This window comes from Anas acuta, chromosome 2 (assembly GCF_963932015.1).
Source record: "Anas acuta chromosome 2, bAnaAcu1.1, whole genome shotgun sequence".
In the NCBI taxonomy this organism is placed as follows: Eukaryota; Metazoa; Chordata; class Aves; order Anseriformes; family Anatidae; genus Anas; species Anas acuta.
In genome coordinates, this window is record NC_088980.1 from 46,248,202 (window position 1) to 46,319,428 (window position 71,227).

The 71,227-nt window shown below is 40.4% G+C and overlaps 3 protein-coding genes across 3 annotated transcripts; 1 reads left to right on the forward strand and 2 right to left on the reverse strand.

Moving 5' to 3' along the window:
* Positions 1-5,165: 5,165 nt before the first annotated feature.
* On the reverse strand, positions 5,166-11,964 carry TMEM42 (transmembrane protein 42). The gene is made up of 3 exons (XM_068674599.1): positions 11,806-11,964; positions 7,259-7,405; positions 5,166-6,457 (listed from the first exon to the last, which is right to left on the reverse strand). The coding sequence occupies exons 1-3, from the start codon at positions 11,911-11,913 to the stop codon at positions 6,314-6,316; spliced, it is 399 nt and encodes a 132-aa protein (XP_068530700.1). The 5' UTR covers positions 11,914-11,964; the 3' UTR covers positions 5,166-6,313.
* An 873-nt stretch (positions 11,965-12,837) lies between these two features.
* On the reverse strand, positions 12,838-47,954 carry KIF15 (kinesin family member 15). Its single transcript, XM_068674597.1, has 35 exons — positions 47,792-47,954; positions 45,898-45,937; positions 44,433-44,616; positions 42,862-42,938; positions 41,722-41,759; positions 40,692-40,789; positions 40,135-40,314; positions 39,183-39,392; positions 38,961-39,086; positions 37,941-38,063; positions 37,041-37,164; positions 35,364-35,455; positions 34,443-34,652; positions 33,167-33,344; positions 32,735-32,876; positions 30,241-30,382; positions 29,728-29,922; positions 28,725-28,832; positions 27,882-27,987; positions 27,183-27,348; positions 25,745-25,895; positions 24,656-24,741; positions 24,146-24,221; positions 23,817-23,903; positions 22,516-22,620; positions 21,593-21,715; positions 19,979-20,125; positions 18,988-19,095; positions 18,521-18,685; positions 17,952-18,061; positions 16,834-16,906; positions 16,196-16,233; positions 14,366-14,531; positions 13,798-13,929; positions 12,838-13,513 (listed from the first exon to the last, which is right to left on the reverse strand). The coding sequence occupies exons 1-35, from the start codon at positions 47,808-47,810 to the stop codon at positions 13,451-13,453; spliced, it is 4,188 nt and encodes a 1,395-aa protein (XP_068530698.1). The 5' UTR covers positions 47,811-47,954; the 3' UTR covers positions 12,838-13,450.
* A 66-nt stretch (positions 47,955-48,020) lies between these two features.
* On the forward strand, positions 48,021-57,708 carry KIAA1143 (KIAA1143 ortholog). The gene is made up of 3 exons (XM_068674600.1): positions 48,021-48,158; positions 48,750-48,909; positions 54,488-57,708. Exons 1-3 carry the CDS (start codon positions 48,051-48,053, stop codon positions 54,697-54,699), a joined length of 480 nt encoding a protein of 159 aa, XP_068530701.1. The 5' UTR covers positions 48,021-48,050; the 3' UTR covers positions 54,700-57,708.
* Positions 57,709-71,227: the final 13,519 nt, after the last annotated feature.

Sequence of the window (71,227 nt, forward strand, 5' to 3'; positions counted from 1 at the left end):
AATAAAATAAATGGCGAGGGCAAGGAAATCAATAGCATAAATATTGACTCAGTGATAAAATAGTTTATCTATATATTAAAGCAACATTTTCATAGAACAAGGAAAATAGTGACTGAATGCCTTCCCGCCCACAGGATATGTGTTTGGTTGCACACATCCAAGGTCATAGCCCTTCGGAGCCCTGTTGAGTGAGAGCTCCAAAGCTCTCGCTTTGATGGGCAGCTGGAGCAGCTCCCAGCCCACTTGGCTTTCTTAGGCAGCATCGAAGTGTCTTCCTGCAGCGCCAGTTCCTGGCAGAGCCCTGCCTGCCCGTTGCCTAACCTAGGAGTGTCCTGAAGGGATCGAGTCACTCAGAAATGCCTCCTTGCTGGATGAGGAAACATTCGCTTGGCAGCAGGAAACGTGGAATTTGTAATGGCTTATCCTCCCCGGGGGCACAGCTCGCTGCTCCCCGTGCTGCTGGTAATTACGCCGAAGCCCTGGCTGCTGCTCAGACCATGCACACGCACGGAGAGCAGGTTGCGGCGCCAAGCACGGTTGCTCAATGCTTATCTCTCGCTGCAGAACAGAGAGTAGCAGCTCTGCTTCTGCCAGAGGAGGTGAGCACATCCAAGCCCCAGCCCCAATGACCACAAGCGGGACGAAACTGCAGGCCGAACCGAGGAACACTGAGCGATGGGTTTGCAATGTGCGTGCCTCTCCCAAAAAGTGGCGGTGCTATCCGCCACGTACTGCCTGCTCCCGTTCTTCCCACTGCCCTCCCGCTTATTGTGGTGGCTTTGTCCCTGCAGGGTGCAGCCCAGCCTCTGCAGTGGGCAATAGCAGTGCCAGGGCACTTAACCCAGCACCAAAAATCCCTCAAGGGCGTGCAGTAGCCCCGGGAGATGCTTGGGAAGCCTTTGCAGTTGGTGCAGGGTTTTCTTTGCTTTCCCAGCCTAGCCATTTGAAACCACTTTTCCCTAATCTCTGAGGAAAAAAATCAGGATGACTAGCAGGGTTATGAAGCAGTTAGGACCAAGCAGTGTCCCTGGGGAGTTAGCAGGCTGGCTGGCTGGCTGCTGAGGGTAAGTGCCGTGTATATGCTGAGTGTTCCTGCTGTACATGCGTTATTGCAGTGCTGCCCGCAGCTATGGGACTGAGCACTGCAAGGGCAACATCGCCAGGTGCTTCACCGAAATCAGGCTGGGTTGCTGTGGCTGGTCAGCATTACCCTGCCCAGGGAGCCATGGTGAGCTTTGCAGGCAGCAGTCTGTCTGTTCAGCGGGGCAGAGCCTCGAATGCACCTCACTGTCAGCAGCAGTGTGACAGGATCCTTATCCTTAGGTGACAGTGCCTGTTTTCAGGCCACAAGTGCATGTGCAAGTGTCTCTTGTGGTTTCTATGGTTAGCTATCAAGCCTCTGGTGACCCATACGTTATTTCAAGGAGGAACCTCCTTTCTGCAACGCAGCAGCGCTTAATGGGGACTTCCAAATGTGGAGGCAAACAGTGTCAGCTACAGATGGGGTTCCCCAGGAAACCTGTCCACAACTCACAGAAAGACCAAGCTCCCACCCGAAAGACCCTGACACTAGGTTGGGTCAGTTGAGGTCTTGTCCAACTGAGCACTGAAAACCTCCATGGATGGAGACTGACATCTTGGCAACTGACATCCTGGTGATTTTTTTGTTTCCCCTGATGGTCCTCTTGAAATCCCCAAGACACAAACTGTGCCTGCTGCCTCTCCTAGAGGTGTCTGTGTCTCTAGAGAGGACATACAGAGGCTCCATTGCCTTTGTGAGTCCCCTTCAAGCACGTCTTGGCTACTGTCATGCCAACCTGAGCCTCCTTGTTTTGGAGGGTGCTCCTGAGCACCCAGACAAGCCCACACCCTCAGCCTCTCTCCACAGGCCCCTGACATTTTGGTATCCCTCTCCCACACCAGTTTGGGGGGTTGAGCACTGGACACAACATCCCAAGCCATGCCATTGACCACATCAGGGCCCTGAGGGCACCACTCTGTGGTAGACAGTGCCCACCCTGCCCACAGCCCAGGACCCCACTGCCAAGTTGGTGACATCCTTTTTGTGTCAAAGGATCTACAAGCAGAAATACCTTATAAACAGAACTGGAAAACCTAGACTGACAGCTATTTTGTTGAAGTTAGAACATATTCCTCTTCAGTCTAAAACATATAGCTTCTTCCTCAGGACCACATTTTCAGAAATGTTGTCTTCTTGTAACCCTTTCTTGGGTTTTGCTTCAGGAAGCAATACTCTGCACACTTGAATTTTAGAGGTAAACTCCTCACTTTTTATCACTGGTTTAAACTAATCACACAGTTCCCTCTGTGGCTGTCTTGTGGCTGAGAAGAAGGGGGCTGCAGATATGACATCCTATGGGCAAGTTCCTACCTTAGGTAGCTCACCTCCACACCTCTCAAACCACACAATCTAAGGCTTGCTGCTCCTTTTCTTCAGAAACCAGCTGTGTGACCAACAGCATGAAGATAGCAGCACTGCTACTCGTTTATTCATAACTTGCTGGTTTGTGTGCAGTGGCCAAGGTCAAATCCATTGTACCATTCTTCTTGTCTTTTGAGTCATCAAGACTTCCTTCTTAAGAATCGCACCACAATTTGCGGTGTTTTAATGCAATTAGGGGCACATAGGCAGCCTGGCAATGCCATCAACGTTCAAGGTCTCCGGAGGGTCACAGCGGGCATTGATTTGCATCCCTTGGAATGTCATACACACCAAACCCTGCAGGATAATCTATCTCGCTTATTCATCGTATTCACTTCTACTACATATCACCCTTGTAAACATAATATCCTGTAAGCCATCTTGATAAACACTGTGACTGATAAATGTTGAACTAATCTTCCAAGTTTCAGTGACTCACTGGCAATAACAACAGGGACACTTCTCTGGTTTTGTGCATAGTCCTCTACCTAATCAAGTCAAACTATGCTTTAAGGTTCAGCTGCAACTATCATTTCATTTGGCTTGGTTCCCCGTGAAGGTATACAAGGTGTTATTTATCTTAGAATATAATACTCGTTGACCTTGCTCATGTAGGGGATTTTTCAAACACTTCTCACCATTAGCTCAAGAACGGTTGCTTCAATCTTTGTGTGCAACACTGTGAGAGTTGGTGTTAACCATGCACCTGATTGTTCTATTGTTTGAAGCATGACCCGGCATAGCCCAGCTGGAGGAGAATCTGATCAACAGGATGCTTAGAAAAATAGACTTGTGTTTGACAGTGAGGGAAAGGTGCAGGAAAGGCTCATTACAGCCAGTGCTTGAAAGCATAAGAATAACCCACCTTTCGGACTTGTAAGCCAAGGTCTTATGGTTGGCCATGATCTTCAGCCACCTTACAAGGTCTACCGACCATGTTTGAGCTGCTCAGTCTTCAAACATCTCACTCATCAGTTTCTCTTCACTTTCATCTTGTGTGTGTGCTCTAAATTACCTGTAAATAGAAACTTCCAGTCATTGAGCTTTTGGAGACCATCTCCAGATGCATTTTGGATGACCATGCATGAACTATTTACAAGAAAAATCTTAAAATCATAGAATCATAGAACGGTTTGGGTTGGAAGGTCACCTATTTCCAACCCCCTGCCAAGGGCAAGGATGCCACCCACTAGATCAGGTTGCCCAGGGCCTCATTCAGCCTGGCCTTGAGCACCTCCAGGGATGAGACACCATTTGGTTGTACAGTGATTGCAGCCCCAGCCCTGTGCTGACAGGTACACCAGCAGACATGGGCCAAACCCTGCGTGCACAGAAGACGGGAATTCCACCTCCAACATGCACCTTGCTTAGCAATCTTTCCCTCCCACAGGTGTTGGAGCTAAAAACCTGGTTTCCATTCTGGGCATGAAGTATTTATGAAGTCTTAATGTATTCACAGTCCTAGTTTATCTTCTTCTGCCTTGAAAGTATCACAAAAGTGAAACATTGACCATGCTTCCTGCAGATGTACAAACATCTCCTGGACCTCAACATGCAACAATGACTCTGTAATAAAGAAACGGCAGTTTTGAACTAATATGCGTTGAGCCAAAGCCGAGGGACAAGGCACAAGTGGATGCACTGCAATGTGCAGCGGGTCCCTTGGCTATCTGTGGGCCAGAAATCTCCCTCACCACTAGAGTCTGGTCCTTCTCTGGCCATTTCCATGAGGGCAGCCACAGCTTACAGCTGGCTGGGAGTCAGTCATGCTTGCAAAGCGACACACCAGGGCAAACAAATCCGGCTCGCAGCCTTCGTTATTTCTCCATCACATGGGACTCCATATGCTTGGAAATATACAGTATATTGGTTGTCACCTCTGCAGACAGATGAGGGAGGATGATGGGCCTTAATTTCCCTGTGCTCCTAGCGGTTGTCTTCTGCTCCAGCGGAGGATTCAGGCATGCAGGAGCCGTGGTTGCCCCAGGCTCGCTGCTGTTTCAGCTGTTGGCTGCAGCAACTCCCCTTCTTCTGCCCTGAATCACTGCCAGACCCTATGTCAGGCAGAGTCTGGCCAATGTTTGCCTTTCTGCTTGTCCAACGCATGTGAATTAAACCAGTTCAAACCCAACCATTGCCAGGTATCAGCCAGCCTAATCAAACACGACACACTTCCTCCTCTGTCTGTCCCCAGATGTGACAAGGCCCTGCTTCCCAAGCGGAGGGAGGTATCCCACTCATCCTAGCCCTGCTGGTATCCCAAAAGCCTTCTCCACATTTATGGAGAAAAGGCACCGGGAGCACCCTGCTCCCTTTCTTGCCCATTCCTCTTTTTGGAGGGAAAGACTTCTGAGCACACCAGGGGAAAAATCACCTCTCAGGACACGGGTGGCAGATGTGAGGAGTCAGGGTACTCTCTTGAAGCAGGGGACATAGCGCAAGGGCACGGGGACTTTTTTGCTTTCTGATACAACGAAGGAAAAGGCACAAACCCATCTCCAGTGGCATTTCCACCAGCAAGTCTATTTTTACAATCCTGTTGGGCACAGAGCCAATCTGTCAGTTGCGACAAACCTCGCAGGTTCCAATAATGAGGCTCACACAAACGTGTCCTTGAGTTTTCTGCACATGCCGCAACCGTGACTCACCTTCTGCAGTTACAAGAAGACGTGGACAGCATGGCAAGCCCAGAGCAAACAAGTGGTATCACCAGCATGATGCATACATTTTTAGGCATCATTATGATTCTTTATTAGGATTGCAATAAAAAATTACCAAGGATGACAAGCATGTGCGGGCAAGGGAAAGAAGCCAACACCTTAGAAAGGATGATTCTTGACACATGTAATGTATTGACAGGCATACGTTGTCATCCTGACAACGAAGAGCAATCATCCACCCAAAATTTAGCACAAGTGGGGTACCAATGAACTATTTAATTACATTACACAAATGGAAAACAGTATCATCCAGAGGTGTAAAAAAATGTTGCTTGAGAAACTCCACTTCCACTTAGAGTAACTGTCAGCTTAAATGGGGAAGGAGGTGCGTCAAACATGGACACTCTTAATGAAAACAGCTGTCTGTTCACATGTACTCTCCCAAAATTACAGTTTGGCCTATAGAAACCAGGAGTGGCAATCAAAGTATCAGTGCTGGTCAAGAAGTTAAAGGAAAAAGCAACCTTACAATGAGTAACGTGTCAGGAATGGGAGAGCGGGAATTACGGACATCAGATGTAAATGGCAAGTTAAGAGGTGTGTGTGATAGGGGAACCTGAAGGAATTAATGGAATGCTCCAACATCTTCCAGGCAATGGGAACCTGGGGCAAGCATGGGGCCTCTTCAAGAGGCAGCAAGGAAAATCAGCACCAGCAGAGTAGAAATGTCTGCAGCATTCAGCACAAAATTCTGTTCGCTTTTCCATTTTGGGGTAGTTCATCTTATGGAAAAGTACCAATGCACAGGCACCTTCCATAGGCACCATGTTTACTTTCTGCCTTCCGTCCCTGAATGGGGAAGGCTCCATCACCACAGGGTGTGAAGAGGAGGGGTGGCTGATAAGCCTCTGGCTCCGGTTTCCAGACGACTGACTCAGAACTGATCAGCTCTCTCCCAGGTAGTTGCTGTTCCCACACCTCCACCAGGCACCTGGGAACAGCTGCACGGGCTGAACACGGCAGATGCAATGTGCATGACTTTGCAAATTGATGGAGAAGCGTGCAAGGGGGGTTAGCAAGTCTGTAGGTGCCTGGCTGGCTCCTGCGCTGAATTAGGAGAAAGTGCATGGGATGAGGATCAGATTAGGACCTGGCAGTGGCAATAGTTGAGGTGTTATCCGGGCTGAAAATGGAGAAGGAGGAAAGACCCTCACGTCTCCTTCTTCTCCGATGGGAGTGGCGCTGGTCGGGGCGCAGCGGTGTGCAGCAGAAAGAGGCCGCAGAGCGTCATGGCGAGGCCAACCCACCACACAGGTGTCCACGTCTCCCCAAAGAGAAGCTTGCCCAGGATGGCCTGAAGGAAAAGAAAAAGACAAAGCTTTGCTGGGCTGAGCTGTCCCAAAGCCCTCTGTGCTGTCAGCTCCTCCCCAGGGCTGTGGGGACTTCAGCTGGGGGAGCCTGCCTAGGAAAAATACCACCACTAAAAAATAGCTGCTGATGATGCTGGAGACAACCTACTGCATCACCCAGCCTGGAAGTGCAGCCAGATGGTGGTCCCCAACCAGGATTTTGGTAGCTGCACACATACTTTGTTGCCTTGCCAGCACCTCTCAGGAACCAAGTCTCCACTCCAGTCCATAAAAACACAGCCCCTCTCATTGGAGAGTGTTTCGGACAAGGTTGTGAGCTGGCTGCAAAATGTTGGAGCACAGAAACAAGACTGACAGCTTATGAGACAGAAACGCAAGCAGAAAAAAACCTGTGGGTCAAAAATGTTCCTGCTGTCACTTAGAGACAGTGCGTCCTCACACACAGTTAGGGTGGCTTTGGCTTGTCACAGGTGAGATTTCACTAAAGCAAAAGCAAAACAAAACAGTGCTCCCAGCCCAAAGTCTCACTGGCAATTAGAAAATTTCTTTACATGTTACAGCTGCTGCAAGGTATGGTTCTTGGCAGCAGTGCTCTTCATCCTGCACCACCCTTGAAAATATTATAGCCTCTGTGTGAAGAACAGGTACGGCAGCTGAGGGCTGATCTAATTATTTCACAGCTGCCTCTGCAGGGATACTTACATCTCCCTTTGCAGCCAGCATCACCGTTCCCACATCACTGTGCTCCTCTAGGCTCCAGCACCTCGGGAAATGAATTTACTTACCGAAGAGATGAAGTTGGAGGCTGTTGTTGTCACAGAGGCAGTAGCCGAGGAGGAAGAGAGTCGCAGGGCTTTTGCAAAGACCGTCCACATGACTGCATTGCAGGCGCACACCAAGCCAATGCAGCCTACGCGAAGCAGCACAGGCAGCTGCAGGACAAAAGGGGAAAACCCACTTATTTTTACTGACTGCTTATTCAGCCTCGCTACCTCATGGGCACTTTGGAGCAAAACCAAACGGCATGGGCTTGAAACTGAGTTACAGATGGTATCACATAAAGATGAATACATTAAGCCACAGAAGACAACAGAAGCAGGAAAACAGCTCCGGATGGAGCATGTCTGAGGCGTCCTGCTGTGAATCCAGCCTCAGACTATAAACTGAGAAGAGCCGGGACAGCATATAGAGGCTGTCATACCAGCAGCCAAAGTCCAGAAAGCTCCTGACCTCGTGAGCTGGTTCACACACAATCCAGTGAAATGCCCTTCAGTCATCACCAGATGTATGGGAAAGGGTCAAATTCACCCCTGCAGAGAGGAACGCAGACGCTGCATGTGCCAGCACTGCGTATGGCCCAGGCTCTGTCCGCTGTGTATTTGGGCTGAGTCCTGTGCAGGCCCAAACCACCCGCCCTCACCGCCTCCTGCTGACCTGCCTGCCTGCTGCAGTAAAGGCAGATCGGGGTCCTCTGGGAGGAAAGTGAGAGCTAAGGGGCCTTGTGCCTTATTTTACATGCTCTCTGGAGAGCAGGTTTACTGAGAGCGCCAGCATTTAATAGGCATGAAACCACCTCTGAACCCTAGGGCCCTCAAAGCCAACGAGGTTCTCACGAGAAAAAGGTCCTTAGATGACCTGACAAGACATATAACAGCCTCAGTCTGGAAAAAGGACACAGTTTTGCTTAAATAGCCTTTACCATCTGCTATCTCCCCCACATCCACAGTTCCTGCAGCTGTGGCCATCTCCGTAGCCCCTGGGTGTTGTGGCACCAAGGGAGGAAGCCAGAGGCAGAACAACTCCTGCCAACACTCAGGGAGCACACAGCGATGAGGAACAGCGAGGCTATGCCTCAGCCCATAGCGATCATGCCTTCACGGCCCATCGCCTCTCTCGGTCAACAAGAGGCCGCGGTGGGATCAGCCTCGAGGCAGACGGAACTGGAGGTGTGAAGCCACCCGCAAACACGGCTTGGGTGGCACCTGCCCCGCAGGAAGGGCTGCACTGTGCCCTCCCTCTGCCAGCCACCCTGGCCACCGGGGCCACCAGCCACCTTGTGCTCCTGCCCAGAAGAAGACATCATTAACCATGAGCCAGGGCAGGTCACAGGGCTTTCTGAAGCGGGTTCAACCTTAAAGGAAAAGGTCATAAAGGAAAACCCCGCTCGACCGCTAGCACAAGCTCTCCAAAGCTAACCCCACCCCACGGAGGTCATGTGTTTGGCCACCTCGGTGGCAAAGGCCTCCAACTTTATCAGGGCAACAGCAAACACTCCTGAACAATTCCCACCTGCAAAGCCCTTTGCGGCACGAGGCCCTTCGCCCCGACACGCCGCCGTCCTGTCAAACCCTGCCTAGAAGGATCACAGGGCCAGCCGTGCCCACACGCTACCCGTCCTTTGAGGAAGAAGCCTGCTGCCATGTTATGGTTTGCCGCGGGATGGACTTTGCCTGATGACCTCTGTGGTGGCTCCTTATCCCTGGCCTCACGCTCTGCCTGGGTTGACAGGCGGTGCTACCTTGCACCTGTGTGTGTCCACGTGGGTTGGTAGATTTGGGAGACAGGAAGAAAATTCTCCATGTTCTACCTAAATTCAGTATATTCTGCTCTGGATCGGAAAGAGCCTACCATGGTTGACTGTTAGGAAAAAGAGCCTTAGGGTATAAAGATCTCGTTACCATCTCCAGCTACCCACCAGAGGGTGTAGAGAAGGTAGAGCCAAGCTCTTCTCCGAGGTTTGTTGTGATTTGACAAGGGGCAGCAAGTCAAGGTTAGAAAGGTGAAATGTTGATATAATATCGGGAAAAACAAAGGTGACCAAACACTGAAGCAGAGATTATGAGCTCTTTAACCCTGCAGGCATTCAAAACTTGACTGGAGAGGGCCATGAGCAACCAGTTAGCCCTACTGAGCTTGAACCAGAGACCTCTGGAGGTCCTGCCTAACCTGAATTACTCTGTGAGTCTACCAGTGGTGGCACAAAGCTGGCTCCCACCATCACAGCAGCTATGCGATCTTCACAAGCAACCCACAACCCATTGTTGAACTTCTGTCCCAGAGCCATGGATATCGGCTGCGGCGTGCTCTGGAGGTGGCACAGGCCCAGAAGGAAGGTGTTCCAGAGGAGTCGAGTCCCTCCGCGTCCCAGGCAGAGGAGTGGTCACTGCAGTGGCACACAGGTGGGGAGATGGGAACATCCCCGGGTGCTCCCCACAAGGAAGGACGGAGGTGTAATTCCTCCCCTGCCAAGGGCTCAGCAGAGCCAGCCCAGTGAGTCAAAGATTACTGTTCTGATTGCTTTTCTAAGACGAGATTAATTTCAGTGTACATTTCAGATAATCCAGAAACACTGATGAAATGGCAGAAGTAAATTTAGATGGAATTTGGCAGGGCAGAGGGGAAAGTAAAGAAAAGGTTTTGTTCAAGTGAAATGACCCCTTGTGGTCAGGTCGCTCTCAGGCTGGTCCGCCACAACACATCCGTCTGACCTGGAAAATCATCCTTGTGCTGCCGTCGAGTATCCTGATACTCTACGTCAAAACACTAATATATTTTTTAACATTTGCTGCCACATTCCGTACTGTACAAGTGATGGCTACTCGCTTGGTCTGTTTTTAGATTCCTGTATTCTTCCTCAAACACAGAACTTGAACCTTTGTTTGTCTGTGGCTGCTCTGCAGAAACACCTTCGTAGCAAGTGCATAGGAGTCAAGCAAGCAGCAAGCCCTCTGAAATGTTTACATGTGGTCCTGTACAATTTAAGCTACTTGGAAAACTGCCATTTACCTGAAACTGTCAGATTTACATCTGGACTGATTAATTTAGTTCATAATCATTGCCTAGAATGGACCTGAAAAGTAACTGGAGGCACCAATTTGTTCAGAAAAACAAAACAGTCATGGAATAGGAGCATGGTTGAGGTTGGAAGGGACCTCTGGAGCTCACCTTGTCCAGCTCCCAGCTCAAGAAGGGTCAGCTAGAGCTGATGCCCAGGACCATGCTCAAAGGGCTTCTGAATCTCCAAGAGGAGACCCCACAACCTCTCTGGGCAACCCGTACCAGCGCTCCCTCACCCACGCAGTGCTTTCTGGTGTTCAGAAGGAACCTCCTGTGTTCAGTTCATGCCCATTGCCTCTGGGCACCGGGCGCCACTAGAAAAAGCCTGGCTCCATCCTCTCTGTACCCTCCCTTCAGGTGTTCACAGACATTGATGAGATCCCCCTGAGCCTCCTCTTCTTCAGACTGAACAGTCCCAGCTCCCTCTGCCTCTCCTCACAGGAGAGGTGCTCCAGACCCTTCACCAACTTCGTGGCCCTTGTCTGGACCTCCTTCAGTAGCTCCGTGTCTCTCTTGTACTGAGGAGAGTTGGACTTGACACAGCACTCACCAGAGCGGAAGGATCACCCCCCTTGACTTGCTGGCAACACTCATGGACACACTTTCTCATGCCACCTTCTAAAAAGATCACATTTAATTCCACGCTCTGCTTTTCTGTCTGTGCAGAGCACAATCTTTTGGGGAGGGATCAGAGAGAGTAACAGGATTTAAAATTTTTGATTTCCCTTCCCTATATCATTTTGATATATCAGAAAGGATCTACAGGATGGGTGAGTATGGAGGGGTTATTAGTATTATTATTTTTAACCATCTCCAATAAACACACAAGTTGATTTTATTTTATCCTGACACAGGGCTGGATTATTATTTATTTTTTTTTCAGATATATTTTGTGTTCTGGGCTCTCCTTTGAATTTCAAGTCCAAATGTACATTTGCCACATGAATACCAACCCCTGCTCTTTGCCTCGTCTTCTCAGTTTGTTTTCAGGATACGCTCTTGCTGCCTACCTCAGCACCTCTCAAAACCCAGCACGTTTTGTGCATCTCCACCTTCGCCGTGCCTGTCCTAGAGCTCACCTCGTGCAGGCGAGGACACCGAACACTTTTTAAGGTGAAAGGCCAGCAGCCCGACCTGACCTTTCGCACAGTGTGGTTTGAGAAACCCCGCCGTGATTCAGCTCGTCCCTGTGCACAGCCAAGTGAGCACATCGGATGAGCCAAGCTGACTGCTCCACCTCCTCGCAGCTCCTGCCACGAGCGGACAAGGCTGCACAGAGAAGGCTCCCCAGTGCATTCCCACCCTAGCAGCCTTGCTCTTCATTCCTCCAGCCAACCTTCCCGCAGCTCTCCAGCACCAGCCCCGCATTTCCCATCCAAGGAACGGGGCAGGGCAGCCCCAGCAAGCCCTGCCGGCAGGGAGGGGCCTAGCGGCGGCCATTTCGCCCTGCTTTTCCTTCCTTTTTTCCTTCCTTCCTTCCTTCCTGCTGCCTTACCCAGCCTCCGGCGCCCCTCAGGGGACTCGCCCCCAGCGCCAGCTTCGCCGCCGCGGCCGCCGCCGCCCCCAGCAGCCCCGCGGCCGCCGCCGCCACCGCCGCCCGCATGGCGGCCCCGGGAGGAGCTGAGGGGGGAAGGGGAAGGGAAGGGAAAGGGCTGGGCTCTGCGCTGCTCCGGGGCGCACGGAGGTGGTGTCTGCGAGGGTACAGCGTGAGGAGCGGCTGGGGGAGCTGTGGGGGGTTGGTCTGGGGGAGAGGAGGCTCAGGGGAGGATTTATTGGTCTCTGCAGGTACCTGAGAGGAAGGGATGGGGAGCTGGGGTCGGCATCTTCTGGCAGATAACTAGTGATAGGACCAGAGGGAATGGCCTCAAGTTGTGCCAGGGGAGGTTCAGGTTGGAAATGAGGAGATATTTCTTCTCAGAAGGAGCAGTCAGGCACTGGGACGGGTTGCCCAGGGAGGTGGTGGAGTCACTGTCCCTGGGGGTGTTCAAGGAAAGGCTGGAGGTGGTGCCTAAGGACATGGGTGACAGTGGTAGTAGGGAGATTGTTGGACCAGATGATGTTGAAGCAGTCGGAGGTCAATGCCCCAGGACATGCAGTTGGGCTGAGGCAGGTTCGGTATTGCCATCTTCTAGGGTTGCAGCAAACACCCCCAGGGCGCAGGTTTGTGGGCCTCACTCTGCTCTCCAGCAGATTACAAGCACTCTTAATTCTAACCTGCTACTAGAACAGTAACTATATAGTTACTACTATATACTATAACAATATACATCAGAGGTTTGTGTTCTGCTAATAAGTTTGTTATTTGCTACAGTTCCCTATCTTAACTGTGATTAAAGCAGTTTTATACTGTATTCCTAAAATGTTTTGCATAGCTTCAGACTATTTCTTAACATTTTTATCTTCTGTTTGATAAGAAAAGTGTTGCAAAACACTTTTATATAAGCACTGTAGGATACGCACTGGAGAAAAATAGTTTTTTGAAAGCATTTTAATTTCAAATAGAGAAAGAAGAATACAAAAGCCAAAATATATTTACAGTTTTATTTACAAATCTAGTATGGTCATATTTCTCCTTTATTGAACAAACTGCATATAATTTGCATTTTGAGTAAGTATTAACAGTTATTAAATTTGACAAGTTCATTTTAACTCACTACAAACATCCCTCCTTTAAAAAATAAAAATAAAAAAATCAAAGAAATTATGCCTTTAAAAATTCAGCTCAGGTAGAAAAAGTAGCATTTCAGAAGATTTCAGCAGGGACCTGAATAAAAGCATGGAAGGAATAAGGAGTCCTAGTATGTTTCCAGAGAGAAAGCTTTTCCCTGACAAAGTATAAAAAAAACTCAGGACATATCTTGCAGCACCTATACAAAATCACATTTTGAAGAGTTACAGAACCCCTTCAATAGGAAGGTATTAATATGTCAATGAAAGCTGCCCACTTAGTTAAGTAAAGTTCTTCACTAAAAGTTGTTACTAGTAAAAAAAAAAATAAAAAAAAAAGTGATTGTTCCGAGTACAGCAGACAACATTCAACAGCAAGAGTGAAGTTTGACAACTGGCTTTTGCTTATGCTGTACACTTGAAACACAGAGTTTTGCAGGTTTTTGTGTCATTATAGCTGATCTATATGATATCTACATGTGAAATCTTTTAGTTTCTTTCAAGAAAGCATTTTCAACTCGTAGTTTCTCAGTCTCCTGTAAAACAGAAAAAAAAGATATTTAGAATTTTTCATATTTCATATTTGTAAGTAAATGATAACTATTTGTCCAAGCGTTTTGAACACCTGAGGAAATAAAAAGGTAATTCTTGTTTGGGGGACCATGAAGAGGCAGACCCGCCATGACCTACACAGCTGTATAAGTTCAGAGGTGTCTATTACTCTGAAACAGAAGAGCAAGAATGTTTTGGAAAGTTTTGAACTTTCCTGTCCTCTACATCACATCATTACTCCATCTGTACTGTACTCTCTGAAACTTACCTCAGTAAGTTTAGCGTAATCTTTCTTCAGTTTCACAAGATACTGAATCTTCTGGTTTAGATTTTGATGACCGAGTAATTTCCCATTTTCCTCAGCAAGAGTGTTAACTTGCTTCCTCAGCAAGTCCATTTCCTGTAATTAGTAAATACATAGTGTACATCTTGCTTTAGACCCTCCTTCCCTTTTCGGACAAAATATCTCGTTTAGATCTGCTTAACATAGTAACGTTCAACTTTGTTGTAACATATGATGCAAGAGTTAGCTGTCCAGGCAACACATCTTTGTTGCATGTCTCCTTGGGTGCTACACTAGATGCCTTTTAAGGTCAAATGCATCATTTGATTTGTACTACAAACTTTAACAGAGTTCTGTACCCAGAGTTCCACTGGTGTTTCACCAGGGCACCAGTAAACATTACAAATATAACCAAGTAATCTGTTGCACAAAACATTTTCAGAGGCGGTCTGTGATTGCTAATTCAATTCTAATTCAGAATATTATTGAATTAGCAACAGCTCCACCTCTGCTGAATAAGATTTTACCATAAAAGACAAAAATTACATATAACCTTTCCAATTCTGTCTCTCTCTTCATACGTTTCCTCCAGTTTTGATCTAATTTCTTCTTTTTCATGAAATGCTTTCAGCTCCAAAGCTCTAGTTCGTTCCATCTCCTGTGTCATTTCAAGACAAATATTCTCCCTGATTCTGAGAGCATTTTTGGTCTCTTCTAATCTGCCAATAAAAAAAGCATCACAAAATATTGAAAAACCGACATAAATGGCATACAAGAGAAATACTATGTCAGTGTCAGACACAGAAGCAGACTTTTAAAGACATTCTTTTGACAGAATTTATTTTCCCTAGAACTCAGTGCGAGCAGAAGGAAAAATTACATCTACTTCACAACTCTTGTGTTTGATACTCTCTCTTAAACAAGGCCATTTTGGAGCTGACCTTTTTGGGAAGCGTGCTGTTTTTAATCCAGGATGAACAACTCCACTCACAAAACAGAAAATAGAATCAGACTACAAGATAACTTAGTATTCACTTAAGGCATGTAAATTTGCCCAATGAACTCTGTTGCAGTTCAAGTTTCCCCTAAGCTGCTTGTTTGTATATAACTTTTCCCTAATGCCATTTTTGCTCAGAAACATCTCTGAACAGCACAGAGATGTCCAAGTTCATCTGGCCTAATAACAAAATAAGGACTGCCCCTTTGAATAGATGTCTTGTCTGCTGAAAATATTTTAATTCTATCAGTCTCACAGAATATTACAATCCTTATCTAACTTAGCAGCACGTCTACTGATATGAACAACTGTAGTTTTGCATTCAAGTATTGTATAAATTATAATATTTAGTGTCATCAGTTTTGTTTCACCAAAGCCTGATGTTTAAGGCCAACTGTATGAAAATAGTATTCATTTACTATGTTTTTCAAAACATTTCCTCAATGACAAAAGGAATCTGTTTTTCCTCTCTATACGTTATTTGCTTGTATGAGACACTGTAACGCTATCACAAAGCACATTTCAAAGAGCAGACGAGTATGAAAAAGCAATGGATTGAATAGTAAAATAACCCCTGCTCAAGACTAGGGCTTCAGTAAAAATTAGTATGAATTACTTTTGAAATGACTGTGTTCATAAAAATAATCTTCATCCTAAAAGAAGTTATTAACATAGAAAGCACACTGTTAAATGGCAATAACCCAAATAATTAAGAGATTCAGCCACTATGAATCCCTGAAGCAATACAGATTAGGCTAAGAATAACAGGAACAGCATCTTCAAACTAATTTAATTCTTTATTTTATTTCCTGACTACTATCCATCCTTGGTGTGGATCATGAATTTCTAGGACTCCTTACACGTCATTGCAAATTCAGTCTAGAAATACTTTCATAAGTAGTTTTTCCTATTCAAGCTGAAATTAAAAAAACAAACTCAACAAACAACATAAAAACAATTAAATGAAGTTTATAATTCAAAGTATTTACAATGCTAGTAAAGAAGTGAACAGTATTTCAATTTCATTTGAAAAGGAACTAATGTGCTTAGAAGTCATCACATATAGAAGTATTCAAAACCCTACAGTGTAGATCATTTTGAATAATTCAAAATTAAGTCCCTTCTAATCAAAGCTTTTCCTATGGTTCCACCTATTTCAGAGTATTCCCTGATACATTGTTAACCTTTGAGAAAATGTAGTAACAGGTGCTACCACCACCTACTGATGAAAAGGAGTAAAAACTTGACATATTTTGTAGAAGTGTTAACATTTCTAAAATGTATCTTTTATAATTTCAGATCTTGGACTTCTATTCCTTAAATATAACATTTGGTATTAATGAGTTTAATACAAGTCTCCAGTTCAATAAGTAATATTAAACTTACTCTGCTTTCATTTTCAGCATCTCCTCCGTTGCTTTATTCTGTAAAAGTTCAAAATATTAGTTACATTCATAATGCTTAAAGCATGTGTATCTACTTAAAATGATTTGTTATTTACCTGATGCCAAAGTATCTAATTCCAAAAACTATCAAAATCATCCTACCACCAAATAATTCACATCGCTAACGTTCACTATAAATTCATCTCCTGGCTGTATGCACACATTTCCATTTCATGCTAGCACAAATGACCCACAGCAATGTCTGTGCTCATTCATACGCAGCATAGCTCTACAGGCGGTTCCTCTGCCAGGGAGATCCATGTCAACCTCTACTGTGACATTAGCTTCCCTTTGGCAGAGCCTTGCTGTTAGCAAATGACACAATCTTCACTTTCCAACTTCAGTGAGATGAGTCAGATTTAGTGACCTGAATCTGCATTATCTTATTGTGCAATCTGACACTCAGTTTACTGGAGTTAGACCAAGACAGAAAACTTATGAGGCGAGTACCAAGGTCTGTATCTGTTAGAATTCACTAAAAATCAATGTTTGTTTTACTGGCATGAAATAGAAGAAAACATGATGAGTAATATTTCACAACAGGGAAACAGCAACTACTACATGAAAAGGGTAATGTACCTTGGCCTGTCGTTCTTCAGCAATCTCCTCCTCTTTCTCTCTGAGTTGCTGAACATCAGTATGTTTCTGATCACTGGGAAGTACAAGAATGAGAAAAGATTTTCACAAACACAGGAAATCAGTGGAAAAAACTACCAGTTTAATCTCAATAAGCTGTTATGTATGTAGCTGTCTTGATGCATGTTCAGACTCAGAATAATGATCATCATAAAACAATACTAGAAGGGTTTAAAACTTTTACATTCCAAGAACATTACATTTTCCTTGGGTAGAACATAGTGAAACCAGTGCTCTAACGAAAACAGAAATGTAGTAACTGTGTAACTGAGTATTTTGGCCAATTTCATGATTAAGGTATACTTTTTATTACCTGATGGTGCTCACTTGCACAGAGATGTTTTTGATAAACTTCATAGGCAAAGAAAATTCAACTCCTAATTCAACTTAGCATACGGGTGTTGTAAGCTGCTGTTTACTGAGTTGCCCCGTAAAGATGATTTGTCATTAAATAACTAGAGTTATTTGCTGTCAATTAATATTTCTTTTTTCAAGACTTAAAGTAGTGGGATATTTAATCCTTTACAAGATTGGAAAGGAAACTAAGAAAAAAGACAAGACAGAATAAAAATAATTCTGTCCAAAATTAAATAGTACAGATTATAGCTCAAACCAAAGCTTATGAAATCTCCCATTGAGGTAAACAGCAGCATGCCATCTTTTCAGAGAAAGTTCATTCCTTACCCTCAAAAACATCGATGGAGAACAGGTTCCATTTAACTTTTTCATAAAGTTCCATTGACTTCATTTGGACATTTTATATCTTCAAAATTCATAACTCCACAAGTAATGTGGCAATATAAAATACACTGCAATGTCTACTTGTCTAATTATTTTAGATTCTGTTTCATATTTCCTTTACAAAACTTTGTTGCATTTAATAATATGTGATTTAAAGGCAATACAATTCACAGGTCAGTAACGGATTTTCATAGAAAAGACTGGATCAATCTCTAATTACATGAGCAATACACAAGATTGTATTTCAAATAAAAATTGTACATTTAAGATTATTGTACTTTATTGCTTCAAATTAAGACAGGATTTTTATTTTATTTTACCTGTTCTTGCTTACTCTCTGAGCTTCTGTAAGCTGACTCTGCAAATTCCTGTTGTTTTCCATTAATATCTGCATTTCCAAACGCAAGTTCTCCAATTCACTTAAGTGTTCCTAAGCAAGTCAGATTGGAAATAGTTTATTTGAATAGCAAACTGAAATTTCTGTTTTCACTTTTGGGTGAACATGTTTCTGAGTAAAAACAGAAGATACAACTATTTGTAAAAAAAAAAAAAAAAAAAGCACAAAAACCTGGCAAAGATCTGCATGACCCTTCCATTTACAGCTTCAGGACAGATTTGGTTTTGAAGAAGTCAGAACAGTTTCATTAGCAAAGATGTTACCATCTGACATTCATGAACAGGAAGCCATTCAGTCCTTGGGAAAAATGAGACACACGAATGTCTTAAGCAAGTTGTCTCTGTTTGTTACGTGGCTAGGCAAAGACAAGACCAAGAACTGCCTTCCTGCATTAATGGACATGGTAGGAAGCAGAGCTCATTAAAAATCTGAACTCTGTACTCGGTCTTCCTTTAACCTTACAAATTGCCTGTAGAGCTTAACTCTTAGTACCTTGAGCCGCAGAATTTCATCATTTTTAGCTCTTCGTTCTTCATTCAGTTCACGTACAAGGTGTTCCAGAGTTATTGCAGAAGCCCTCCGATCAGCTATTTCTTGCTCATGAGTTTCTAAGATTTTTGCCAAATTCACATCAAAATTTGGGGGAGTTTTTGGACACTGGCAAGTTAAAAAGCAAAACAGAAAAAAAGTCCAAAACTATTAGTAAAGAACTGTTTCTCTTATGTATTGGTTATGTGCTTTACTAACTAATTGGATACATAGGTTAATAAATTTCTAAAACAAAAATCATCAATAATACATTAAAATTACAAACAAGGTATGTAGGATTTGACTATTCTTAGACATACAGTCATTTCTGCTTCCAGTCTGTAGCCATGCCATAAAGTTTATTAGTCTTTTTCAATGAACTCTAATGGTTATTATCAGGAAATTGTTTCCTCTTAAGAATGTCATCATACCTGGGGAAATGTTACTGAAGATGAGTCCACAAAAAAGCAATCTATTTGCTTCATTTTTAATTCATATTCATTCTTCTTCTTCTCCAGTTCTTCTGTCATTCTGTCCAACTATTAGAAATCCCAAGAATTAAACAAGCTCATTAACTCTCACAAAAAATAAAGCAGCCATCTCTATTTTGAGCAAACCAAGTATGCAAGTGACTTTAGATTACCTTTGACTTCACCTTCACAGTAGTTTTATATATTTACCTAATAAATGTTAATCATTCAACAGTTGCATATAAGCATTTTTTTAAAGCATACATACATTATATATCGTATGTAGCTAACCTGAATTTTCTTTGTAAAAGTTACTTGTCAAAATATGACTCGTTACAAAGATTTTATGCATATAGATTTAAACAATTTCCTCAAAAAGGATATGCCAACATGACGAAAGGATTATTCTTTTCAAAAAGAACATATCCCTACTAGAGTGTTTGCCAACACAAATATATATTAATTAGCACTATGACAGTTATAGCAATTGGAGTTGAAGTTTACATAAAGGCTTAATGTAGCTTTTTGGTCTGCAAGGGCTCCAAATCACTCTGTCTGCTTCATATAAAGAGCTCAATTATCTCCATTACATAATGGTAATGTTTGTGGGTAAGTGTTAAGCAGAGAAGAAAGTAACCCCATAGGTTATATTGCTTATATAATCTCAGGTTACTCTGTCATTATATGCACTGGTAATTTTACTCTACAAAAATATTTTACTGTGAAGACAATCTCAAGATACCATTACCAAAATATTCCAAAATACTTAGAAGTTACCTAGGCTTTTTTCAAAAGCTTGTGAACTTTTATTTTACAGGAAGAATCATTACTCTTCAGGAGTACTGTGCACAAGATACTTTAAAACTTTACAAGTAAAACGTTTTCCAGAAGCTATTATTAACCACAACTCCCTCCCACAGAGCTAATTATCAGAAGAATTTCCTTGTTTTACCTGTTCCCTGAGTTCCTGGATTAAAGCTTCTTTCTTTATTATGTCTTGCTGTGCACACTGAAGCAATGCATCATGTTTCTTAGAGGCCTCTGTCAGTCTTGTCAGCTGATCAGTGGTATGCTGCAAGTCTTCACACAGAAGGTCTCTCTATTTTAAGTCAGTGGATGAGTAAAAAGACAATTACTACTCTAAAGCAGATGTTTTATCCACCCTAGCAGCAGTGACAACAGCTACCAGCACCTCTCTTCTCCCTCCACTTTTTCTTTGTGAATTGTAGCAAGCATTCATCTACAAATTTCTTATTTTGGCAAGTTTTCTATGCCCATTGTTTGGGCTGCACAAAAAAATAGGAGAACTTGCTTGCAATATAGTTGCAGTGAGATACTTGTGGGAGATGTTTAGAATTGACAACTGTTTTTAAGTCTAACATAAACATAAAATTAGATACAATTCTGTAAATAATGAACCAGAAAAGAATGTATAGATTTTAACCTATACTGAATCAATGATTACAGCCCTTTTGAGGTACTGCTATTGTGCAGATACCTCTCAATTCATTCTAGGATCTAGACTCCCATCCCTGACCTGGTAGGGCATCATACTTCCACCAAATGCGCTAACCTGGAAGGAGAAGCAATACCTAGTATTTTTAATACTCCCCTGGACTAAATTTGATAGGATCATGATGTCCACCAAGAAAGCATGAAGGAGTATTTTATGTACAAAGTCAAAGAAGGGGAAACTGCTTTTATCAGTAGATAGATACTACACTGCTAACCTTGAGTGTAAGGAATTATTACCTGCATGTTAAAAAAAACAAACAAAAAAAAAAAAACACAAAACAGAAAGCGATTCATTTGGCCAGCAACTTGGGTTTGGACGTCAACGTCAAAGTTAGGTATTAGAATTAGTGAAGATAATCTGTTTATTAAACTTAGTGGAAATGTATTTAAGAACGGCTTTTGGGAAGGAAATGCTGGAAGACTTCATGGGTGCTATGATTAGACATAGCATATGGGACTGATTATCTTGTAGAATCTGAAATTACTTTTAAGGACAGGCTGTTGGTGTTGCCTGACGGACATATTTACCAAAAATAACAGGGAGGGGGGTTAACAGGAAAGACCAAATTAAAAAAGAAAAGTACAATTTTAAAAGGCAAAGATGTACTTGAAGCAAGCATGCTTTCTAAATCTGTTTCCAGCAGGTGGAGCTTTTGGTTAAAATTGTAAGTAAAGAAAAGAAGCTATTGCATATCATAGCAGTGGTAGAAGTGAGTGTTAAATGTATGTTCTTCTACCTACTTTAATTTCTCAGCTGCATCATCTAATATTGCCATTAAATTCAGCTGATGACTCCTCAGCAGCCTTGAAAAAATTAAACCAGGCTTTTAGCATAGGTTTTTAATGAAGTAGCTTATAAAATATTTATGTTGAGTAATGTGATAATTTAACAGAATTTGTCAGGTATCTCATTAAAAATTCCTTTAAGAGCAGCCTAGCCAGCTTTAGCTTGAATTAAAATGAGGTTAAGTTTTACACAAGTATTTTAAGCAAAAAACACATCCAATTAATCTGTTAAATAATCATAATACACCACCATAAATGTTTTTACCTCAATATTGTCTGCTATTTCTTTTCTCTCCAAGGCCTCCCTCAGTTCTTCAATCTTCTTCTCCTGATCCTCTATGATTCCTTTGCTTTCTTCTTTTGCAGCCAGAACTAAATTATACTTGCACTAAGATTAAATAAATTTAGAACATTTTAGGAAAACATGTTATCAAAATACTTTAGCAAATATAAATAAATGCTTATCACACATCTTACGCTAACAACTACAAAACAATGTTTAAAAATCTCATCTGTGTCAATGACTTGTGCCATATCATACTTGTTAAACTGTACAAGACATTTTTAATAATGAATAGTCAGAACAATAGAAAAGAACATACATATTAACCATCAAAATCATTATTGATAAAAATAGGTAATACACAGAAATTGTTCTCGTGAACATTTTCTCCGTAGGACCTATACTTCATACACGTATGGATGGAATCTAAAGCATTCCATGGGTTCTCCGAGTTTGCAATCCAAACATTTTAATAAAGATGAATTGTATTTATTAAGTCATTTAAACAGCTTTAGTTCTTCATATATGTTTGCAGATGTAGAACATGGTTATCTCAGCTACAAAAAGCCTCACTCATAAATGAATTTATGGTTCTACTTTAGTTGTTCATGTCTTAAATCACCAATTTCTGAGAAAATCTAAATGTGACTGTCAGCTGAGTGCAGTTTACAGGATGTGAATAGGTCCCTTTAGAGACACTGCTCTTTACCCACCACGTGGAAAGAGTTCAGTTTTCAAGACAGCCTCAGGCATAAAATGTTCAGAAGATTTCAACATGTCAAAACAAAGAAGTTTCCTTCTAAAACACTACAGCAAGTTATGCTGTTTGAGACCCATGATAAGACATGTCATTGCCTTCCATTTCTGAAAAATGACACCATGTCCTTCAAAATGACAGAACATACATTTATATCCTCCAGCTCTCTTGTTAGGCCATCTATGGACTCGGTTTTATGATTAATTGAAGACCTCAGCTCCTGGATCTGTCTCATTAAGTCAGTTACAACTTCCTGCAACATAAAAAAGTTAATCCCTTTTTTTAAAAAAAAATTAACATAAAATACATAAAATATATGTATAAAAATAAGATATAAACAGTTTTTTATTATTAGACTTTCTTTGGTATATTATTTGTCAATCTGAAATTTCAAACACATTTGAAAATGAGGTCCCAATATGCATATTTAAATGAGTAACAGGAAATTTGTTGTTAAATTATTAGCTTTTGTTCTAAGCACTTATATAAAGACTTAATCTGCCGCGTTCATTATAGGAGAAGACTAGCCCTCAGATTTAGTCTCAGGCTGTCCTGAGTTTCTAACAGAATAGAAGTACTATAGTTTAAGGTTAATGCGTTTGTAAAGGAAAAAGGCACACAAGAAACACCACAGCACTGAGACAATACCAGATTCTACTGACCTTACATGTTGAATTTTTATTTTTAGCATGGGAAATCCATAATTTATCAATGCATCATTCTGGATAATAAAATTTATAATAAGATTTCTTATACCTATCTTACATACAGCATAAAAAAATGCTTGTGCTATGGAAACTTCTCCTATATAAGCTTTCAAAACAGTGGAGCAATCTTTTCATGTAGGAGTGTTTTGATTTTATTAATAAGATAGTCACATTCTTACGTTACCTTCCTTACTTTTTCTATTAGCTCATTACTAAATGAGGCTAGAAAGCCCTATTATTAATCAGGGGTATTATACATCATTTCTGCATGGGATGTTTTGTTCAGCAGACAGCTGAAACCGACTGGAAAAGGTTCTTCAGCGAGAGGGTGGTTAGGCTTTGGAATGGGCTCCCCAGGAAGCGATCACAGCACTGAGCCTGCCAGATTTCAAGAATCATTTGGACAACACCCTCAGACACATGGTCTGATTTTTTGGATCGTCCTTAGGGGACCAAGGAATTGGACTCTATGATCCCTGTGGGTCCCTTCCAACTTGGATATTCTATGATTTGCTTTGTTTTCCTTCAGTTATCTTGTTTTCTCTGAATGCATACCAGTTTCCTATCATCCTGCAAACTCCACGCCAGTAAAGGGCAGTATTTATATCATGTAGACATGCAGCCAGAATGGTCTAGAATCACAGAATTACTAAGTATCATAGAAAGTCTCTGTGCTTTCAACTCTACCACAGAGCATAGTTACCTGCAGAACTGGGTATCAGTAACAGAAACAAGCCCAAACCTTATCTGCATCGTTTGTCTTCTTCAGAGAAGCAATAATCTCTTCAGCAGCAGCCAGCTCCTGTTCCAATTTCTGTACTTTTTCTTCCTGAAAGAAATAATAATTACGAAGGAGAGACTTAATTACTTTTGAAATATGCTTTGTATAAGCTCAAAGCTTTTTTAAAAAATGGAATGAACTAAGTTGTTTACCATAAAAATTAAGCAGTATCTTAGCAAAACAGTCAGACTTGCTGGTAATCTACAGAACAGTCAGTTCACCAAAAAATTGCTATAAATGTACACAGATATCTATGAGCATGACTTAGCCATTCAGTTCCGCTGTTGTACCTGCTGCTCAGACCGTGTCACCATGTCAGAAGATGGTGTCTCCACCTGTGCTTTTTCAAGTACTTTCAAGAGCTCCCTGGAGAAGGGAAAAAAAGTATTTCTGGTGAGAAATACGATCAGAACATAAGAGATTTTACAAGAATCAAGTCATGTAAGTTCATTCTCGTTTGCTCTTGTTTTTTGTAGAGTTCTTTAACTATAGTCTTATATAATAATGAGAAGCATAACAGTTTAGTTATCAGCTATACACTGTTACCAGTCGTGGAATTTTATCTTCAACATGAAGAACGATACTTGTAATGAAATTACACTTGCAGTGCAAATGTCTAACTGAACAGAACAACACCTCACTTTAATATAGGTTGAATAAAACAAGAAGTCCATTATATCTCCATCCAGCTGGTGAAAAACATATCTACTAACAGGGTCAACTACCAAATACAAAACCTAGCATAGGACAAAACCAATGAGGTCAGATAAAAACAAATGCCACAACTAAATAAAACTCACCTTGAATTGTTTTCTTTATCTTCTTGTAATTGTAATGTTAGTTTCTGATTATGTTCTTTTTCTGTTTCCAGGAGTTTCAATAGGTTCTAGAATATCAAAATACACATTGGTATAAGAAGCTACAATATAAGGCCTTTACAGTAATTGAAGCCAAAATAGAACTCTAAACAGATACAAGTTAACTGAAAAAGAAAAAAAAAAAAAAAAAACAAACCTACAAAACCTTAAACAGAAAGAGATGTTTAGTTTTGTCCTGGACAAATTAAAACTAAACTGTTTTATATTAAGAAATCAGCTCTTTCCACATGCCATTGATAATAATTCCCAGTGGCTGCAATGTTCCTCAATATCCAAGTCTTCAAAGGGAGAAATCAGGATTTTCCAATGTAGATTAATTGGGAGTGGAAAAGCTGTTTCAAATTCTAACCAGCAATTCAAGATCTTTGACTAACGGGAATTTGAAATCATGACTTGTCAATCTGTTAGTATTCCTTTAAACACTGAAAGGGAAATCAAACTTGCTGAGTAGGCAAACAGTGTACACTGCAGAAAACTTGGGAATATCATTTGCAAAAGCCCTTGAGCAACCTTATTGCTGTTTTGCAGTCATTGCAGTCTGACAGGCTTTCAAGGACAGCATCAACTAAATTGCAGGACAATGACCCCCCACAAAAAGGCATAAAGAATTTTAACAGGATCACATCCACTATACAAAGCAGTTTCTTGAAAAAAAAAAAAAAAAATCAAGATGGAATAAGCAAACTAGTTTTAGTTAGCATTAAAACATGAAACCAAGAGCATTTAGGTGTCAGGATTCTTTCCTGCAGCAGTTTCTTATTCCTTTGCTAATTACCCATTTTGCTCAAAATTTCCACTGCAATTTCTTCAGCCAAAAGAACTGCTAGTACGTCATGCTGATTATTTCTTCTAGCCTGTATTTAAAAAAAATCTTGCACTAAATTTTAAAAGAAATCTGGTTTTATCTTCAAATGAGATCACTAGGAAACCTGTTATCACTGATATAACAGGAATTAAACAAACTGGTTATAGGAGTAACTGTGTAATAAAGTCTTTTAAAAGCTCTCTTACACAAAGCTCAGTTTTCATAGCTTCAGTTTCTTGTCTTCTGTCCTCAAGTTGTTGCTTCAGCTGATCTGTCTCAAATTTTGCTACTTCTTGCACATTGTCATAGTCATCCTGAAGGCTTGCTTTTTCTTCAAGAATCTTCTCATGTTCTAACCTTTATTTAAAAACAAAGAAACAACCCACAGTATTAAGAGCTTGTTTCCTTACAGAAATATCTCAATCAATGGTGTTTTACAAGCTTCAGTGAATCCAGAGCTATTTTCAAGAAAAGTGACCAGAACAGATTTTTTTTTTTAAACACTCAAACCCCGAATTTATGAAAGGCACAGGAAACATAAAAGGCACTAGCAGAGAACGCAGAGTACTCCTTCTGACCCCTAGCAATAATCTACTTCTTGCCAAATTCTATAGAAATTTCAGTCACTGTGACTTGATAATGGCATTCAGCCAGGTTTTTTATTTTTACCCAGTTGTTGGACAAAAAAAAAAAGTGCTTAGCTGATGTGTTCTTTATTCCATGTAATTCCTTTATATATTCTGAAGGGAAATAACCCAGACTTTCCCAAATTGCTATCCTTATTTCATCTTTCACGTAAGTGAAAACCAAAGGTAAAAGAACTGCTGAACAAGTGTTAGGAATCATGTTATTAGCAGAGATCTTCTGGTAAGAATATTTACTGTACATTCTCCAAAGAAGTCAGTACTTTTGCTAACAAAAGGCATCAAGGAAACCACAACACTGAATTTCAATTGCTGCTTCCCAGTCTCACAACGCATCACTCAAAAAGTGACTTCCGCTAAGACATCACCCATTATAATGCAATAATGTATTTAAGCTTTCCAGGCAAGAAAAAAAAAAAAGCCCTCACCAAAGTAAAAGAAACAGAAAAAAAAGAAACATCACAACTAAGCCACACTAGTGATTAAAAACCTCCTTGATTTCCAACTCCCAATAATACCGAATGTCAATTAACACATACAACCAAGTGAGCTGTTCAGGCTTCAGACAGGCTTCAGTGTATTTTTATGTTTTCTTTCTGCTTGTATTTTCAGATCAGCATCATCCTGTCACCTGTTTCATGTGAACAAGCTGAGCAGTGGTACTTTTTTTTTCCCGGATTAGTGTTAAAAATAACTATCATGCCTCTTTACTTAACTTCTGGAGATCAAAAAGCTCATAGGTTATCTCCTACTTCATGGGAAAATGCTACAAACAAACCAAAATTAAGGAAGTCTCATTTACATATCTTTTGCCATGTCTCATCATGCCTCTGAAAAGAACTGAGCAAAAAAAAAATATAAATAAGGAAAGAACATAAGCACACAATAACAACTTTAAATAAGAGATGCAAAATGCAAGTTTGAAGGCAGAAAAGAAGAACTAAATCAGAGGATGCATTCAGAAGAAAGGTTAAGACATTTTACCAAACTGCCAACATACCTGACACTGTCCAGCTGAAACTGTACATCCATATGTCTGCTAGAAAGCTGACTCATTTCCTTTTCTTGCTTTTCCTTAAAGGCATTATATTCCAGTTTTACAGCAGACAGCTCCTTGTCTGCAGACTGCAGGACAATGCGTAAGTCATGGACTTCACTTTTTAATACTATTGAAAAACAAAATATTTTTAATGTTATTGATTTGGAAAACTGCTAGATACAGGACATGTAACAGCATGGAACATCCCAGGAAAGTCTAACAAAACCTTACACATTTTCAGTGGAATTAACTTTGAAGGTCACAGACAAGGACTTACTACTCAAAGTCAGTAAAAACATTGTCTTTGAAATGAAGTGTATGGACAAAATCAAAAACATTCTAGATGGTATCATCAAAAATGCCTCTATTTACATACACTGACAAAGAATTTCCCTTTATTTTAGCTAACATTTTCTTTCTAAAATACTGTGTCCTGTATTCTGTTCATATCAGAGTCAGAGAACAATTATCAGTATTGTATAGTGTGCAAGACTGGGCAGAGGAAAAGCTATTCTGCAAGTATTATAGTTTTATTTTAAGTCATATCTGTGCAACATCTAAGATCTTAAACCCGAAGTTACACAGCATGTACTATTGTTGATTCATAAAATTAAGACAGCTCAAAACTTCACATGTGATTTCAGTGTTGCATAGACTTACTATCAGCCTTGCTTTGAGCATCTTGGAATTGTTTTTCAAGCAATTTTATCTGCTCAAGTAGCTCCTGACGCTCTTTACTCCAGTCATTCCTTTCAGATGAAAGAAGCTAGAGGAGAGAAGTAAACATTTTAAATGGAAGGAAATATAGGGGTTATGTCACAGAGCTGTAATGATAATGTTAAGAATAGCTCAGTAGCTAACACTTAACGTCAGTGAACCTGAAATCCACAAAAGGCCAAGAAAACGTACTTTAACATAACTGAAGAAGTTACCTTATGTAAAGGGGAAAAATCATTTAAAAGCAACCATAACTTGAGAGCTGAAATCTACTCTAAAACAGATCTATCAGAAATGGCACTGATAGAGGAAGAGAGCAAGCCTTATTCTTTGTTTTCTATGTTAAATCAAAAAATGTTTAAGACTTGTAAATATTTTGTGTATTAATGACTTTTCAAATCAGTTCTAACTGAGGAAAGCAATATATTCACGCATTCTTAAATTTAAAATTTCCTTTTGTGTCTATTCCTGTCTCTCCAGAAATCATGAAGTTGGCCAAAAGCAAGCATGGACATCTTGAATGTTCATTTGCTTATGCTTTAGTTTATGATCAAGCAGGCTCAGAATCACAACCTAATCATTTATTATTTTTAAAACGCAGTGTTATTCTAATTTAGTCCCTGTCTTTCTGCATAGTCCTGAGCTATGATGCTAGTACATTTTTCAAAAATCAAAATGCATGTAACGTTTCTGACCTCGCTGAGTGACACAGTAGTTCAAGTGTGGTAGATAGCAGCTTGACATAGAGACACTCAAATATAAGCCTACATTATATTGTTCTCTCACCTCCTGTATTTGTGCAGAATGATGCTCCAGTTTATTAATTTGCTGCTGGAGTTTCATATTCTTGCTTTCTTCTTCATCCAGCTTTGTCTGCATTGTGCTCAGTTGCTCCTGTGACACAACAGATACCCAAAATTAGAACAGCCATCTTCCAGTTACTCTCACATGCCATATGGCAGCCTGTGCATATTGAAAATAAGTGTCAACTTTTTTTTTTTAAATGACCTAAACCAACAGAAAACAGAACATTCAAAAATAGACTGGTAACCTCAGTAGCTGATTTCTCCCATTGCCAACTAAACTGCTAGAATGCAGGGAAATCCTTCAGAGAATACAAGGACTGAATCCTATAAACTCTTATATGTGTGCTTAGTTTTCAGACACGCATCTGTCTTACAGAAATAAGACTTGAAAATGAAGTTACTAAACATCAACACTGGATACATTCCTTAAAAGATTTTTGTCTGTTTTCCAAGGTGTGGGGTTTTTGGTTTTGGTTTTTAATATCTGCACTGACCTTTAGCTCCAATTTTAGAGAGTAGTTCAGATAACATTGTAGCGCTCTATGTCAAAAGACTCTCCTTTTGCTTTAGGAAAAATACAAGACAATGGCAATATTTGGCAGGTTTCTTAAAAAAATGTACTTATCTACACCATGCTTGGGTATTGTTCCAAATGTTGCTGTCAGAGACTCATCAGGAAGTTTCCTTAGAAATAAGGTATCAGGCTAGAATAGTAGAAGTTTAAGTGTCCTATATATCTCAAACTAAAATTTACAAAGTAAATAGCTATTATATAGACAAAATGCATACCAAGTTTCAGCTCCATATATGATTAAGACATACAATGTATAATTAAAGAACTTTTTTAGCAATGGCTTAAGTGTTCTTTATATGCATCAGTTTTCCATGCACGTTGCAATATACTTGGCAAGAGCTACTTTCATGTCCAACTTGCTTTATAATAAAGTTATACACACACTTCAGTTTTTATTCAGAACATTCACCTGTGCTGCTTTGAGCTCCTCTGCAATGGCCTCGTATGCTTGTTCATTCATCTCTGGGGGAACTGGCTCTTTAAAAATGTCATCCATCTCTTCAGAACACTGGAAATCTTCAGAGTGATAATCTGAAATCTCTGGGCTTATTCGTGGCACTAGACGAGATCTTAGCTGGTAAGCTTTTGTTGGAGTTGTTATGTTCTGTTACAAAGATTACAGAACAGTCTTTATTTTAACTGCAAAGATGAATTAGACTTTATCTAGTAATGTACTTCACAGTTCTGTAGGCAGAATAATGAAATAAAATGCTCAAAGGCCTTTAGTTCTAAACCACTACACTTTTAGATTTGTCATCTGATTACAGTAGCAGTCATTTAAGAAATATGTCAAAACACAAAAGCAGCATTCCTTGTTTACCACATAAACATTACAGTAGTAAGGCTAAGGGATCATAGAAATGAAGGCCTATGTTCTCACACAACTCTGGAGTAAGTACATGTGTCTAACTTATTTTCTTACCTTAAGAGTTTCTCTATGTAGCTTATGCAACTGAGAGACTTCTCGGCGCTTGTGTGCTTTAGTTGCCTCCAAAATGTTCTCAAGATGTTGGTTTGCTTTCCGAAGGGATTGAAGTTCTGATTCCAGTTCCATATGCTTTTTCCTGTTTAGGAAGTATTTTAATACTGTGAAAAACTCTCTATCAGTATGCTCTCCATCAGTAAGAACAAGCTGTAGCACTGCAAACGAGCATCATACTGAAAAGTTGAACTCTTGGCCAAACATTGAAAAGCATTATTTTGAGAAGAAAGCCACTGCTGCTATATTAAAAGTTTAAAAAACAAAAAATAAGCTAAGCAGCTTATTTGTGCTTGCATAATGAAAAAAGCAGATGGATAACTAAATATGTCAGAAAAAAATCCATTACATGGTAGAAAATAAGCTGAGAGCTCTGCAATTCCTTTTATGAGCAAGTGATATCACCCCTACCAATATGGCTTTAAGCTTTAGAAATGTTATCCAGTTATACGAGAAGTCTGAACTGGTGATTGCCAGGATTAAAGAAAATCCTTTAAAGATTTTTTTTTTCCCCTCCTCTGGAAATGCTGCTCTTTTAAGATTATTTTGCCTTATAGGAGTACTTTAACTGAAATCCAACAGTTGAGTAGAAATTTAGGAATAATTTCCATTAGGCATTTTGCAGAGCTGCATGCTGGTACTGTGACCATGGACCTTACTGACCTAATTGTAAGGTCAAAGTGTACAAAGGAAATCTACTATTTCATCTTTTGGCAGTTTAATGTTATCATTTTGCCTGATGATTTTAGCACCTGCAACAAAACATACGGAACAGAGTAGAACTCTAGTTGTGACTGCTAAGAGACAGAAGAAAAATTAGCAGGGATTTTGTGAAATTGTTCAGTTTTGCTCTACTTATTCAGTTACAGCACACAGTTATCACTTGCATGCAAAATTAAGCATCCAGTTACTGTGAAACTGGAACCAAGTTTAATATTTAGTGGAATCCAGAGGTGAACTCTGTATGAATCTAAAGGATCAAAAGCACCTTCCTGTTTGATTGCATTCCACTAAGACAAATGCCAATAATTGATAAAAAACAAACAAACAAACAAACATATGTACTATGAAGAAAGCAAGACATACATAAATACATTGCATGGACAGGAAAGTGATATATTTAGATATGAATAAACCTTTCTAACTAATGATACAGGACAACAGATACATTGCTGAATTGATAGACTCAGTAGATCATAACATTATGACTTATGAATATAAGATTTACCATACTCAAAACTAAGAATAAAAGCAGATTCGTACAATTGTCTGAATACATCAAAAGGACATTACAAAGTTACTTTGTCAAAAAAAATCGGTGAGGCAAAAATCATAACACTACTTTGGACCCAATGCTTCTAAAACTTCACTCTAGATTCACTGAAATCAAAAACGTTAGGTACAAGCTAAAAAATAAAGATAACAAAAGAGCATCAGGTCCCTTTTGCCTTCCAGATTTATATTGCCTTCTTTGAAAATGCAATTATTTTTCTTGTATGTTCAGTCACAAGACCTGAAATTTTCAGTAATGGGGTTTATCAAGTTAAACCATGCAATATCCACTGGCATGTGAATATAATATTATTTTTACTAATAATAAAAACCTTGAAGGTACTGCTCAGGCCTTTTACATTATCTTCTGCTGGCCTCAAGCACTGACAGTAAACTTTTTAACTGTTAGTAAGGACTAAGTAGACCTGTATCTCATGTGTAGATGAGAAAGCAAATGGACATTAAATGAACTGTTGACACTATGCCTTTGCTCTCGTTTGAATTAAATCTTTGTTCCAATAATAAGTCTCAGGACGCTGATATTATCACCTTCTTAAAAATCTTTGAAGTGGAGACAGAAATTAACAGGTTAGCCCAATTTTCTGGAATGCTTGGATTCTGCATTTATAGCAACTCCAGCTTGTAATCTTGAAGAAGTTATATTAAAGTCTTGTAGCCCTAATTAAAAAACAAAACTCCCCTCTCCTGCCCCAGAGAAAACATCAACTATTAGTTCCTCTTATTGTTTCCATCTGTAGTAATTCAGTTACTGAAAATACTTGCTAGACATTGCTAAGTCAAACTCTTCCTGATACAAGAAGCAGATGACTTAAGTGATTTTCGCAGCATGTGCAACTCCTGCATGCTGTGAAGCATCATTTTGCATCTTAGGATCAAGAAGACTTTTTGAAGAGACAAAGAATTCTGAAGGAATGTCTGCACGGTTGCTGGTTGCTTCACAGGTGTTTACAACTTTGGGAGTAATCAAGTTGACAAGTTGAACTAGAACAGGTCCTGCAGGCATGCCCTATCTTTCATAAACTGTCCCTCTGATACACAAAGAACATTCTTTGACTGTATATTCAGGATCTGAATTGAACTTTTAAAAACCAATACCAGTAATTAGACATTTAACTGAACACATTTCTATACTGTTTTGTCTCACTTGGTTAGCTCTTTAAATTCTTCATATTCTTGTTTTGAACTTGCCAGTTCGCTTTGAGTTTGCAGCAGGCGTGCTTTCAGCTTTTCAACAGATGCCAGTGAGTTGCCTTCCACTGATATGGTGGTAGAATGTAAATGCTGACCTACAGAACAAACATACACCCTATGAAATCATAGAAAAGCTCAAATACCTTAAGTTTTACCAAAATGAAAACATTTTTAGGCTTTTGAACAACATAGTAATAGAGATGGAAAATGAATAAAATGAACTAGAGATGGAAAATGAATAAAATGAACTAAACCTGTTTTATCAAAATCTTCAAGTATCATGTTGAGGAAAGAAAAAAAACATGAAGACAATTCTCAACCCTACTTTGCACAAAACAGAAATACAGCAAACCTATTGAGCTCAAAGATATTAGCATATTTTTACCTCCAGTTGTTTTCTCTATAGCTGAAGCTTGCAAAAAAGCTTTTTCTAGTTCTGCAATGGTCTGAGCATCAATTTCCTGTGCCTTTTTTACTGACTGTAAAGAACGAAGTCTTTTATTTTCCTCTCTGAGGTTATGATTCTCCATGGCATACTTTGCAATTCGTGGGTGTTGTTCCATCTGTGATAAGCAGAATTTTTTTTCAACAGTTTTTATTTTACAGACAACATTATGCACATCTAGCTGCTGCTCTACTGTCTTTAATGAGCCTTGAGTTGTAATGGAAAAGGGAAAAAAAGGTATTCCCTAGAGTGGTTTTATCTTCCCAAATGTTTTCTATTTATTTTCTTACTCCCTTGGAATCTGCCCTCAAAGAATACAGTGGGTTTATATTTTCTTTGTTTATTCTTTTACTGGTAATAAAACAGCAGAAGCTCTCTTGGCTGCCCTCAACATCCCTTTTCAATTTCAACTTTGAGCTTTGGTTTTCTTAACACTATCCCTACACGCTCTATTAATGCTTCTGTAGTCTTTTAATGCCTGACCTGACTTCTGTACTACCTCCCCCTTCTCCCCTTCGCTTTGGAGACCAGTTATGAGATCCAGATTGATTCATATACAACTATTACCCTTTTCCCTAAGTATAAAGAAGTTTTTGTGCTTGGAAGAAATTGTTTTTGAAGAACTGCCTTCTCTCCTGAGCTTCTCTATTCTTCAGAGCTGCCTCACAACTGATACCCACCTACCCTATCCTATCCCAGTCCCTGAATAACCTGAAGCCTCAGGTATCTACTTCGCTACTTGCCTTCCTCAAACAGCTCCAGGACAGTATTACCTCTTGTTGGCCCATCTAACATCTGTTTGTTATCCCTCAGAAACCTCCTGTATTCTTTACATCCTGCTGTCTTGCCCTTTCAGCAGATGTCATGGAGATAAGTGTCCCATAAGGATATTTGTGACTTTACTGAGTTACTTAAAGGAAGCTTGAACCTCTACCTACCCCAACCAGGCTGCCTGTAGCATACTCTCACCATAACACCATCCTTACTAGCCTCTCTTACGAGAACTCGTAAACTTTCAACCCACCCATTTCCCCTTCCAAAAGGGAGCTCTATGCATTTGAGATGCTTCTTTACATACAGGGACAAAATTTTACATCCTATTTTCTCCTGCCTTTTTTCCCAGAGAACTTGATTCCACCCATCAAAGGGCTCTGTCATATGAGCTAGTTTAACAAAACAAAATTGTTCTAGAAAGGAAAATAAACAGAAGACTTGCCTGTTCTCTGAGCATCTGCAATTCCTCCCTCAATTCACTGAGGAGATCCTCTTGCTCTTTTGGCAATAAACTTCCACCAGCTTCTTTATGCAATCTCTCCAAGCGAACAATATGGTCTTCACGGAATTTGACTATCATTTTATTGGACTGAATAAATTTCTCCTTCTTGGCACACAGGTCTTCTAGTTGAGCAATTTTTTCTAATAAATTCTTAGGAAGTACATATATGGATTAATGGCAAAGTGACAATTACACTAAATGAATCTGAAGCGTACATATCACATACATATATTGACACAAATCATGCAAAACTCAGTTCACAATAATTTCTGTAAACACACAGACTAGCACTTATTTGGAGCAGATCTGTAGAGAACATTTCATATTAAGAACACAAGTCTCACACTATATTTATTGCAAAAAAATCACTTAGAAGAAGCTCCAGTATGATCCCATCAACTAAACATTCACAGACAGTGAAGCACATCTGGTGCACCCCTAGAATGTCTCTTATGTCTCTTTCAGTTCAGTTTCTTCCCCCCAAAAAATGAATATTAATGATTCAGCACTGCACTATGATATTAACAAAAGCACAGAAAAATGTTGACCAAAACTCTGATTTAGCTAAATTTAAGTGATAGGATGTTTGTTTTCTATTCAAAATTCATTTAAAAAAATCCAACCAACCAACCCACCCTTTAAAACTAAACATACTATGAAAACTACCCTATGGAATGAATTTGAGGTGAAAGACTATTTTAAATATCACTTGACCAGCTTCCTTGTTACCAAACCTTATTGTCTTTGAACAGTGTTTTTTATTTAGAAACTAAGAAAATAACATGAAGTCAATTTTAGTATGCTCACTTGTCCCCCAGAGAATACACAGAATGAACATAGGAATAATTATTGCTTTCTTACCTTTTTCTCACCTTCTGATTTCTCCCAGAACAGCATTGCTTCAATAAAGTTGTTCATGTAATTTATGCTATTTTTCCCATTTTCAATAGCACCTGTAGGGTAAGTCAAAGAACCAAATGCTAAATCTATTAAAATACCAGTTAGCCAAGTTTTCCTACACATATGACACTTGTGTAAAGAAAATTTCAATAAATTATTTGAACAACATAATTCCTCTACAAAAATCACGTCCATACCCACAGTAAAGAAGTCTAGACTATAATTCTTAGCCACCTGCAAGTGCTGGTAAAGAATGGAATCAACGTACATAATTGTGTAATTAACAAAATTGTTCAAGCATTAAACAACTTTACAATGAACTTATTAAAATAAAAGAATCAGTTTGTTCTGCTGGGTGTATCTAATAAAATTCAAAACCCCTCTGAAATTAATTTGATAGACATTACGGGAAATATTAATCCACTTTTAATATGTGCAAGCTTTAATAACTGTTTTATAAGAAGGAAATTCAGAAAAATGGATGTGAATTAAGTGGATAATTAGTGACTTAAACTGGAAGGAAAAGTATTCACATGAATTTAAACAGGTTTAACTCATCCATTTAGAAATTGAAAATAGCTTTCCTTGCCTCATCCAGGCAAGCCCAATTATTTATAAGTACTAATCACCATAGTATATAGGTATAAAATAACTACCCTATAGTCTATTAATAGACTAAAAAATGCCATTATGTTTATAATGTCCCCACTAACCAGATTTTTGTATGATCAAATATTACAAACATCACAATTTAATTGTATAGACTACACAAATCTTTTATAATATTAGGTTCTGCATACGAACAGAGGACCAACCTATCTTCAGCACTGAAGCATTATCCCTTGCTTTCCTTCAGAACTTTACAACAAGTCTAGCAACAGTTTTGAGCCCTCTGTCCGTATTCTGGAAGTGACAAAGATTCACAGTCCCACAAGATCACTGACTTATTTTTACTGTGTAAATGTGCATAAACCCAGAGCAGTTATCTTTCCTTAGCAAAACTCAACCACAGATGCTTTGTGTTAGACAAGTCTTTCTAATTTTTAGAGTAACTTTTGAAACTGTATGTATTTCTTGACAGGGTCAGAAAAGAGGTGGTGACTCTGGAACACAGTAAGAGTTACAAGACCAAGTTTACTACCTTGTAATGCTACCATATAATGTTTGATTATTTCAGTGAGAAGAGATATATATGCATTGCACAGCTATGCTAGGATCTGTATTGCACCTTCTTGAAGGGGCAAAAGAAGAGGAGAAAGTCCTGTCCTGAGATTAAAAAGAATGCTGGGCATTATTTATTATTATTTGATGGGCATTATCAGCACCTTAGTGCCATGCCTCCCCCCAAAAAAAAAATATACAAGAAAACTTTTGGTTATTGAAAATACTGGGCACCTCTTACAAAATGGAAAAATAAATTTTGGTATTATATAAATAGAAACACATCCCAGTACGAACACCACATGAACAACTTCTGCAAAATACTGGATATAAATACAGGCAACACGATCTATAAGACACACGCCAGCTCTATAGGTCAGTTCTTACAGTAACAGTAGTGGTTGAGAAACTTCATGAATTACACAAAGTTCCAGCACACTTAGCTACAAGAAGTTCTCCCCCCACCCCAACTCGTACCTTGTGCTACAGAGATATCACGCATAGATGGTACTGATATAAGTTGTGCAAGCTGCTCTTTCAGCTTCTTGACCTCAGCTTGTAGCTGATTCACATTTCCTTGTGTGTCTTCATTTACCACAGCCTTTCGTAAATATTTAAGGGAAAAATCAGGAAGTACAAATGAGAACTGTATTCTAATGCATAGGATAAGAGAAAACTCAAAGACTGCAAAGCAACAAGACTTTTTGACTTAAGAAAGAAAGAATTCATGGGTAAATGTTCAATTCACTGAGCAGCCAGTAAGTTACACTTTTGCTAAAAATAATGACTAAGAAATTTAATGTTTTCTGTACAGTTTGCTTTGGATCAACATATAATGCTTAGCTTCGTTGTTCAAAATGAAGGTGGTAGTTTCTAGCTTGATGTTTCACTTTCAACAATTCACTCAAATTCACTGTTTCACTTTCAAAATTCACTTATGAGAAATTTTTTTTATATTAGCATATATAGAAATTAGATGCACTGAAATATCATTGAATATAAGTGTGATGTCAACATTAATTTTTAGTAGATTTACTTCCATTTTATATTTTCTAATGTAAATTACATACGTATAATGTAATTTACATTTTCTAATGTAAAGTGCTCAGAGAACAAGCAAAGAAAACAGTATCAGCCATTGTCAAGTCTCCAACAGTCACAGTATATTCACAATCAAAAGCAAACAAGTCCTTTTCAAAAATAATTTGTCAAAAAGACTGTTTGCTTTCTTGAGTATTTTAAAATGTTATGTTCCTTTCACTTAGTGATAGCACAAGAGCTTTTGAATGAAGCTATTATCCCTGTTTGTAGATGTGTCACTTAAATGACAAAAACCACATTTGCTTCAACCATAAAGACATTTCATAACTCATATACCTTGTTTTTAATCAACTTTGCTCGCTGAGCAAAATTAAGGGTGGACAGTGTTTCACCAAAACATCTGGATCCTGGATGGACGTTGGCAATTATACATGTTTTTGCATTACCACCAAGAGAATCCTATTAAAAAAAAAAAAAGAAAGAAAATAGCTTTATCTGTAGGTTTTTGGCTATAGCAGGCAGCCTAGCACTGCAAAATAGCCACAAGCCTCAATACCATTCTTTCTCTAGTAAAGAAGGTCCTGTTTATGGTCTTCTTTGTAGTACAATCACCTAGAAAAAAATAACCACTTAAGACCTCATGCAGTTACAATTCTCTTCAAATTTCTATGCATTTTGTTGTTGCATTGGAAAAAATATAGTTCTGCAGAGGTTCATGCTTTTAAGATGTGCATAAAACAGATGGAATGGTTGGAAATTTTTGCTGTAATTTCAATAAAACTGCACTGTAAGCAACGTAAGTATTATGTACAAGTACAATCTTATACTACAAAATGTCATTACAGTTGTTAATAGTGACTGTTCACAGAATTCTGGTTAATGCTGGCATCTAATAGAGGAATCCTTAAATGCTTCTATTTTATTTTCTCTTCATCTTGAAAAGAACCCCTGAACTCTCGTTTAGGAAACAGCAGATTTGTCTAATTCTTAATATTAGACTAACCATTAGCATCCATCAGCTAATTCTGGGAGACCAGAAAACATCTCTAAGTACCACACTAATACACAGTCTTTCCCAAATTATAAAGAAGGAAACATACGCTTCTTCATTAACACTTGAAAATATAAACAGTGAGCAGAAACATAAATAAATTTGTCTTCAATTAACAGCAATAAAGCATCTAACTGTTCAAGTAAAAAGCTATTTTTCAAGCTTTCCTCCAACTGCCTGATATTAACACTTTTTTTTTAAATGTACCTGAGTTCAGTTTTTTTTTTTTTTTTTTTTTTTTTTTAATTAAAAGCAAATACTGTTTTTTACCCTGATCAACATATAAATTCCAGACTATATATTACCCGTAGCAGAAAAGTGAGCTTGGAATCCCGGTAACAAATGTGCCTCTGCTTTCCATTACCTACATCAACAAGCGCTGTGATTACTTGGCCCAGGCAACTTAGTGATCGATTTATGTTACCTGCTTCCTAGAACAGAGAAGAGAATAGAAATGAGCAGACTTGGTAGATGGGACAGGACAATACATCCTAAAGGAGAAAGATGCCACATATTACAGAACTAACCTTCAGCCTCAGTCCTTCTGTATGGGTGTCTTTTTGTCTCTCAGACCCTGCCAAGTCCACCAGGTTGAGCAGGGAAGACCGAATGTTAACAACCTCATTGTTTTTCTCCATGGATTCCACTGTGATAGTGAAAACTGCATGTGATCTTGAGGATTCTCTGTTCATTGAGGTCGATGCTACACGACGGTTTCTCCAGCCCATAGTTAATACCTAAGCATGAAAAAGACATTAAACGATATCAAGTACTTCCAGTGTAACCCAGTAATCCAAGTCTTTACTTACAGACAAGATAAACAATAGCAAACATTTCAGTGCAACCTGTTTTGAAAATACTGAGGACAAGGACTTTTTCCCAATACTCTAGTTAATATATCAGATAGAGATAATATTTATGTAGGAATATATTATACAGAGATATAGATTTGGGGCAGGGAGTGGATTATACAGATAGTCAAGCTTAATAAAAATACTAGTTAAAATTTTATTTTCTTTACTCCAAGAGGGCCATTGCCAAACATATCCCATACTGGTATATACTACAAGTACACAAGGAAAAAAATATTTATCATCACAAGAGTACTATGTTTCATTCTTGCAGAAATTAACCTGACAATTTCTGGTTATGACCCTACACATGCCTCCCTACACATGTATCCTGCACAAGATGCAATTTTCTGTTGCTGTTTGAGAGATGTGTATGACAAGCATTAGGGAAAGACTAATGTGATTGCAATTCATATGTTCCAAATTCTTGAACTGCATGATTTCTTAACATGTGTTGGATAGTCAGGAAGCATCACGTAGAAATAGATTTTTTTTCACTATTTTGGAGGATGGAGTTGGGGAAGAGGGTGTCAGAGACATTATGCATTAAAAAAGTGCTTTGATTAAAGAAGAATATTTACCAGATAGGCATTACAACAAACAGCCCAAACAAAAAAATCAAAAATACCTGGTATGCTTCAGCAGCAGATGACAACACCTGTTCAACAGCACCATCAACAAAGACCCCCTTCTTGATGTGTTCTCTAAGAAAGAGCCCAGCTGAAGCAGAATCTAGCAAGTCAAAAATCTGTTCATTGTAGATTTCAATAAACGAACATTTGCAGAGAAAACTCTTTCCACTGCCAGCCTGAAAAACACAATGTACACTATAAACACACTTCTTTATTAAGTGGCAGTGAGTTCATTTTTATACATAAAAAGCTTTAAGCTTACACATGTATTTTCTGCATACTATGTATTTCTGATGCCTGACACTCAGATGACAACCAGCATTCAGAAGTCTAGATGTACTTTCAGACTCAAAATATAAGCATGCCTGTGTCTGAAGAAAGAGTACATGAAATTGGTAGATATATTTTCTGATTAATAAATTTGATGCAAGACAGCTGTAATCCCAGACACTTAACTGCTACACACTAGGCTTACCAACCATTCTTAGCTAACCTTTAATGTGAGACATTACTTTCATTACATTAATAAGTATAAATAAATAAATAAATGTACCTTTTCCTTTTCACGTTCAATTAGAAAAAACAAATATTCGAAGCTCCGTGGAATTACACCTCTCAGACTGTGAGTGAAATTATCAGAATCAGATGGTCCTAAATAGATTTTTAAATTAAAAAAAAATTAGTTAGTATGACTCAAGAGCAATAGTTGGTCTTTTCAAGGTGTCTTTATAAAAGGCTTAAGCAAGCTTTAGTCAGTTTATGGCAAAACTACAGAAGAAACGCAACAAAATCAGCTTTCAAGATCTAAAACTGTATCCCGTAAACCAATTTAAATGGAATCTAAATGATGCCTGTGAATGGTTATTTTATCTGTCCACGCGGTTACCTAAATCTAAAATAGTATAAACACAAACATCCATGTAAAACATGTATAGGTGTACACATAGGCCAATACAGCTACCTTAGGCCTGATTTGAAAAAACAAAGGTGGAGCAGTTCTGTCCCCATGTTCATCTAATTTCTATGCAGTCTTCTAAAATATGCCAGCCATTTTGGTTATTTCATTATCTTTTTGATGCCAAGTACAATATTAATGCATTTAAAATTACCATTGTATGAAGAACAAAAATAAAAGGGGCTCCACATACAGGAGGACCTTAAATTCCCAGTTGGATAGGAAATAAGTATTATGAAAACGTCACTATAATTTTAATGTAGAAGCCTGTTACATACTAAAATATTTTTCTATACACATAGAACACATCAGCCAAACAGGGAAAACAGCAGAACTACTTATTTTTGAGACAAGTTATTAAAAACGTTTGATTTCATTGAAAAGTTTTTTCTTGTTAACAGTAAGAATATACATCCTCAAAAAGATGGAGGAGAGTACCTGTCTGAGCTATTTTGATATAAAGAAAGAGTAACTGCACTGAGCACTACGCCATTTCTTAAGCCTTAAGGATACTGTCAGAAAGACGAAAATCTAAACTGTTCCTGGCATTTGAGCAAGAAAACATTTCAACACAAGACAAAAAAATATCACAAAACCACTGAAAGATAAAGCTGTCTCATGCACTTACCCATCATAGTAAAAGTTTTTCCTGATCCAGTCTGGCCACTAAAAATAAAAAATAAAAATTGAGGTAACAAAGCTTTATTACAGCTTGGAACCTTTCATTGATCTGTAGCTTTGAAGTGAAAACGACAGTTTCAAATAAAATAAATGTTTTCTTCTAAACAGAAGATAAAATAAAGACAGAGGAAAGCTGAACATGCCTAAGCTGAAAAATTCAGAAAATCTCTTAGATAAATCACCTTTCGTTACCCCCACCCATTTTCTTCCTTATTTCTTTTGGAAAGGGAAATAGTGGAAATCAGCATTAAAATAAAGACTTCCTAATATACACATTAAACTAATTTTTGGCTCAATCTTTTGGGTTTTTATGCAGTTGGTAACACACATAAATCAAAAATCAGAAAGAGACTTTTTAGTTGAATATGTCCTCTTATTATCCATAGCTATTAATCACGCTAGAGAAGCTTCAGGGCAATTTCACTTCATTTTTCTATATTTATAAATTGTAACAAAATAGACTTCAGTTTTGGAAATGTTGTTCTAGGCTAAAAGAACAGTGAAGTTTTCATTAGATCAGTCAATCAAGTTTGCATTTTTGACCAAAGTGTTTACTCAGTTTTCAAAATGAGAATTTTAGGAGTTAATATGGTGATATTCACGCTACTGGTCATTGATATATTTTTATACCTTGAAAACATTTTGAAAATTAAATCTATCATTTATGTGTTCTCCCATAGGCAGCTAAGACTAAGTAAAGAAATGAGCTGGCCAAATATCAAGTCAGATCAATTTTCTTTCCATTTTATTATGGACATACCAAAAACAACCACCACTCTCTCTAACACCACAATAGAACTTCTAGTTTTAGTACAAAAAATAATGATGTCGAAATGAGTTTACAATCAACATTATTGGTCTTCAGTATTAGAAGCATAACACCTACAAATAGATTCCTTAAAGTACTCTTCAATATTGCAAGAATATTCCCTATGTTGTTCTACACTTAAGCACTTTCAAAGCTTACTGCAACGTTAAGCAGACCTGGGAACTTAAAACCACACTTATTCTTTTTTTTTTTTTTAATGAATAATTAAAAAAAAAATCAAATATTGTAACTGGTATGAAATACCATTAAATTACTTACTATGCAAAGATGGTCCCATTGTAACCATTCATACAAGATTCAACAATATTTTTGGCCACACTTGAGAACACAGACTCCTGGGAACAAGGGAAAGAAAAGGCAATTGGCACCAGTGGTTTAAATTTCTCTTCTATCAGTGTTTTTTCTAAGGCATAACTTTACAAGGTATAATAATTGCGTTCTTCAAAAGCAGACAATATCATGACCTTGGAGTTCTCACACAGAGAAAGAATGTATCAGAAGTCTTTGTGACATAAAAACACTCCCTCTGAAAGTTATTTTGTTCCTTGTCGATAACTGAAAGAAAATTAGTAGAACTCACCATAATATATTTTCAAATTTATTTATGATTTAAACTGTAAAGTATTCATTTTGGCCCAATGTTTCTTATAATTATTTTATACAATTTATACCATTAATAGGTCAAAATTGAACTTTTGACAGTCATCAAAACTAGTTAACTTTCCACATTTACTACTGTATGATGGCGTATTCAGTAAATCTGCACAACTCTGTATATTTTCACCCATTTCTCTTAGACCTGCAAGAAAAGCCTACCTACAAATGATAGCCTATAGCATTTTGTTTTCTTTTAGATATGCTGTCTATATTGCAGGTTCTTATTATGGCATGTATTAAGAACTTTACAACTTCTTTGCAGAGTTCTGCATGAAGATGGATGACTGGATATGATCCTGAGCACAGCTCATTTCTCCATGTAAAAGACAGATGACACTTGATAGACGACGCTGTCGTTTTATTAGAATGAATTTTCAATCGGTACTGTTAAAAAGACCTCATTCTTACTCCTGATAAGTGACCAGTGCTTTATGGAATGATGGAACCCATCTCAACTTATAAGGATATTACAGAAACCACTCAGCGTTCAAACTGATTTTAAAATGCTTGTTGAAATGGATTACTTTCAGGTTTCCCCATTAAGATTACACTGTAGGAAGGAAAGACTTCCTTAAGAGCATGTGAATGGAAGCATGGTGCTTTGGATATTAAATGGTAGTGAAGTCTTAGATGAATGAAAATTATGTTTAGAATTTCAAAGCCACAATATCTTAAGGTATAAACTGGAAGATTTTCCTGATGGTGTTACGTTTTCCAAGGTCCTAAGAGTATTAGGACCAAGTAGTGAAAATCTCTGAACAATGCATCTGTTTAAATACAGACGTATAAGAAGGAAATATAAGTAATGGAATATAATGCCATAAATTCCTAACATACAAAGCACATCTTTAACATCAGCTACTGATTGCCAGCTATTTTTGTGTGGGTAGCTCAAAACGGGGTTATTTTCTGTCTATGCCTTTGCTGTAACATTTACTAATAGAAGCTTTAATTTTAATGCAAACTTTGATTAAGTAAATTGTGTTAAAAATACATGAAAACTATTAGAGCAGAATTTAGTGCAACATTTCTGAACAATAACTACATATACCAGTCTGAACATAAAAAAAAATTAGACCTAAAGAATTACATCTTTAGAAAGGTTCTGTGTAGCAGTTGCAAAAATCTGGGGCAAAACTGCACTTCTGTTATGAAATTCTGTAAGTTATTACCTGTGTCGTGTCCATATTTGCAACATAATCAAAAGTGAAGATCTTCGGCTCAGGCTTTGAATGCAGACGGATGGTGTTTGATGAAAGAACTGATAAACACAAGCCTTGATCTCCATCCGTTAATGCAGTTCCCTCTGAAGGAGGACGTACCCTTACATAAACCTTGATAGCATCACCTTCAACACTAAACGGATATTTATGCATTAGATTACTTCAAAATGGCTGATCTATCAGCTGCTTTATAAAATTAAATCACAAGAAAACAGATTAAGCTACTGAAGTCATAAAAAGGTATCTCCTGAAATTATAATGAATTCATGTGTACAGGTAGAAATAGTGTAAGTCACAGATTTATTAAAGCTTCCAACGTGGCAGATTAAAAAATAAAGAACAAGAGGTTAGTTGAATTTTTTACTGCTGTATGTAAACTCAGCCTGTGAATTCAGCTCTAAGAGAACACATTTCCCAGTGAAATACACACACATACACATAAAGAAACCACTGTTGTTATAGTAGGGGGTTCAGTAATTTCTAAGACCATGGGCTTCAGGTATCCTCCTTACTACTCAAAGTTAGAAAAAACTTTATGAATGCAACACATGATGCTGTATCACAGCAAGAAACCTTTTAGCATTTTGTTTGCTGCTCATGAGAGGGGAAAGAACAATCAATTTTTGATCCTTAATTCATCACATCTGTTGGCAGATGCATCAGTAGATATAACTTGAATAAGCAACTGTGCATGACTTATATTAAAGCTTGAAGGAGTTCTGGCATAAATGACCAATAACAACATTTATACTACTATAATAAATAATTAAATTCTTACATGAAATGACAGCAAACGTGGATATCCTTTATTTGATTCTTTCACTAAAGGATGCTACAGCAGTATGGTGTTATAAGTGGCATTTATTTTTACTTTTGAAAATATAAAAGAAAGGAACAGAACAATTTTAAGAGTGTGGACTTCATGACAGAAATGTGGAGTGGGAGAACAGTGGAGGAAAAGCTAAAAAAAAAAAAACACAAACAAAACAGGAAGCAACTGAGAAGGGGAAAACTTGACATTGGATTTGAGACATCCCACTAAATTGCCAAATACTTTGTCAGTATATAATGTTTTGAGTTTTGACAAAAACTGTGTGTATCTGGAGAAGAGCTTTTTTCCTTCTCCTTTTAGCTGAGGATTTCCTCATGGAAGTTTAACATCTCTTCAAAGATATTCTAGAGTCATCAGACAAATGAGAATCCAGCGCATGGCAACATTCCAAAAAGGAATCCGATGCCTCAGAGCAACAATGTTATTGAGAACATTTTTAAAACCTGAAAGGAAGTTTAGAGAGATAGGCAACAATCTGGTGCATGAAAACATAACAAAATTACTTTCCAATGTTATACTATGTTTGGCTGCACTTTTTCTACAACATCATTATTCAAATATGTGAACCGGCCAATACTTTACCTAGGCGAGTTCAGCAAAGGCAACGCAGAGTCACGTAAATCTATAAAACAAAGAGTGAAAAAAATACAAAAATTAAACAAGATACAACTATTGCTTAAAAATCATTTAAATAGGAAATACTGTAAGCAATACTGAGGGAGATAAAACTAAAGCCTTAGAAATGTCTGCCTCATGCATGAATCAGAACTGTATGAGAATATTTAGTAAGTCTTCCTTTGTCAGAAAGTTTGCTGTTTCTTGCAAAGGTAGAGAAAGCTCATCCTGCAACGTGAGCACGTGCACGCTTCCATCCCAGGGTCCTGAGGGAACTGGCAGATGTAGTTGCCAAGCCTCTCTCCATCATATTTGACAAGTCCTGGCAGTCAGGTGAAGTCCCCGCTGACTGGAAAAAGGGAAACGTTCCTGGACTTCTGGAAGGCCTTGGACAATAACCCACACGACATCCTCATATCTAAATTTGACAGAGTTGGATTTGAAGGGTGGACGATCCAGTCGATAAAGAATTGGCTTGATGGCTGCACCCAGAAAGTGGTGGTCAATGTCTCTGTGTCCAGGTGGAGACTGGTGAAGAGTGCTGTCCCTCAGGGGTCTGTCTTGAGACCTGTGCTTTTCAATATCTTCATCAATGACGTAGACGATGGCCTTGAGCACACCCTCAGTAAGTTTGCAGATGACAATGAACTGAGTGGTGTGGTTGATGCCACAGAAAGAGATGCCATCCAAAGGCATGGAGAAGTGTGCCCATGTGAACCTAATGAGGTTCAGCAAGTCCAAGTGCAAGGTGCTGTACCTGGGTCAAGGCAATCCCAGACACGAGGACAGACTGCGAGAGGAACTCACTGAGAGCAGCCCTGCAGAGAAGGACTTGAAGGCTCTGGTGGACAAAAAGCTTGACATGAACCAGCAGAGTGTGCTTGCAGCCCTGAAGGCCAACTGCATCCTGGGCTGCATCAACAGAGGGGTGGGCAGCAGGGGAGGGAGGTGATTGTGCCCCTCTGCTCTGCCCTTGTGAGGCCCCACCTGGAGCGCTGCGTCCAGCTCTGGGTCACTGGCACAGGCTGCCCAGAGAAGCTGTGGATGCCCCATCCTTGGAGGTGTTCAAGGCCAGGCTGGATGGGGCCAACCTGGTCTGGTGGGTGGCATCCCTGCCCATGGCAGGGGGATGGGAACTGGGTGATTTTTGACACCCCCTCCCAACCTGCGCCACTCTGTGATTTTATATAAACACCATATTGGACAGCTCTGCGTTTCAAGATGACACACAGCACCCTATGGCTACAAAGACTTCCTTTTTACCCAAGGGGGAAACTGACGTGAAATTACTTCCCACAGATTAATCAAACAAACTATCTGTAAGTAACACGATCAAACGTAAAAGAATAAGCAAAATAACAATCGATGATGATTTACCAAAATATTCCAATAACAAAAGACCTTGTAAGGTTCCTAAAAGTACACAGGTTGTATTGCAGGAGGGTTGCTTTAAAATGGACTAGCGAAGAGACGCAAAGGCGCCATCCTCGTTATGATCCACACAAGTTACATATCCTGCTGCCGCTATGCAAACCGATCAGCTTTAGCTCACAGAATAACATTTAAGAGACGTGCTTAATCCTAACACACTTGAAAAACGAATAACTAAGCATGCAAACGAGCTAGCCAAAGGAAAACGGTGCGTTTTACACCTGAAATTAGACCGATAGATAGCTGCGTGCTAATTAAAAGCCTGCTTTCGACTTTTAGACGATCAGCCAAACGCGGGGCTGTTGCGCTGCTGCCCCCGGGCACCCGGGCAGGCTGCTTACAGCAGCCGGGCTCCCTCCCCGGTCCCTTTGTGGTGCCCCCGGTCCCTTTGTGGTGCCCCCAGCCCCTCTCAGCCCCCCTCAGCCCTCACCTCTGGTGCCGGGAGCCATGATCCGCGCCCGCCCCGCCGCCCGCTCCGCAAAATGGCGGCGCGTTTGAATTTGGCGCTAAGGGCGGGCAGCCCGCCCCCGCCGTGAGGCCGAGCAGGGGGCGGCCATTTTGTGCTCCTCCCCGCCTCACCGCTACTGGCAGCCGGGCCTCCGCTCCCCCGGCATGTGACGGGGGCTGAGGAGGAGGAGGAAGAAGAGGAAGAAGAAGAAGAAAAAGGAGGGGTGGGGGAGGCGGCCGCCATGAGCCGGAGGCCGGAGGTCTCCTACGTGCGGCCGGCCGAGCCCGCCTTCCTCAGCCGCTTCAAGCGGCAGGTCGGGCATCGGGACGCGCCCACGGTGGACACCAAGGTAACGGCCCCGGGGCAGCGCTGCTCGCCTCAGCCGGGCTGGGAGCAAAGCCTCCAAAACACCGAGCTTTTATCTTTATGCGAGTTTCAGTATAGCACAGCAGGTTCAGGTCGGACCCATTAATTTAATGTTACCTTAATGGTGCGTGGCAGGTCTTGTGCAGTAAAGATGAAGGACAATGTATTTGTTACCTTCCGAGATCAAACTGTTGGTCTGTAGTTAAAAAAGCACATACTTTGTGGTTTTTTGTTTGTTTTCTTAGGGGACTCCATGAATTGGAGCGCTGTCTGAACTGCTAGCAGTGTACCCTGCTACAGTGAATCCAAGTACAAGCAAATCTTAAAAAAAAAAAACAACAACAATCTGGCTCTGCTTGCTGTGCTGGCAGTGCCCAAGGTGGGCTGCAGTAACGTAGGCTTTTGCTGGAGGATGTGACCAACACTGGTTTTGTGTCATTCAAAGCATATCAGAGAGCCTGGTGCTGTCAGCTGGGCCGAGTTACACTACCATTGCTGCAAAACTGAGGCCTAAGAGTGCTGTCCTGCTGCTGCGCCCGCTGATCGGAGTCCCTTCTGTTTCCTTTCTCTGCAGAGAGAGCAGCTCCCGCTGGCCGACAGCGATTCGGAGAATGGCAGCGACAAGGAGGATGAACAGCCGCAAGTGGTAACGCTGAAAAAGGGGGACTTGACTGCGGAGGAAGCAATGAAAATTAAAAAGCAAATCAAAGAGGCCTTAAAGTCAGGCGAACCAGGTGAATGTCGAGCAATTCATTTCCTGCTTTGTATAACCAGAGGGAACCATAAAAGGGAGGTTAATGATATTTGCCCATTTTCTAACATTTAATACTACCTTTGATTTCTAACCTGAAGTAATAGAGAAGTAACTGAAGTAATATCCAAGTTGTCTTTCTTTTTATACTGTTGGAGTTACGTTCTTCATGGTGCATCATCCTACCTCTAAATACCACATTACTTTTTTGGGGTGGCAAGGGGGCATGGGGTTAGCCTGCTGTGCAGTCTTTTTGACATCTCCTGTGATAACTTCTGAACTCATTAATCAGTTGATTAACCTTGTTTGACAGTGGGGTGGATGTCTTACGGGTAATCTTATGAGTTTGTGAAATAATGTTTGCGTAGAAGGAGGAAACTCGAGGTAGTGCTTTACTGGAGAGAATAGCTGGTTTGTAAGCTCAATTACCTGTTCAGTTAACTGACTGATCCACATTATTACTGGCTGGAAATCATCCCCAGTATGCGTTGTGACTTGCACGGCTGGTAGTTAGAGGGCATGGAAAACATACCCTAAGAATAGCGAGAAGATGAGTGAAGTGCAGCATTTCAGCTAAAAACTAAGGGTGCATCTCTTGATGGAAAATGGATGATTCATTGTATTGTTCAGTCTTTTTTGAAAACAGATTTTTGTTTATAGGTCTACATTCTTAATCAAGTGGAAAAACTCCTGCTAATTCTTCTATTGAAGTGCAATTGGTGTTGCAATTTGTATAGCTGTTGCATGATTTCTTTCAAAAGTGGGATCACCCTGCTAGCATTGCTAGAAATTTCAACTACTGGAAAGAAATGGCATTTGTTCTGAGCATTGGTTTCTTTTTCACGTAAGCAATTTGATTTTTGAACGATGACGGTATAGGAGGAAAAATGTTTTTGTAAGGCCAGGCAAAAAGAAGCAGTCGTCCGTGAGAATCCATTGATGTACAGTCCATGATGTGAAAAAAGTCAAAAAGCAGCCCATCTACTCAGCTGAATACACAGTGTGAAAATGGAAGTGTTCTTGATTAGAGTGGCTGAACTTCTTCTCTGGTGGAAAAGACATTCCTAAGACAAAAACGCATGCAGGGAGGATAGCAGCATTGAGTCCCTGTGGGACGCTAGAACCTCTTCTTATTAAACTTTCACTTGCTGAGTAACAACATGCATTTGGGGGAAAAAGCTGCAATAGTGTAGCAGGACTGTTGACATGCTCTGAGTAGTGCTGCCCTCTACTTCAGGTTATTGTGTTGCTGTTTGCTCCTCTGCCTTTGCTGTTCATGTGAAGTTTTGGCCTGCTTTTCCTTTTTGGGCTTATGGGAATTCACAGGGTAAATGTGTTTTTGTGTGCCCCTCTCCTGTATAGAGGACTGGTGTGAAATGTTCACTGAAGCTGTAGGTGACTGCTGCAGCTTGCTGAAGGCTTCTTTGAGCCTTTGTCCATCTTTGCCCTGTCAATCTAGAGATTTAAATCTAGAGGTTTACTTTCTGATTTCTAGCCAGAGGCAGGCATTTAGGCAAATGGTTGCTTCCAGTTTAACAAAGGGAATTTAGAATAATGTTTTAGTTTCTTTTATTTTGGGTACTTGTCACTTGTAAAAATGGGAAGTATAGTGAACACTTGTTGCATGATTTGATTAAATTTCTCATTTATTTAATCTCAAGTGTTGAAAGTGTTGAAGTTCAATTATTAAACAGGTTCTTGACCATAATATATAGCCCCAAATTAGATTATCAGTGAAATTCTGTGAAGACCGAAAGGGTAGAAGGGAGGCAAATTTCAGAACTAATAATCTTTCCTTCCACCATGTTGACATCAATGCCAAAGCACTTTGGTGTGTAGTAAGTAATGTATTGCTTGCTGACCATCTGCTGTGAATAGAAATCGTCAATCTTTCAAGAAAATTGCAAGTTCTTTGTTTTGAGGTTGTGCCCTGGCCTCTTTTACGTCTTTGTAGGGGTTGTCTTCATTTGCAGGTCCTGGTCTTCAGGCTTTGAGATATTATTCTAGGATTCAGGCTTGGATTATTATTCTATGATTTTTTGTTTCTCATTTATATCCTTTCTGCTTCATTTTTTTCTATAGCCAGTTTGACATGGGCTCACTTTTTTTTATCTCAGGCACCAGCAATTCCTGTGACTTGTGTTTTCTTTAACAGATGAGTGACACTTTTGCATTAATTTGAAAAAGAAAAAAAAAAAAGTTGATTTATGTCCTAGCTGCACTTAGCTGCCTCCTGAGGCAGAACAGAATTTATTGGCTTTTGCAAGTATAGTCATAAAGAACTTTTTTAGTTAACCTTTCCTGTATGAGAAAAAAAACTCATAAAGTCATTCCATATTGAAATTTTTTATCCATAGAGGACTAACTTAGATGCTTTTAGGCCCCTAAGTCATCTGTTTAACAACAGTCATTTTGTTTAATACTTTTATATGGTATGTTATGAATGGGTACTGTCAGTTCAGAGATAAATAAAAATGGTCTTATGAGAAATTAAGTTTGCGCAAAAGAAAAGATGGTAATTACTGCAAGACACTTTCTCCCAGCATTCATTATATTCTCCAGAATTGATTTTTTTGCAGCTTTTCTAGTTCGTCTTGCCTCTGGGGCACCCTGCAGGTGAGCAAATTTGGTGGGAGGTGTCCTTACTTGCTCCAACTCTTGTAATATTATTTTGCATTCTATATGGTGGGGCTGGGGGAGGAAAAAGGAGAGGAGAGGCAAGAATACAACCCTTGCTGCCTTGGGTATCAGAGCTCTTTCCTTAGCTTTCACAGCTGTTCTATCACATTTAGGGTTCATGCTGTCCTTCACTGTGTGAGCAGCAGGAATCTAAATCAGAGTTAATCTTACAGTGTTTAAGTAACAAAAACATTCCCAAAGATGGTTTTATTTCAGCACGTCCTCATTAAATGTATGAGACCACATATCTGAGGAAGATTGGTCTTTTTATCCTTGTGATACCAGTGTGTGTGGAATTCCTGTAGTAAATGGTTCCAAAGGCGTGCGTAGGGATGGGTAGCCAGAAAGCACTAGAGCATCTGAAACTGCTGACCTGAACTCCTAATCTCAGAAACCACTAAGAAATTTACTAGTTTACCATAAAATTTTTCCAACCTTTGTCACTGAGTAGACATGTATCTTCAAGTACTGTTTGTGCAGCTCCTCCTGTCCTTCCTGCTAATTTAGTGCCATTTGTTTCCTCTTGCGGCCTAATTAACTCCTGCAGACAGAACTGACTGCTGGGAAGTTGTGCTGCTAACCATGCAAACAACTACTAAAGAAAAAATAAAGAGAGGAGTAGAGCTTCTTTTTCAGATACTCAGTGATACTGTCCTTGTAAGGTATAAATTGTAACTGAGAGGAAAAAGTTTTCTGAATTTGTGGCTTCTTAAATTGATGTCACTGGTGAAGTGAGTTTCCAGCTCCATGCCTGAGTATGCCCTTCATAGCCAGCCAGCGTAAAGGTTTGTGTTACGTGTAAAAACATCAATGACTAAAAACAGTCACAAGCTGAACTACTAGTGATTTTTTGTCCCTTTTCTTAAGATAAATGGATTTTATTATTTCTTCTCTAGTGGTTTTACATTGGTTGTCTTTCACTTCAGGTGTTTCAGTGTGTTTATCAGAAATCCTGCTTTCTGTAATTTGTAACGCTGATACTCCTTTTCCATGGAGTCTTTTACCAGGGCTCTGTTTTAAAAAACTGCCAACACTGAGATTGCTTCTTCAGTGTCTTCTTTGCATTGCTAACCACATTTCTGTTTCTGGAGGTCATCAATATAAACAGAAAATAAACCTGATGTGTGACAGCCTGGTAAAATTAGAATGGATAAGGTGAAGCTTTTTACCAAATGGAAAAGAAGTCAACACAGATTTCTTGAGCTGCTACCTCAAATTCTTTTAAAAAAGCATAGCCTGTGCTCCTTCTTCCTGCAATTTGCTTAGGTAAGGCTGAACCTGCTGTGTTTCGTCACCTGATTGATTCTTTGTCAAGCACTGCTGACGCATCATAGCTCTCTGAAATTGTCCTGGGCTTCCTGCTGAAAGGATTGTCCTTGAGCATATAATGAAATTTGGGCAGTGTTTTACCAGGCCGAGAGCTAAAGTTTTTTCCTTTGATGCAAAATGATTCACAAGTAGTACTGAGGTGACAGAGCTAAGGCACTTGCAGTTTTGGTAGTTTCTGAGCTTTGTTCTAATTCTGCATTATGTTTATTAAGAGTTTGAATTCATATTGCAAAGATACCTACCACTTTCTGCATCTGTTAGACAAGATAAAATATCAGTGCAGTTCACAGCATGGGTTTTGGGAGAATTGGGAATGAAATTGAAATTTTACTTCAGTTTCCTTCCAGTACTCAGAGGAGGGCTACAAGAAAGCAGGAGAGGAACTCTTTGTCAGGGAATGTAGTGATAGGACAAGGAGTAATGGTTTTAAACTAAAAAAGGGTAAGTTTAGATTAGATATTTAGAGGAAATTATTTACAATTAGGTCAGTGAGGCACCGGCACAGGCTGCCCAGAGAAGCTGTGGCTGCCCCATCCCTGGAGGTGTTCAAGGCCAGGCTGGATGGGGCTTTGGGCAACCTGGTCTGGTGGGAGGTGTCCCTGCCCATGGCAGGGGGTTGGAATGAGGTGATCTCTAAGGTCTCTTCCAACCCAAACCATTCTGAGGAATCCTAAGTGAAGTTCTCTGATAAAGTTGATTTCTTAATTTTTACTGCACATCTCTTTAAAACTGCAAATCTAAGAGTTGTGATGTTTGGAGCGTGCACTGGAGAGTGTTTCAACCAATGCTGTGTATAGCAGCACTGAAATGAGTCTTCTGCCATAGTGCTTAAGCACTGAGGAAGGAATTTGTGCTAAAGATATTTATTGTTTTTTAATTAAATAATGCATAATTTTGTCAAACGTGTATATTGTTACGTAATTTCTGTTGAAAAATGAATTTCACACAAGTACTTCAGGAGAAATGCCTTGCACAAAACCTGTGGTTCTTTAATATTCTGTCATGTATTTGGTTAAAAAGTGGAAACTACTGTAGCATGGGCCTTTCCATCTGATTCATGACTTAAAATTACACATTTCTTTTCCAGAAATATTGCTTTGATGCTTTTACTTGTGAAGAGGCTTTCCTCCCCTGCTGATAATCCCAAGAGAGACTTTCTAAAAAAATTATTTGCTCTAATACATGCAGAGAAGCAGAATTTGCTATTTCTTGACAAGGAAAGAAACGAATTGGAGTAAAAGAAAAGCTTTGTCTTGTATATTGCCATTTTGTTCTTTAAAGAGATACCACGGTTTTGAAATAAGTTCACTGATGTCATAGATTTTACAAACAGTGAGGTGGATTTAGAGAATCATACAAAGTTGTTCTCTCCATTTTGGTAAGTGTATGAGGCTGGATTGTGTGCCAAAACTTACATATATGTTCATGATCATTTTATTCCATCAGAGGTCTCACTGGTCTTGGTTCTGGGAAAAAGAAAAGACAACAGTGAAGTTCTGTATGTTTGTGTGAACGTGTGAAGATGAGTTCTCATTTTATTCTGTTTGTTACAGATGGTGAACCAGAACCTGCTGATGGAAAAATTATGTTCAGGAAACCAGCCAAACGTTCATCAGAGAAGCTTTTGGACTTCAATGTGAGTTCAAGTAAGAAGATCAAAGAGGGAAAGAAAACTGAGAGAGAAGCAACTACTTCTCAGAGTACAGCTAAGCAAGTTAAAAACAGCAGTCTTCTCTCATTTGATGATGAAGAAAATGATGATTAGGAGTTGTGTGTATTTATATTTTAGTTATGCTTCCCAGGTATTTGAGTAAGAATGAGGGTTTTCTTAGAAATTGGAGCATGGTATCCAAATCTTCTCTTGCTTTGTTACAGTTCAGCTAGAGAAACTTAGTATAAAACCAGCATGAGCAAAACTGAGCTCAGATGTTCCACTTCAGATGGAACTATGTGAGTAGTATCTCATGTCTTTATTTTTAAAAGAACATTTAAACATGTATGTCAAAGCTATTTGTGATCACAAGTGAGTACCAAAATACAGGTGTACATGTCCAGCTTACAAACATTTTCAATCAATTAATTTTAAAATGTCTTCCATTACTAAAATTGTATTTCCTCTCTATCTAATGGCCATAATGGAGAGGTATATTGTTTTGTTTTTAATTATTATTGGCTTAACATTCAAAAGAGAGACTTCATTGCTATGGAGCAGAGAGTGACCTCTTTTGCTTCATATCTTAACAAAAGCTTGCGCTAAATTTCGCATGTATGGTTTGGCAGATTAGCTCTTTTTTGTAAGCTCTCTTGCAGTAAGTGAGCGTGCATTTGCTAAAATTACAGAGCCCTAATGCTGTCTTCAGTGAATACAGTTCAAGAAGCACCAAATTAATTTGGATTGATTGTGCTAGCAAGATACAAAAATTCTGATTGTATCAATTAATGCAAAGGAACGATGTGTAAACCCTTTGAGACTACTCTTTGGTTATCACACTGATGTATTAAAGTTGGGTTGGGTTTTTTTGGAAGTGCATTTGTTCCAGTTTGCTACATATGTCTTTGTAATTATTTGGGATCTCAGTTTATTTTTTAAAATGTATTTCATTCTTAAGCTGTAGAAAACAACCGATTTTATTTCAATAGGAAATTGTAAGCAGAAGATTAATCCAAGAAATACTACAGCTGTGATACAAAGTTTTAATATTTTTTTTTAATTGACCACATACAGTACACTGATATTGACCATTTCTGTATTATTTATGTAATGGGGTGTGCAGAAATTCTAACAACACTGAAAACTGATGGGACTGGGGAGAGCAAGGAGGTAGAAATGGAACTAGTGAGTCTGAAATGACTTGATAGCATTGTGTGTTCTTGCAGTACTCTAGCACGACTGAGACTGCTGCAGAATTACAGGGTATGAGACAATGAAACCAGTTCTTGTGCTGTGTGACAGGTAATTTGAAATCATTTGGGCTGTAAAGCTTCGTTGAGGAGCAAATTTGAAGTAGCTGTGTGAAACAGCTGGTTTTAGTTTGTTAATCTGGTATTAAACAATAAATTATGATTTCTGTAAGTGGTCCAGAGGTGTTCAAATGAAAAATTTGGTGCATAAAATGGGATTTTTGGAGTCACCTGATAATGAAGCCTATTTTGACTGCTGCTTGTCTCCAAATATCACATCCTCTTACAGCATAAGATCAGATGCAAGCCTGCCTACTATTTCTAACTAATTTGGAGTGTGCCTGATTTTGAAGATGAATAGGTATATTGTCCTTTCAGAAAATCAAAACCAGGCCTATAAATACATATTACGGTACCGAGGTGGCACTGGTCTGATACTAGAACTGCCAGAGAGATGCAGTATGACAACCTGAGGATTCCCATGAGGACATCTTGCATTTGTAGGTACATACTTTGTCTGTATTCAGCATACGTAATAAAGAAAAATGTAGGATATACACAATCAAAGGTTTCCAGGGATTAATCTTTCCGTATTCTTTGTATGCCTAACATTTGTTTGATTCCATTTTAAAAAACTATTTATATCCATGAGGAATACTGTAGTGTTAAAGTATTCTGAAGGAATATTTGGTCACATTTAAATGACTGGGTATATAATTTGACTTTCTGAGACCAATCTGCAAGAATGAGTTAACCAGTGAATGCTTACCTAAACTTTTTCAGTTTTGTCCATCAGCACTAAACCACACTTGCTTACGTTTTCCTTGCACAGCCTGAAAGTTTGTCACTTCAGCTGCAAGGCAGCTCAGGAGATGTGGTTGTCAAGGGATAAATCCTTGCCATGGATCAGAGAGAATTCACATTTTCCTTAAAATCGGGGAGGGCCTCCCAAACGGGGAGCCTATTTGACACATTCAAAATAAGAGTGAGTTCTTGTTTGAGGCCTCTCAGCAATTGCATTTAAACAAAATTTTCTATTTCTACTGAAAGTCTTGTTAGATTGAAGTCTGGTAAAAAGAGAGTTACCTCAAAATTCTGGGTGCAGTGCTTTTGCTTAATCACACTCCCTGCCCTGCAACTTCATGACAGATGTCTGGAATGCAAATACATTAATTGGGTTTGCTTGGAAATAACGTAATGAAAGGTATGTTGCTCTTCAGGCAGCGCAGCAGGGGAAAGAAAGGTGGATACGGAAACCCACTTTCTTTCCTTTATTCCAGCTGTGATTTGTAGTGCTCTGACCAGGAGACCTTTGTATTTGTTGTATTTCACTCCCAGTTCACCTAACAACAACTAATTGGATATATTTTATTAAGAGGTGTGAGTGATGCACAAAAGTGTTTTAGTCAAGTAGTCATGTGAAAATCGGCGCTCTTAATGCGACACACCAGGAAAATTACATACGCCATCAACACCCCATGAAACCTGTGACTAAAGAGAACAATTACTCGTTCATTTTGGAAAGAAATGTGAAACTGTCTTAAGCAATCACCTGTCTTGAGCAATGGACCGTGGAAAAAAATAATTGCAAGAACTTTCTAATAAAGGGGAAGCCAAAGTGAGTAAGTACATGAAATGTGGGGCTGTCCACTAGAATGGACAAACTTCCTGGCTTTTTCTTGCTTTTTTTCTTCTTCTCTCCTGTAGTGGGGAATATATTTCCCCCCTTTCCACTTGCCTCTCTCATGGAGCTGAATGAAAGTAGCTGAGGTTTGTTACCCTGTACAGGAAACCTGTTCCGATGTGGCCTGTTAACTAATATGGGAATTTTGTACAGTTTTTATTAATAAAATCTTTGAAATTTTCCAGCTCATTAAGACTCAAAAGCATTTATTGATGGTGTTATTTCTCACTATTAGCTACACAGTAAGCAGGAGCAAACCTGGTGAACTGTGGTAGCATAATAGCAATGTGCTAGCAATGGATGCTGATAGTGGAGACTAGATCTCAACTTTCCAAGCACCTTATTTCAGAGTGGTGCTGATGTCTGTGAGCAAGGAAGGAAATCACTCTGTATTCAAAAGAAATAGGATCTGTAAATGATAGCAATCAAGGTGGATCCTCGAGAATGCCATGTTATTGAGGAAGGACTTAACAAAGGTACGGGGCAGAGTGAGAAAGAAAATGCGTGTATGGGCAGGTAACCCAGGAGTTCCTGAAACCTTCGGTTATATCCCTAGCCTGGCTCGTAAAGTTATTTATTTTTTTCTCAAGTGAGGACAAATTTGTTGGACTGCAAGAGTTCATTTCATTTGCCTAAGTAGGAAGGGATGAGCCAGTAGTCTGTCTGATAGCTTTTGTGTCCAGGAATTATCATTTGGAGGATCAAAGGCTGTGTTCTGCAGACACTGAGCACAAGAAAGCTCTATTTAGCTGTTCTAATTGCACATTTTTTAAGTTTCATCACAGGATTTAATGTCTTTTTTTTTTTTAACAGTGCTCCAGTATATAATCCTGTTAGGAAGCTGCAGATTTATAATGAAGCAGGAAGTAGCAATGTCATCGTTTCAGCTGATTGTTTCCCCTGTGCTGTAGTGTATTAACTAAGTAATGCTTCACTTGGCTCTGTAGAGCCAATTGCACTCTCAAGGACATCAGGCATGCCTGAAGATGAGTCATTACCTTTGGTACAGCACAAGAAGTATGATGTGCAGCCTCAGCAAGTGTTTGTCCATTGAAGTTGGTTAATAACCTATAGCCCTTTCCCGTGGCGCGATGCCATAAATCAATCCTTTGTCTATTTACCAGACAGAAAGCCCGGTCTATCAGCTGCCTCTTCAGTGTCATCCCGTTCCTGCAATGCGGTGTTAACCTGCAAAGAGGCTTTCCGTGTCGTGGGCCTGCCCTTCTGCCCCACTTCCTCGAGACCGTTCCAGAGGCAGCTGTCACAGGGCCAGCCATCACAGATGGAAGAAACCCTACCGGGTTTTACGGGAGTGGCTGTAGCCTCCTGTAGACCTAAACATTTTCAGAACCTCTACGCCCTCAGATCCAGCCCCTGGGAGGTGACAGAGACTGAATTTTACGGTGTTTTTCCCATCATCACCTCTTCTTTCTTTCTTTCTTTCTTGGAGGTAAAGCAACAGCTGGCAAAAGCAGTTTTTCCTCTCTCAGGAGATGTAAAGCGGCTTTGGTGCCATTCCAATCCATATGGCAAAGCTTTCCTTTCCCTTGACTCCTGTGACAGGCCTCAGTGCGATGCCTGTTTAGTTAGGGCCATGGGCAAGAGGAAGCTACCTTGAAACAGGCAGAAGTTATTCGAGTTATTGTTGTGAAGCCTCCACAGGGTAACGGTGATCACGGCACACTTTTGGTTTTGATATCATGAAAGAGGTGTTCCCTTAGGGACAGCGTAGTAACAACGAACTTTAAAAGGGCAGATTATAAAACTATGAGGAAAATGGTTAACAGCAGGCTGAAGGGCAAAGAGAAATACTTAAAAAACATAGAGCTCTGCCTGGAGGCTATTTAAGAACATTGTATTAGAGGCACAGATGGTTTGTATACCTCTGAGCAAAAACACAGCATACGAAGGAGAATGAAACTCACAGGGTTACGTGGGAGAGAAGTGTGAGCATAGAAAGGTTGCAAATGCATCCCTTCAAAATGACAGCTCGACTGAATGACAGACCAGGAAACATTATCAGGAGGGTGGAAAGGGCTGGGAAGTGACAGTGCTGCGAAGGAGCACCCAGCAGCTACTGACGGTGGATGCTGAGGTCGAAACACTGAAAAGAGCGATTCTAATAATGTACTAAGCACTTGCTTTTGAAAACTGGGCTATTGCAGACGAGACTTCGCCAGAAAAACAAGGGTACTCTTAATCTCAGTTAGAACAAAACAAAGTTGTTTGGTCAAGGCAAAGCCGTCTGCAGTTTTACTATGGGAGCACGCCAAGTTTAAGAGTGGGGAGCCCACCCAAACATAGTTTCTCTACAGTAGGACTTTTATTTTACCTTGCCTTAGATTCAGTGCCAAAAATGATGCCTTTAAATCTCTGCCAAAGAATGTAGAGATAAAAAGAATCAGATACTTCTAAAAAGTCTAAGTTTAGTAAAAGCAAAAAGTCTACTTTTTTTTTTATTTTTTTTTTTTAGGATTTTGTGTTGAGAGAGAGACTACTTGATAAGGACATAATAAGATCTGCAGAGCTTTTTTACACCAGTGTGCAATTGGACAGTTGCAGCATTTTGTTGTGTATCCTGAGGACAGGAACACCCCGATTAGAAATTAGAAGGGGAACACCTCAAGTGTCTCGTAGTTGTCCTTCACAAATCTGGTGTTGTATGCAAAAAGCGTCCTTGTGAAATCAGGGAAAGGTATTTTCTGGTTTAATACAAAAGAAAGGCAAGGGAAGGCTACCACAGCTCTTTTGGCAATAAAAACTTGATGCACGCAGTCTCAGTGGGACTAGAGCCCTGGCACCCAGGCTGTTTTATTCTGCCCTGTTAAATTGAAACAAACAATTCAGCTGCCTCAGTCTCCTCTTTTCTCCTCTGACACGCCAACTATCCCTAGAGAAGAGATTAAGCATTGTTCTGAGCGGTGCCACAGCAGCAGCAGCAGCAGTTTTATAATTTAAGGACTGCATAAAATTTATGGAGCACTGAGCAGAGCTTAAATCAATTTTACGATTTTCATAAATTATTCCAGGCAGACCGTGTTTTCGTAGCAAGCCAGTGATGTTTGAGGTGTTTATCCAACGAACAACAACATTCAGAACAGGGGGTTTCAAAGGCACCTGTGGGAATTACGCATCCAAGGTTGGTGGGAATTAGAGGACCTGTTCCTTTGAGCCAGTTGGTATGCCACTATTCATTTGTAATCGTGCCAAATTATACATATTTGTTAAAAATCCAAGTTAGAGGAAGGTGAAATTCAGAGGATATTGTAAAGTTCACTGCTATTGTGCTTAATGTGATAACTTAAAACAGTGGCTGCTACCTTGGAGTTGTATTTCAGGTAAAATACCACTGAGGCACGTGAAGAGTTAGCCTTTTTCTTACTGCAGTGCCTTTTTGTGCTGTTTAGGCCCCATTACTACCAGGAACCTTGTTCTCCATCTGCTTGAGGCTGCACATGCCAATTGCTCCATGCACAGGCAGCTGCTATGAAGAAGGATCCACCTTCAGAGCAGGAAGAGAAAAAATAGCTGGTTCCTCATAGCACGTTTCCAGATTGTGTAAGATAAATCTAATCCCATGCAATATAGATTTGAACAGAGATTCAGCTTTCCTCCTGGACAACTAGCTAACTTCATCAGGGCAATCTGAGATGAAGAGGTTTAAATTCAAGGGAGTTAAGTGTTTCCAGGACCTTGCCACCGAATTCCTGTAGCCAACAGCATACATAAATGAGGAGTGACTGACGCAGTGGCCATCCTGCAGGAGTGATCTGTGGCTACTGCAAATTAAAAACTGAACACAGGCCATGATGTGAGGAAAGCTGCTGCAATTTAGGCTCTATAAGTAACTTGTCATGGGGAAGAGAAGTGAAGCAATCCTACCCTGCTTATTCTTTGCTCCAGACCCTAGCTGGAGTAATGCGTCTGCTTTAGTGCGCCGTACTTCAAAAATGAAAGGTGCAGGCCAGTTGGGAAGTCCAGCAGAAAGTAATGGCATTGATCAACAGTCGAGAAAACATGACTTGTGGGGGAATAGATGAAAGAAATGGGTTTGTACACCTAGAGAAAGGAGATGCAGAGGAGGGAGTAAGAATGTGGTACCACTCTTGAGATATGTAAAATTTGCAGCAAAGAGGAAGGTAATAAATTGTTCTGTGTGTCCACTGGGAATAGAAAAAAAAAGCTAATGGATTTAAACGGCAGCAAAGGAGATTTAAGGAAGATATTAGGACAGGCTTTCCAGCGGTAACTGTAGTGAAGTGCTGAAACAGATTGCCTGGGGAGGTTGTGGGATCTTCATTGCTAGCCGTTTTTAAGAACAGGTTGGACAAACATCTGTCAGGAATGATTTGGGTATAATTGATCCTGCCTTAGGGCAGAGGGCTGGACTAGATGACCTCGCGAGGTCCCTTCCAGCCCTATTTTCTACGGTTCCCTCATTAGGAAGGCTGATAGGATATTCCTAGGACCTTATCATTCCTTTTAGAAGCAAAAACAGACCATAGCAATACCAAGAGTCAGATTTAAACTGACAATATATAGGGAAATTCAAAGCTTAAGGTTGATAACTCCACGCTTAATTATTAACATTTGAATGCATGAAACAAAACTGGATGTGTTCAAAAGCTGAATTCTTGGGAGGCTACACAACCGAGGCCTCTACGACCAGACCACGATCTTTCTAATAGCACGAGAAGCTGTTTCGTCTAACATTAATCTTACACGCTGCAACTTTGATTTCATCCCTTGAACTTAGTAGCTGGCATTGTTCTTCAGCACCTAACATACTCCAGGTGAGGATGTTCTGCATGTCATCACATATTTGGCCACGTGTTATGCTTCCGCTCACTCCAAAGCTCCTTCTTCCACTCCAATTTATAATAATACCAGCGCTCAGCTTCCCCATGTGGCTGTGTTGAAATCACTAATACCACTGTTAGAGCATGTAGTACATTTCTCTCCATTCTCAGCCCCGGTATATTCCTCCCGCTGCTTTCCGCTCACGTTCTTTTATTCCTGTTGATAACTTTCATTTTCATCTGTCTTTTGCTGCTTTCCCTTCAAGCTGTGCTTGCGTTGCAAACTGCGGTTCAGCAGTTTAGCAACTGGATTGCGTCCAAATATTACCAAATGCCACATCTTTTAATATCAGGCGGAGCAGCTTGAATTTTCTTCATCGCAGTGCTGTGAAAGACACACTGGCATGTTTTCTGTGCAAATGCCAAAAAAAAAAAAAAAAAAAAGAAAAGAAAAAAAAAGGCAACAAAAGATGGGGGGTGTGAAGCAAGCTGAAATGTCTGCATTCCCAGAATTTTCTGTTCTCCCTGATTTCAGGTTTTAGTTCATGACCCAGCTGCTGATTTATGTAACTCAGTGGAACTATGCCAGTTTAGAGCAGCCAAAAATTTGGCACGGTCGCATTTGTGATTGGTGGTGCCTTGGTGTTCAGCTGTGTGACCCCACATGTGTCTTTCCCCAAAGTTCATGTGTATTATTTGGTGATCACAGCCCTCAGGTTCTGAAAACCTCTCTGTCAAACCACAAAGTGGGGTTATAATTAAATACATACACACACACCTACATATATGTATGCATACAGAAATATTTGAGTTTGATTTTGACTCAAAAGCCTTTTCATAGCTTTTGAGCTCTTCTCTGCAACTACATGGAGGGCAGAAACTGAAGTAAAAATATAAAGAAAAACAAAACAAAAAAAAAGGGGGGTTTCATATAACCACATGCTTTCCAAAGCTAAGATTTGAAAGAATTCAACATATCCCATGAAAGCTGGCAAAATTATGACTGGATGTTTGGTCATTAAATTGTTTTACTGCATATTACAGAGCAAAGGATGGTACCACTTGACTGTGGCACTGAAGCTGTGGGCATTGTGTGAGGTTTGCTGCAGAGGAGGGCTTCCCTTGGTGGCTGTGGGCTTTAGAACAGAGTCACTAGTAGTTTCTGTGATGTTTGCTCCTCTGTTTTGCTCAAGACTTGCACATTACATGTTCTGGGGAGAGATGGCCAAAGCAGTGCAGATATGCTGGTGTCCAGATCGTGACTACCTTACTGTGTGTGTTGTGCATTCTTTGTGCATATCCCCAGCTCCTGCGGTGTTTGCATATGTTGGGAACAAAGAAGACCTCCAGGTAGGTGCTCCACAACCCATGTACCCCTTAAATTTCAACTTAAAGTGCATTTGGATCAGCACGAGCCTTTGTCTGAGGATGAATTTCCCTTATCATTTGTTTCTACTTTGCTTTGCTCACAACACTAATTTTCTTTCCCCTGTGGGTACAGTCCATGTCAAGGGATCACTTGACCTTGAAATGCAGTTTCATTAATTTTACCTATTGATTAATGATGAGATTTTAAAGAAGGTAAGCCTTGCTTTTCAGACACTGCAATGGTGATCATTTCCTGCTCCTGTCACATACATATAAAGTAATATTGTTTCTCAACATCTTGTTTTCCTGTGTTGGTAGTTCACCGTACACCATAACATGAGGCAAATAAAATATTTTTTCTACCCTTTCTGTGTCCAGCTTACTTATTTACATATGGTGGAAATGTTGTTGGATTGACAATGTCCTAGTGCATTTTTCCTTCTACCTCTTGGACCATTGGCTTTTTGGTTCTTCCTCCTACAGCCCCACTGCTGAGGCTACCACGTCACCCAGCAAATCTTCCCTGCGGGGAGGAAGGTGCCTGCTCATTGCACCTCCTCAGCAGAACTGAAGTGAGCATTTGCCATGCAAGCCTGTTCCTTAAATTCAGTCAGTAAGATGTTGGCATCCTATCCCACTTCTGCAAACCTCCTGTGTTTCCTCTGCCTCCCAGCTTTGGGTTGGCACAGGCAGAAGCTGAAAGGCATGTGTGGCATGTGAATGGCATGCTACCATTCCTTCAAATCCTCTATACCCTGGCCCCCTCCCTCCTGCAAGCTGCTCAGAGTTCACTGTGGCTGCAAGGCTGGATTTGGGTTTTAAGTGAGTTGGAGACTTCTGTGTGTGGATGTTAAGCTTTCTTAAGACACCTTTGGGTGCTTGAGAGACTGCGTAGACTAAATAAATAAATGCTTTTATCTCAGGTGTCAGCTTTAGGGCAGTCATTCAATGACACAAAAATAACATACAGATGGATATCTGAGCTGTGCAGTTTAGAAAGCCAGTTCCTGGGTGATGGCTGTAAGGTGTAACAATCCGTTAGTAAAAGTTTATACAGTACCTACTGCAGAGGAGCCCTCATCTGAGCCGCAGGCTCTGGGGTGCTACTTTAGTAGAAAAAAAATAATAATAATTTGTAAATGAATAAAGGGAGATTTTAAAATCAATTTTCTTCACCAAACAGCAATCACTGAAATGGTTGCCTTTATCGCTGAGGACTAAGCGTATAAAATGCTTCAAGATACAGAATTGGATTCTATAAACATATAATTCTTTTATCAATAATTCTTATGAGCAGGCTTCTTTCTACACTCTCCCCTTTGCCAAAACTTTCCTCTATTATATGCTGAGCTCATTTCCCTCCTGGATAGCTGTGGATTTGTTGGTATACAAATTAATTTTGTTATTGACCAGAATGAACATTTGGAGGATAAGAATGGCATTGCTATTCATACCTAAAGGTAATCAATACAGGTACAGAGGAATAAATATTTTCTAACCAAGTAAGCATCCTGTCTAGTCTTATTCCATTTTTCTAAAACCCACAGGACTGTATCCTAGCTGCTGTACATGTGAACAAAGCGGTGATAGGCAATAGCATTTAAATACTTCCTCCTTTTCCTTCAAAGAAAGTTCATGAGAGAGAAACTTCTGTGGTAATCTTGCCTCCTCACACTCTGTCTCAAAGTCAATGAACCCTAACAGCCTACGCATACTGTTTGATTGCAATTGCAGTAATTATTTGTCCACCATCAACTTAATATACCAGAAACAGTGGAGGAGAAATAAATCCCTGCTTGAAGTGTTTTGACATCTGTATGGAAGTGTCAGACAGCAGCTTGTGGCTATGCTGTTTAAGAGAAAGGATGTGAGGGGACATTGCATTACAACGATGTGGTGTGGTTTAGTTCATTCTGGGATTTGTATGCAAAATGAACATTATTGGCTCATAAAAAGCAAAGAAAAGGGGAAAGAATAGCAAGAAAGGTAAGGGTAGATTGGGAGATAAAATGTTCCTGTTATATGCCAGTGATCAGTTCCAGTTACTCCTGACCAAATGTTAGTACTGTTCGCCTCGTTTCAGGCTTTTGTTCAAAGACTCTCAGGAGAGCCTCACTTGCAATCAGATTCTGCCTTAATTCATACTTAAAATCAGTTGGAGGCTGACAAAATGTCAGAGCAAAATTGTGCTTTACTTCAGCTGGCTCTTTCTTTGACAGGATTTGCTAAGAAAATGCCAGGCTGATGGGGAGAAGACCACTGGCTGCCCAGCCAGCACGCTGCAGCACCAGAGAAGTCCTGAGCTCGGAGTAAAAGTCCTTCCAACATGCAGATGTGATTTGGGGTGCCCAGCACAGGGCTCCGTTGTGTCCTGCAGAGTGCATCCCCTTGGTGTTGTCAATGCTGCTCCTGAAAGGCTGCGCTAGGAGAGGCAATGCCATCCCTTGCAGAAGGCAGCGGGGACATGGAGAAATGGAAGATGCACACTCTGCTCAGGCTGCAGATGTGCAGACAGACAGAGGACTCTTTGGGATGGCAAGGAGGCAAGTGTGGTGCTGAAGAAGATGGTGGAGGAGAGAAGGAAGAAGGAGACCTGGGCAGTTTTGGAGAGGTCTGGCGCTGGAGCATGGCTCTGCCCTGGCACCTCGACATGGTGGCAGCACCGCCACCTTCCTCAGGCAGCCATTTCCCCCCTGTGGCAGTGTGGTGGTGAAAAAGCCCTGCTCCTTCCCCTCTCTGGGCTGGGCACCGAGGTCGTGGTTTGCCTGGTGGGAAGCAGCTTGGCTGATGCTGCAACTCCAAGGGCTCCTCAGTGTTTGTGGTGGTGGGATAAAGGGGCAAAGCTCAAATAACTCGGCCATCTCTCGGTGTGCTTTTCTAACAAAGGACAAACAAGCAATCAGTCAGATTTTTAGGAAAAAAAAAAATAATGGTGTTTTAAGAAGGCCAGAGTTAGGCTCATGTGTGCAGCAGGATTCAGCGCACAGCCATGTTTCCCCCTGCTGAGCCTCTCTCTGCCACTGAGGAGGCGTAGAGCCCCCGTGCCCGGCCTTCCTTCTCTGAACCACGTCCTTTAAGAACCACGTCCTTTAAGATCCACGTCCTTTAACAACCACGTCCTTTAAGATCCACGTCCTTTAACAGCAGCCACATTTCAGATAAAAACCAGCCGGAGCCTGGCGGCTGCAGCGCCGCTGCGGGACGGCAGATGGCGGCCGCCCCTCAGGCAGCGGAGGCCGCCCGTGCCCTGCTCGGCGGCGGGGGAGCCGCGGGGCTTTCTCGGGTTATGTGGGGCTTCGCCTCCTCGCCGGGTTTCGGCTCCTCACCGAGCTTCCCCACACCGCCGGTCACCGGGCACGGCCGGCCTGTATGGCGCTGGGGGCCGGGACCCTGAGCCCCGCCGCCTTCCTCTGCCAGCCAGCGGGTGGTTCCGCCGCAGAGGAGCTGCAGGACACCGGGCTTTTTCTTTTTAATTTAATTTCTTCCCCCCACGTCCTCCCTCTCCCTACATATCTACGGCACCACCTGTTGCTCGGGGTTATGTTTAATCTGAGATGAGCGAGGAGCAAAGTACAGCGAGGAGCGAGCTAAAGCAATGGTGGCAGCCCATGAATGCACCATCTCTGCCACTGCCATCGTTCGCAGCCCCTCAGGCGTCCTCCATCCTCCTCCAATTTTCCTGGGGTGCCCACTGAGGGTGTCAGGGCTGGCCATGGGGTGAGGATGGGGGTGAGGAGAAGGAGGAACAGGAGGAGGAGGAGAAGGAGGCAGGCTGGCATGACACACCAAGCTATGCATGCTGCTCCAGCCACTGGCCGCCACCTATGTTGGAAAAATTCCCTTTTCCAACATAGACTGCTCATTACCGGCTGTATCTTGCCATCATTATACACAGAGGTGGCAACTCAGTCATGTGAAAAGTCTCCCCTGACTTCAGTGGCAGCCTCCCTGCCCAGCCCGGGTGCGAAGGAGGCATAACCCAATTCTGTTTGCCGCTGTCTAAACTTGAACATCACGAATGTCTGAATCTAGCAAATTCTCTTTGATCTGGCTGGCTCGGTTTGCAGCGCTTGACCTGCCATTTCTACATGTGATTTACAACTTCTCTCCCAGCACAGGTGTGCCCAGAACTTTATTAAACAAAGCAAACTGAAATTGAACATTTGGGATAGAAGTGCAACTTGTAATGCAAAAGGAGAGGCCTTGATAAGATGTGATTTCTAATATGTCATGAAATGGAGAAGAATTCACATCAAATTAATGGATGTTTGTGGAATTACAAAGTAAAATTTCCAACTACTAGATATTTACAGGGATATTAAATCATCAGACCTAGTATACTTACATGGAGCTCATATACATGGGCAAAATCTTAGAAAGGTGCTATGTGTTGGAGACATAAAAGTCACGCTGGAGCTGAGTTAGGTTTTCTGATATCTCTGAATCTGACCCATTATGGGAATAGGATCCACGCACACGTCGGGTGATGGAACTTGCACAATATGATATGGGACAGGGGCTCGTTTAAATGGATCTGCCATTTGATAGCTGCCTGGCTACTCACAGCTCCTCTGAGTGCCAGTCCTCTCCTTTCAGAAACAAGGACAGTGAGATATCAGTCCTTTCAAAGAGCATTATGAAACCTGAAGGTGATTATTTTCACATGCTGTTTTCTCTTTGTTTTGTAATAGTAATTTTCTAACAAAAGTGGGCAGCAACTGAGATTTTGAGACAAACTCTTAGCAATGTACACATAGGTGGAAAACAAATCGTGTGTCCACAAGATGCACCTTTTCCTTCTTAGATTCCCAATTCCATAATTTTGAATGCCTTTCAGAGACTTTTGTAGACTTAACTGGATAAAACTAAGGGATTTGGTTTTAAAACAAGCTATTTGGTTTCTCAAGCAAATAACATAGGTCAATATTATTAAACATGAAAGTCTGATGTTAAGCATCAAAATTCTTGTTTGGCATCTAAACATCTGTTCTTTGTATTCTCATCTTCTTTAGGTTGTAGCTTTTTATCTTTGTGAAGCAGTGGCCCCATGACGGCTTTCCCCATGACGGCTTCCAAGTTCTCAGCATGGTTCATGGTGTAAGTGCCAAGAGGGTAAGGGTTCAAGTAAAGGTTCATCTTGGGTTCAGAGCAGCAGCTCTGAATCTATGCTTGTTGCTTTGCTGCAGCAGAGCAATTGTAAACACAACCTCCCTTGCACATTTTGAGGCTCTGAGCACAGGTTGCCCAGTCACACAGCTGGCTGCTGCAGTCCTGCTGATGGGGTTCCTTTCCTTCTGAGCCTGCTGCCTTCACCTCTCCACCCTTGCTGGTTCCACCAAGACAACATTGAGCCACATGCCAGAGAGCAGGGAGAGGGGAAGAACGCAGTCTGTCTCTAGACACCTTTATTCTGTCCTGCCTTCATTTCCTTGCCACTGGAAGCATAGAAGCACTTTTGCATAGCCTGTCTGTCTGCATCCATGAGAGAATGAGACAGGTAAATCAGACACCAAAGCAGCAAAGCCATCACTACTCACTGTTCCTGAAGAAGGATAGGGCCCATGGGCTTTGCTGTTGCCACTGCACTGTTGCAGATCAGGGATGAAGCCACAGCAAAAAGATCCAGAGCATCTTTTCCACTTAAAGCTGCATTTTTACCTCTCTCCCTTCTCTGTCAGCATAGGTGATTGCATGCTTTGCTTATGCCTCCAGTTGGTCCTGTTTATACCCCCAATGATGATAAGGGACTTCAAAGTCCTTGCCTTATTACAAACAACAAGTATTAATAAATATATATTAAGAACTGCAGAAATTGATGTTACTAATAATTAAATTGGCAACCCTATCTGCAGTGCAGCTGGCCGGGGTTAGCTTCACTTTGCTTTGGCAGCTGTGTCCACACTGTCTAGAGGTGACACTTAAGTTCCTGTTTGCCTCTCAGGCAGGCAGTGAGCCTGTAAACGTAACTCTTTGAAGCCAGGGCTCTTTGCATGGCTAAGCACGTCCAACATGCTCCAGTGCCACCAGGCACACGTGGGAGACAGGCCGCAAGCTATCTGTGGGGGCAGTGGAGCTCACTTGTAACTAAAGCCACTCCAAGAGCTGCTCTTTCAAGAGGGGTCCAGATGAAACCAGAGAGGCTGTTTACTCCATGCAAAATAAAGGTTCGAAAGCTCAGGCATCCTTTTTAATCTATAATGAGGGAGACGCTGTTGGTCGTATCATGGACATTGCTCTATTTCAGGAAGTCTCGATGTGGGGCAGTTGTCCCCCCTCCCAGTGGGGGATCACAAACAGGTGTCAGGGTTTTATGGCCATCCGGACCTTCTCAGGTTGCTGAACGGGTGGGGGAATCCCTTCCAGATCCTGACTCACTGCGAAGGGAATTCCAGGGGGTTCCTGGTGTGGAAAAGGCTGACAACCCAGCTTTGCTCTAATTATAGTATCACAAGGAGGCAGTAATAGAGGTGCAGGCGACGGAGGCTGCTTACTGCCCCCCTCTTTCATCCAGGAAGCTCTTTAACTTTCTTTGCATCCACTTTTAACTGCTGTGGAGTATTGAAAGCTCAAGAGCTCCTTGTACTTAAACCACGAAGCAAAGACAGAAAGACCGAGAGAAGATTCGTTCATTTCCTTGTAGATCAACCAAAGTCCATCCTTCAAACTCCAGCATAAGCTTCTGCAGGATAAGACCCTACGGTGAAACACAGGCTTTGAATTTCAAGCCCAAACTTCTCCCACCACATGCAAAGACTTTGCTATCACTCTGATCCTTGTCATCACATCTGCTTGATCAAAGCATGCTTGGACAGAAAGTGGGAGTTGTGATTGCCAAGCAGAGAAAAATAGTAGCTGTAAGCCTTATCCAATCCTGATGCTGCTCCTATGGCTGCTCTCACAATAGGTGTTGCCTTTGCCTGCAGAGCCAGTATTTAACACCTTTGTTTATAAGAGCTCCAGATAACCTCCTCTGCAGGAGGTGCTACAGAGGAGCAGGAGTCTCCCCCACCTTATTCCAACGAAGCCTCAGGGTTTCTGAAGAATGTGCAGGAAATGCTGTCCAGGAATTAATATCCCCACTATCTTTACCTATTTGTCAAAACTTAATTTTGCTGAATGTTTTATTTTTTATTTAAACCACCCAGCCTTTTCCACACTGCTTCTCCTCCACCCTGTGGTAGCTCTTCCCTGGGCTGTAAGCATTTGCATTGGGCAAACGTATCAGTGGATTTAAAAAAATGAAACAGGTACTTTACATGTAATTAATTTAGTGATTTGCTCAGCTGCTGATTCACGTGCATAACCTCAATTAACATTAATGGGAGTTATGTAGGCATGTCAAGGGCAGAATAGACCCCTAATAATCTAACATGGAATGTTATTACATTACTGCTGTAATTATATCCTGCACACCCATCATTTCTACTTTGCTTCATGAACTGCTCTTCAAATGCAGTGGCTAGTCATCTATTATGCTGTGTGCATTAATGCTGAGGTTACAGGAACCATTATCATTTGTTCTTCATCGTCCTGCTGCCTGT

What these genes read in the sequence shown, in the direction of transcription:
- KIF15 (XM_068674597.1), bottom strand. An exon ending in AATGGGACCATCTTTGCATA is followed by an intron (nt 41,760 to 42,861) that starts GTAAGTAATTTA and finishes TTTTATTTTTAG; the next exon opens with TGGCCAGACTGGATCAGGAA. An exon ending in AAATAGCAGACAATATTGAG is followed by an intron (nt 20,126 to 21,592) that starts GTAAAAACATTT and finishes GACTTAAAATAG; the next exon opens with AGAGACCTTCTGTGTGAAGA.
- TMEM42 (XM_068674599.1), bottom strand. Translation starts at nt 11,913, where the DNA reads ATGCGGGCGGCGGTGGCGGCGGCGGCCGCGGGGCTGCTGGGGGCGGCG. An exon ending in TGAGGGGCGCCGGAGGCTGG is followed by an intron (nt 7,406 to 11,805) that starts GTAAGGCAGCAG and finishes TTTGTCCTGCAG; the next exon opens with CTGCCTGTGCTGCTTCGCGT. An exon ending in CCTCCAACTTCATCTCTTCG is followed by an intron (nt 6,458 to 7,258) that starts GTAAGTAAATTC and finishes CTTTTCCTTCAG; the next exon opens with GCCATCCTGGGCAAGCTTCT.
- KIAA1143 (XM_068674600.1), top strand. Translation starts at nt 48,051, where the DNA reads ATGAGCCGGAGGCCGGAGGTCTCCTACGTGCGGCCGGCCGAGCCCGCC. An exon ending in CGCCCACGGTGGACACCAAG is followed by an intron (nt 48,159 to 48,749) that starts GTAACGGCCCCG and finishes CTTTCTCTGCAG; the next exon opens with AGAGAGCAGCTCCCGCTGGC. An exon ending in CTTAAAGTCAGGCGAACCAG is followed by an intron (nt 48,910 to 54,487) that starts GTGAATGTCGAG and finishes TGTTTGTTACAG; the next exon opens with ATGGTGAACCAGAACCTGCT.